This window comes from Lepisma saccharinum, chromosome 4 (genome assembly GCF_977018435.1).
Source record: "Lepisma saccharinum chromosome 4, izLepSacc3.1, whole genome shotgun sequence".
In the NCBI taxonomy this organism is placed as follows: Eukaryota; Metazoa; Arthropoda; class Insecta; order Zygentoma; family Lepismatidae; genus Lepisma; species Lepisma saccharinum.
In genome coordinates this window covers 70,380,376-70,452,464 of record NC_139232.1, presented here as the reverse complement: position 1 = coordinate 70,452,464, position 72,089 = coordinate 70,380,376, and the positions used below count along the sequence as shown (strand labels likewise).

The window sequence follows — 72,089 nt, the reverse complement described above, 5'->3', positions numbered from 1 at the left end:
GCATGTCACTTGCAACAGAACCAATAAAATGAAACTTTCTGCACCGGAATGGGCGTGAAACTCTACATGCACCAATGATAAGGTGTTTTCAAGAGGCATGTGCCACGTGCAGCATGTCCCTTCGGTCCGAATGTTCATTTACGACATCATTTCATCATGCCTTACACTTCGGAATTTACAAGAGAGAAGATAGTCCGCATTTTCTTGTGCGGCGGATCTGCTGCACTTCAGATTGCTACGACCCATGGTGTGCACGATTCATGCGTCAGGCGTTGGATTCGGTGTTACGAGGAAGAAGGGGACCAAGGAATGAAGTCAAGACCAAAAAAAGGCCGGCCGAGGAAGTCAACCAGGGAAGAAGATGCAGACATCATTGAGATGAGCGAGGGCAATCCCTTCATGGCTGCAACGAAGATTCGCCAAGAGTTGAAACTGGAGTGCCATGCTTCAACAGTTCGGCACCGTCCAGCGGCAAAGAAAGAAGCAATGATGCATTTCCATCACGAAGCACGGATCAGTTTTCTTTACAATATTTACCAGTTCCTCAAGAATTTTGGCAGAACGTAATTTTGAGCGACGAGAAAGTATTTTCGTCTGACGAAAATGGTCACGTTTATGTTTGGAGGCGCAAAAACACTCGCTATGGCCCCGAGAACATTTCTACCCATGCTAGGAGTGGCAGGATATCCGTGGCGGTGTGGGGATGGATCAGTTCGCCTGGAGTAGATGGATTGGTGGAAGTGTCCTCGAGAATGAATTCGCAGGAATACGTCGCAGTGCTGGAAAACCACATGTTTCCCATCGCGCGAGAGAAACACCTTGAAGATGAGATTCCGCACGTAACTTTTGATCAAGACAACAGCAGCGCTATACGTCGAAAGCGACCACCACCTGTTTTAATCAGCACCCAGGAATTTCAAGAGTAGATTGGCCAGCGAAGTCTCCCAATCGAAAACATTTGGGCGTTAATGGTGAGAGAGTGGGAACCTAGACAGCTGAGAACAATGGAAGCTCTAGTGGCTCACGTGTTTGATATTTGGAAGAGTTTAAGGAGAAGACCAAACATCTGCTCGTGGAATCCTTGCCTCGTCGACTAGATGCAGTGCTTAAATCCAACGGGGGTGGACACAGTTTTGAAACCCCGCACGTTTAACCGATGTTCTTTGCTACATCCCAGAACAAACTAATTACACACATCTCCATATGCAACTTATCTTTCCAAATCTTTCTTATTGATACCTCGGTGCTCATGGTTACTTTTTTACACATCTGCACCATTATATTATATTCTATAATATTACTAATATTCACATTATTGACAGATTTGATTCACATGAAATTCAAATGCGCAGCACACATGCAGCTATTCCTAATAGGGTTGCAGTAGGAAATGAAAAAAAATGTTATTACTCCTGGTCAGTACAATCTATCAACATTACAAGCTCATCTACCTAGAGGAATGTTAATATCACAAAATTCTGTTACACACAGAGTAGAATTAGTTTCTGGAACTGAAACAGTTGATCTAGTTACACTTGGTAACCTACTAGGTTTTGAGAACAACACAAAACTTGAGCCTGCCATCAAACACATAGGTGGCAATATTCCTAAATTCTTGGCCATAGAGACTTTGGACATCCATTGTAATGTGTCAGAAGGAATGATTACCAATTCTGATGGCAACATAGGTAGTCACAAACAAACTGGAATCATAGCAACTTTCAAACCAAATTCTGAGTTCATGGAACCGATCATCTACACACCCTCCTCACCTATCTATTTTCCAGTATCCCACAATCCTATAGACCACATAGAGTTGGTGGTAACCAATGAAAAAAGGAAGAGTAGTAGATTTTGCTGGTGCTTCTACAACAGCAATCATAGAAATTAATATATAAAATAACCATTAACATGGAGCATATTGAAAGTTATGAATTACAATCTTTTCCTCCCAATCGTCGTACATTTGCTAATCTCAATGAACCCAATCATGAAATTGAATTTGATGTGTACGTGGGTGACAGTTTTGTACATCCTCACAGGGCTGACTTGTATATTACATTTGAAATAGTAAAAAATGAAAATAATGAAACATTTCCCCCTGGTGCAAACATAAAACTAGTATATAATTTTGTACCACACTTGTTCTCTCAAGTAGAAATTAGAAAACATGGTACTGTGATTGATAGAATAGACTATCCTGGCATTACTTCTACTGCCATAGGAACACTTAAAATTTCCAAAGTAGATGCAACATATTACTAGGCAGGGGGATTTGAATCAGGAACCAAAATTCTGACAAAAAAACACACACAGTACTATTTCCCATGCGTCTGCTGCCAGGTTTCTTCTCAAACTACAAGGACATCATATGGAAAGGTGGTTTGAGGGTCACTTTTCGCAGTGCAGATAATAACAATAATGCACTATAGCGTTATAGTACTTTGAATCCTGATGGTACAAAATCACCCAACATCTTACCTGAAACAGCCAAGTGTATCATCAAGACCATGAAGCTGAGGATACCAGTAGTAGAATATGAAACTAATTATGCGCTCAAATACAAAGCAAATATTCTAAAAAATCCACAAATATCTATTGGATTTTACACTTATCAGTGTGTCCAAAAACCAGCCTCTGGTGGACATTATGAATTTGACGCCACTAATCAATTCAGTAATATACAGTATGATATGCCAGATTTTGTAATTGTGTTGTTCCAGACTGGGAGAGAGAACAGTCAAGAGAAAGATTCTAGGAAATTTGATGATTTCAAGATTAAAAATATTTATCTTAAAAATGGACGTAATGAGAATTTTCCCCCGTGAAAATTATAATCTGGACATAGCACAAGATGATTTTCTTAAATTATATGAGGCTTACACCGCTTACAAAAGAGTAACTGAAGGAAACATAGATGTATACTACACTCCTAGTGAATTCAAGGCACACAGACCAATGTTTGTTATTAACACATCAAAAAGAAAACAAGTGGTAATCAATGACAGAACTAATATCAAGATTGTGTGTGAATTCCATGAGCCTCTGCCTGACAACCCTTTATGTAGTGTTATTCTTATTGCAGAGCAGGCTTTTGTTTATGATGTGAAGAATGAAAGACTCACAGAACAATTTTAGTTGTCAAAACTCTCTTGATTGTTAATATTATTTAGATCCAAATATTATAAAATTGAACTCTTAAATAAGTAACATACTTATAGTATTTACTAGATCTGAGCAAATATGAGTATCTCAAAAATAACTATTAATTAAGTAGTCGGTAGTTTTCATACCTAAGAAACTACCTTGGCACCATTCTCAAATAAAACTAGCCACCTGGCAGTAGAGTTGTTTGAAGCATAAGTTCAATACTCTCAACCAATCAACAGTGTGTTACATGACTCTAAGGGTAGAATTCCCAAGCTAGATATTAAAAAATTTAAGCTCTTGTTAATCACCCTAGTACGAGGGTACTAGCATAGTTGGGCATTTTGTTACACCTAGAATTTAGCTAAATCCACCAGATGATATAAAAATATAGCTTAGTTTTGGCCAAACTAGGCTGTGGTATCAAACGGATTTGTCCGGCGAATGCCCTATTTCTCTACTACTATCTTTCATTTCCATATCCAATGTTCGCCTAATAGTTCTTACTACATCCGTTGTATTTTCATTAATTTGTTCAGGAACACCGTATATTTCTAATGTATTGCGGCGACAATACTGATCTAATTCATCTAGTTGATCCTGAGTGCCCTTCAATTGTTTTTTTAGGGTTACGTTTTCCAGTGGCGAAGCTCCTATGAGACTTTTGAGGCTTAGCCTACCCCAAAAAATGTTGAAATTAAAATGTTCTTGTACCCTGTAATAATCAAAGTTCGTTAAAACGAATTAAACTATGTAATCCGAACGTTTGGTTCTGCCGATTCTTCCAGATGTCTCAGCAGTCAGGCCAGAAAGAGGAGAACGCGTTCTGTCCGAACGGTGAGGCTTTTGACGAAAAGCCTCGCGGTAAAAGGCAGCTACAGCGTGAGCTCTGTGTAGGTGGGTAGTGATTGCTGCCACACCAATTTTAAGCTATCCGATTGGTTGACGCGAAATCGTTGTTCATTGATGGACACATTCATGACGTACTGCTTTGCATTAATGACGTACTGCCTTGCTGGAAGCCTAAATGAATCTTTGAACTTCACTTGTGTTTTGTTTGAGCCGCTATCAAGCAACAAGAAAGTCTTTTTCGGAATTGGAGCTCCACGTTGTTTAGAGAAGAGGAATATACACGAAGAATCAACGATCCTTCAGGAAAAAAATAACATAAAATTCTTGCTGGACCTAAAATATAAGTGAGTAATACTATTCTTTTTTGCATTATATCAAAGTTTTATTTACTTTGCAGGTCCTCGAATATAAGTGAGTAATACTATTATTATTTTTGTATGATATCAACGTTTTATTTTCTAGTGTACATTGCAGTGTGGATATACTATTCCATCTATCCTAATCTGTTTGACTTATTCACTCACGCGTTTTCGAAGGGTAATTATATTTGATAAGAATTTACAATATAGAGATATTCTGTAATTACTTTACTAGTTGCAGTCGTACTTACGTATATGCACATAATATTTGGGGGTAGCGTGTTTAAATGACACACTGAGTTGTAGAACTTGTAAAATAACGTTGTTAATTATCGCGATGATTCCCCATAAACAAACATAGCAACCATGTTTGATGATGTGAATAAATGCACCGTTTCTGCCTGTCTCAAATAATAAGGGTAACAGTTTCATACATCGGAGACACATTTCTTCATTTTTACAGAAGAAACTACGGTAAATATGCGATAACGCCCGGACACCTTTAACTCATTTATTTCCTTAATTTTACCACTGGTACTTACCTTTTCTGCATTGCGGAACATTCTTTAAGGTGAAGTTATGCCTTTTTCCATAAAATAGTGTCAACTTTTCATATTACTAGTGATTATTTGTCTTCCTTGTTCTGCTTCGGTAACAGACAATATGGCATGCACTCGTCATGGATCATCGCGCCGTGCTTGTGTTTTGTCGTGGGAATGCAGTGTTTCAACCTTCTTAACCGAAAAATACCTACTCTTGTGTTTATTGTGTCATCACAAACCACTGACTGATAGCCCCAAAAAAAACATTCACGATAGCCCCAAAAACCATTCCTGGCAAGGTTAGGTTGGGTTAGGTTAGGTAAGCATAGTTAAAAAAAGAAAACAAAATTCTCGTAAAAAAATGCACGTTTGGAAACACTGACGAGACCGTGTGACTTTCGACGCTCTCGCCATCTGCACGCACACAATGGAAACAACGGCATAATATGGTAGGCAATGCAAGTTTCTTACGTAAAAAGTGATTAATTCTTGTTCGGCAGCATTCAAATACGAAGTTTTTAGTTTCCCGTGAAAGAAAATACCTCCAAGAACGTCCAGAATGCTAAAGAAACTCATTTCAGTAAGTACTTTCTGTCACCTAAGAATTCTGATACAATTTTAAAATGTACCGAATGTGAGGCAATCTTTAGTTTTAAATTAATTATTTGCAATTTTATTGTGCCTATTTATGAGGGCAGTCTTTCACAATAAATTACTTCTTTCTTCGTTCAAGTTTTTAAGTTATGATGTTGCTACGCCGCCATTTAAAACAAGATCTCCTGAATCGTGTTGTTTGGTCCTGAAGATTCAAGATCCACATTTAAGTTCAAGTCTGACGTCATTGTTATGACGTTGCACTAGCACATGCGCATGCCTACCTTTTAAGCTACGTATTAGAAGAAGACAAGGAAAAAGTGTTGTGGTACTAATTCCAACCGTTTAGGCGGGAGGGGAGGGGAGGGGGCTGCCGAGTCGCTGGGTGAAAGCGGCTAGCCTCAGAACCAACCTGTTGAGCTTTTAGTCTTCTGGTGCAAAGTCCGTGTTCACGCGCTGCATTGTTGAATGTTAATTTACTTCAAGTGCATGCGCGCGTGTGTTTGTGTGTGTCACATAGTGTATTTATGTGATAAAAATGGCTCATACTGAGAGAACATTAACGTCATTGTTTGAGGAATTAAAAGAGAAACCATTTTCAAGTTGGACTTATGAAACCAAGTGCTTACAAAGATAGGCGATGGACACCACATTTAGATATTAAAGTAGCAGATGGAGGAAGACAAAATAGAAAGTTTCAGTTTTCATGGTATAAGAAATATCCTTGGCTAACAGGGTGCTCTAATACAAGTAAGTTATATTCTGATACCTGTATTCTGTATGGGGGTGAAAAAGAATGTTCATCATCTTCTTAGGGGGTCTATGTAACAAAAAAAATTGATAGAAAGGCTGAGAAACATCAAAGTTCAAGAAAGAATCTTCAGAATGAAGAGAGTTTTCTATTGTTAGGTCGTGGAAGAATTGAACATGCATTTTCTGAAGGAGCCGAACTTCGAGTCATCAAACACAATGAAATCGTGAAACAAAATAGATTTGTAATCGAGAGACTTATCGATGTTGTTTGCTTCTTGGGTAAGCAAGAGCTTGCTCTTAGAGGGCACTTTGAAGATGAAAGTTCGGACAACAAAGGAAATTGTCTTGAATTATTAGAACTTCTTTCCAAACAAGAACAGTTTCTACGTGATCATTTGCACTACTCTTCAGGCTTTAAAGGCACGTCAAGCAAAATTCAAAATCAGCTGATTGAATCAGTAACTGACGTAATTAATGAACATATTAAAGAAGAGCTACAATCCTGTGAGTTTGTTGGTGTGCAAGAAGACGAAACTCTGGATGTATCTTGCAAAACTCAAATGAGCATTATTCTAAGGTTCTGTACACAACATGGTCCTAAAGAGAGATTTATTGGCTTTTATGACGTTTCTGGTGATAAAACTGTTTTAGGGCCAGGGTTGGCAAAATTTGTGTTTTTTTTTAAAAAGAACAAAACAAACTGGTTTTTTTGTTTAAAACATGTTTTTTTTGTTTTAAACATAGTTTTAAACATGAGTTTAAAAAACATGTTTTAAACAAAACAAATTCAATCTTTTCCCAGTAAATTATAGTTAAAGTCGTTAAAGAGAAAAAATACTCATTTTTATGAGTACATTGGTGACAAGGACAGTTTATTTACCTTTAGAGATGAGGTTTACCATACTGCAGGGTAGGGGTGTGCGGGACAGAATTTTTTGGGTCGGGACGGGAAATTCTTTAAATCCCGACATTCGGGACGGGGAAAATTCTCAATTTCCCGAAAAAGTCGGAACATTTTCGGGACGGGATGTGTTCGAAATTTCCCAAAGCTCTTGAAATCTCGAATTCTACCCGTAATTTCCATCTTAAGTGCTTGTTTTTGCACCTCTGGTACAAAACCACAATGCAGAGAACGTCTAGAATTGACGACGTTTTAAAATGACCATTCGGAATTTCCAGACTGCTTGGGATCCCAAAAAGTCGGGAAGTCATTTCCGGAAGTCGGGATCTGGACGGAAATTTTCTTTCCCGATCCCGGTCCCGACTTTTCGGGATCCCGCACACCTCTACTGCACACATAGACGCCGACTCCATGGGGCTTGGGGGGGGGGGGGCTCGAGCCCCCGAATATTAATGTGGGGGCAGAGCCCCCTAAATAATTTTGCTTAAGAGGATCTAATGTATTATTTTGCTTCTCTTGTAAAGTTTACTCTGAATTGTGCCACATGAACTTAACTTTTAATACACATTTAAAATTTTCTAGACCATCAACTTTGGGGGACTGAAACCGCTAAACCATCAACTTTCGGGAGGCTATGACCAGAGACAGCAAAACGCATGATTTATTACTAGTATATACTACGTATGCAATTATGAGTATTGTTAAAATTTTTACTAAAAAAAAGTTTCAAAAGACGATGTGCATGAACTAGGGTAGTGGATGGGACGCTCGGGCTACAAATGGTTCTCGCATGACATTCAGAACGAGATCATTGATATACATATTAGGGAGATCTGTTTCGCGCTCCGTGGTAGCAGATAATAAAAGTCGAGAATATTTTGCTATTATGGTTGACGAAACTTGTGACATATCCATCCGTGGACAATTAATATTCTGCATTCGAACTGTGAATAAAAAAAATGATATATTTGAGGAATTCATGGGCTTTTATTAGGGGTGTGCGGGACGGGAAAAAAATTTTCAATTTCCCTACTGAGTCGGGAAATGTTCAAAATTTCTAGAAGCTCTGAAAATCTCGAATTATACACGTCATTTTCACTTTAAGTGATTTCTGGATTAAAAACTAACAATTTACGGTAAGTCCCAGAATTTGACAATGCAGAAAACGTCGAGAAATAACGACATTTTCAAATGACAATTCGGTATTTCCCGACTGCACGGGATCCCGAAAATTCGGAAAATCATTTCCCGAAGTCCGGATCGGAACGGGAAATGTTTTCCCGATCCCGGTCCTGACTTTTCGGGATCCCGCACACCCCTAACTTTTATGAGATTCCGAACACTGAGGCCAAAACTTAAAAAAGGGAGAGAGTGAGTTATTCATTAATTTATTTCAGTGATCAGAGCCCCAACAATAATTTTGACAAGTCGGCGGCCGTGACTGCAGGGACAAAAGTTCTGGGTAATAGCCCCACTTTTTCCGCCACTACTGAAGTAGGTTAGGATTTATATTCATCTAAATTTGAAGAAACTAAATATTATAGAATTACTATCCTCGTCCTGAAAAAATCACGGTGAAATATCTCCTGCTGCCTGAACAGTTTATATAGCAGAAAACAACCTGCAGTGTCATAATAGATTCTCCAAATGAATTTATCTTTCAAAGTACAAAATTATGTTACCAAAAGTAAGCATCTGCGCTTCATTCAGTTATACAGACCAATGAATCGTATCGCAAAAGAAAAAAAAATCACGTCATGATCAAAATCACGCATTGTGTATTTAGATATTAGATTCCATTTCCAGCTTCCACCAGTCTCAAACTTACGATACGAAACAAGTAACTGAGAGGTTTCAATTTCTACAGTAAAGCACGAGTCTTTCTTGTCGCACAACAATTTTGCTACCTTGTGCATACATAGATAGCCTGCCTAACCTAACAACATAGGCATTTAGCCTAAGATTAAAAAGCTTTCTCCCGTGACGTCAGAACATAAGGTTGCTCAAGTGTTGTGCGATAAGTTAGACTGTAAAGCACGGATTAATTGACACAGATTCAATTAAAAACAGGGTTTCCAAACAAAAAATTATCACAGACTATAAAATATCTACCACCAAAATGTGTTTTAAACACTTGTAAAAAAAACATGTTTAAAACACATTGTTTTAAACGTTTAAAACATTTGTAAAAAAAACAAAGCCGTGTGTTTTAAACGTTTAAAACAAAGTGTTTTAAACACTTTTGTTTTAAACATGCCAACCCTGTTTAGGGCTATCAGAAATTATTATTAAACAACTTAATGCTTGGAAAGTTTTTCAGCCTACCCAGTATTTACGCCTTAGCTTCGCCACTGACGTTTTCCCCTTTTAATTGCTCAATTTGTACCAAACAAGTATTTATTTTCTGTCTGGTTTTTGATCAGATATGTATTCTCATTCAGTTTTTGATTAGCTAACTCAAGTGATTTACTTAATTCGCGTTCACAATTTATATTTGTTTTCTTCAAATTTTCCATTTCCTGCTTTACTACTAAAACAAGTTTATACAGATCGACCATAGTTGGCACTTCCGTTTCACATACACTTTCGTTCTGTAAACTACTACTCATACTTTTTGCACATTCCTTGCATCTCCATACTTGTCCCGCATTCCGCATATATTCAACATCTTCCTCCTCCATGAGTGCACATTTTAAATGAAAAAGTTTCATACAGTTTGAGCATTGTATTTTGGAGGAAATATCCTTCCCAGAAACTTGCTCATTACATTCTACACAACTGGTCATCTTCTGCTTCGATATATCGAATAGTTCGATAATGACACTTCAACTGAACTCCGTGTATCTTTCGATCTATGAGACGGCAACACTGTTTGTTTACATACGTGGAGTAGAACTGATGGTGACTGTATTTAACGTATTTTAACGTTTTAGTTACTAGATATCGAATTATTCGTTACACAACGTAATCTACAGTACTTAGTTCAGATTCCCCAAATATACTTATCACCGCCTCTCATCAGAAATACATAAAACAACACACTCATCCTCATCTTCGTGATTAGATAAAAGCAGGGTCCAGAAATTTTAAAAATTCAATTCCGGCCCGAGAAAGAAAATCAGCAAGCGTAAATGGATTCTGGACCGTAAAGAACCTTTTCATCTGTAAAGTATATATTTCAATTCGAAAAACTAAATATGCTGACCAAGGCAGTAATTTATTTTATTATAAAACATAAACTAACGTAACGTCAATTCGGTTCAGGAACATTCTTTCGGATGAATTTAAATACGTCCAGGAACTCTTTCTCCGGACCAATTTAAATGCGGTCCAGGAAACTTTTTTTCTGATCAATTTAAATATGGTCCAAGAACATTTTTCCAATTTAATTACGGTCCAGGGACCATTTTTCCGGTTCAATTTAAATACGGTCTACGAACTTTTTTTTTTTTTTTTTAGATCGGTTTAATAAGGTCCAAGTTCCGTATTGAAATGAAACAATACGCAACTTGGACCCAATTTAAATTGTGGGAGAGAAAAGGTTCTGGTCCTGTTATGGAACCCATTAGAATGCATTGGTTTCTGGATCTTTGACAATCCAAGGCCGGTCCCCGTGGAGGAGTGGTTAGCACATCGCGCTACGACGCCAGGGTATTGGGTTCGAATCCCGGCCTGGGAATGGATGTTTGTGATTGTGTATTCATCAATTTCATCATATCATCAGTGATCCCCATCTTCCAAATTAGCCAAAAGTGGCACAAAAAGCGAAGTAAAACAAACCATCAATCAATCTTATGTTGACAAGAAATACGTCTCACGTAGTTTTCTGTTTATGTACATTTATTTACACTTCTACCCTTCGCCGTATATACATCTTTCCATAACAAATCCATTATCAACTGCTCCCGGTTGCCTTTTGCCCCATAACACAGAGAATACACTCATCAAGACTTTCACTCTACGAGCGCACTATTTACCATAGCGCTAATCCGCCCCTGCAGTTTATCACGCAGAGGTCTCTACGCATAGCTACGGCGCTTACGCTCTGTGTGTATCGCTGCATCCAAAAAAAAATGTCTTAATCCATTGAGGGACGGCCACTTTCTGCGATCTGTGAGCCTGAAAATCTGAGAGCATAATAGAGACTGTAACAAGTCGGAACCGTTATTTATACCTCCCACAAACGACCCGCCCCCAACCGCCGGGGCAAGGTCCTATTGTTACCTTTCAAAGTGCGAAGCCGTTGAGGGAACACAAATGGTATGAGCATTTGAAAGTTGTAAAGAACTAGCACAAAAGTGTGTGTGTCTAGCAAGGTGTTGTTGGAGGTGGAAATGGGTTAATAAATCCTTCCATATAACGCAAAAATATGCAGTAGTATATGAGAGATATTTGTGGATTATACACCGACCTCCCCCTCTCACCTCGGCAGTAATTGACGCTTAACTGTGTCATGTCATCTTCCCTCTCCCCGCCTGCTAGACAAAATATGTGAATTATTTTTACAAATTTACTGAACCACATGCCCTAGTTCGACCCTTGGTAAGGTATGGACATGTAATTATATTTTTTTTCCATCCCATAGAACATTTCATCAGTTCTTCATTCACCCTCATTGTCGTACTACACGCAGACAGGGGTTTATCCAGGATTTTCCCCTTGGGGGGGGGGGGGTGCTGGAAAATTTTGGGAAGGTGTAAGTTTGGGGAAGTTAAGTGCATATTTTGGACCGTTTTAAAAATGTTCGCCCTAATTCAATTTCTTCATGGATGTTTCTAGAGATTAACCCCCCCCCCCTTCCCTACCCTTCACGTAACATTTCAGAAGAAAAAAGATGTCAAATACAGGAAAAGATGGAAAATAGATTAATGTTAACATTTCAGTTTAACGTTTCGAGTATTGCTTTCCTTCCGATAATGTTCAGTACTTGATTTAATTAATCGTTAGACAAAACAAAAGGGATGACATTAAAAAACACAAAATTTTAACATATTATTACAAGGAATCATTTCATGCAATTCTTAAGCTAGTTACGTATAAAGAAATTAGGAACACTTGCGCAATATTTTAACTGTATTTGTATCGTTCTTGCCGTAGGTGTAACTCGGAGTTCAACTTGGGGGTGCCCAATTGAAATATCAGTGAGAATGCATTGCATGGGTGTGGGCACACTTGCCTGTCTGAAGTAGTAGTAATAAATACAGATATAATATGACTTAAATAAATTATGACACTGCCAGCGAAGCGAGCAAGAAAATTTTTAGAACTATTTCTTTGCAAACTGATTAGGCTATGCATATTATTAGTTAAACATAGCGACAGTATCCCATGATGTTTACTCTTCACAATCTTGCTTTGCTCGTTCGTTGAAGACTTCAATATGAAATTCCTTGACCGATTTCATTCAAAAGCAATATTAGGTATCTATCAAACGTGCATCCCAACTTCCCACTATATTTTAACGTATTCATGGCCATGTTCTAAATATATCGAGTTTCATTACTTTATTTCAGTTTGTGAATCATCGTTTAAACAGAGATTTGAAAACACCAGCAAATTTGGAACTCACTCGCTACATAGAACTATTAAAATTATACATGAATATTTTCTAACTGTTAGAACAGGAGGGGGCAGGGGGCATTTGGTGAGGTAAAGAGGACGTCGAACGAGCAAAGCAAGATTGTAAAGAGTAAACATCATACTGTCGCTATGTTTAACTAGTAATATGCATATGCATTATTCCCTTACAAAACTTTGGAAAATACGCTTGGCGCTTTTGAGAGTTTATATTTCAAATACTAAATGAGAGACTCTAGGGAATTAGGAGTCACGTGCCTCTTTGCCTTAAAAGAAAACGAAATAACATGTGCAAATAAACGCATGGCATGTTAACTGCAAAAGGAAGGCAAGGAATTTTCACTTCTAAATTGAGGCAATGCTTTATTTTCAATTATTTAAAAATTGAATAGCATTTATTTCACTATCCAACACAAAGAGCACAATGAACCAAACAAATTTTCTCTCTCCACGTTTTAAAGCAGGCAGTGGCTAGGACCGTCGTGCCCTCACTGGTGCGCCTATGGTCAGATATAAATTTGGGACTTAATGTAAATTAAATTTATTTTATGTATAATTCCTTACACTCAGGCCCGTAGCCAGGTATTCTTTGTAGGGGTGGGGGGCAAAGTAAATCCTAGAGGGGGCAAATTTTTAATATATTGTGTCGGTCGCATTGGCAGATATAGCAGGGTATACAGAGGCACTTGACACCTCTCCCAAAAGAGATAAGTAACAGAAAAGGGATGATATCTTGAAACAGCAAAGGACAAAAAAAAAAAAAAAAAAAAAAAATCGAGCAACATCAAATGGCATTTTTTCGATAATGACCTTTCCAGATTGGCAAAGAATATAAAGTTTAACATAAATAGGCTAATAGGGACTGTATCTACTTGATATTTACAGGTTGATAATGTTAATAGACGATTAATGGGCCTCTCTGAAGAACTGATTAAGGGAGCCCTTTTATAAATCATGCTTCATAATGATTCCCTCTAGTTTCCAGTATGCAAGATTTTTCCGCAGAAAGGAATCTAACGAGAATCCAACAACACCATTGTGTTCTGTTATGCAAGAAAAATCGAATTAATTAAATAATAATGGTTACATATTATCTACACTTTGATGAACTATGTAAAAATTTGCAATACATTTTTTTTTGTACTTGCTAAAATATGGGCGTCCACCACGGACTCTATTTCCTTCAAAGGGAAGACTCTTGCATCACTACAGACAATTTTTGCCGACTGGTTACGTTAACCATTTTGCAAAATATTGTGTGAATTGTATTATATAATAGTTGAAATACATATTTTGACACCTGACAAACAAATAGGAATCCCTTGATTGATCAATGACTTCTTGGATTACGGTGTCATCATTAATATTTCATATTAAGTTTCATGGAAAAAAATGTTTTAATAGGATGCTAATAATTTTACGGGGCTCCATGGCATTCTCTTTTAACATTTTTTTTTTTTCCATATAGATCGTTTGGCTCCCAGGGCCGACTCCCACCGCTCCATAGCTGTTGCTCTGAACTTGGACTATAAGAATAGAAGGCATTGCGAACGAAGCGAGCAAGAAAATTTTACGAAATGTATTTTTATTTGTACAAAATTTGAAATCGAGAGGGGGGTAATTGCCCCTTGCAAGTGCCCTTGGCCGTCTCGAAGAAAAATGCAAGGATCTCGTAAAAACTAATTCCATCATGAGTATCCAATTGTCCTGCTATTCTTAGATTCTCCTAGTCTTTTTTTTTAGTTCAATGTTTGCTTCCCCTAGAATGGACTTCCTTCCAAGGTCAGGAGGGTGGGGGGGGGACAATGCTCCCTGCCGCCCTGTGGTTGCGGCACTGTTTATGAGTGTCTCTTCATCAATTTCACGTCATCATTCATTGTTGCGATTAGCTATAAGTGGAAGAAAAGCAACGCTAAGTAACAAAATTCAAATATCCACTCCCTCTCTCTACCACATGAATCACTATTACCAAAAAGGAAATTTTTCCCTCCCAATCCTGATACGCAGGGTCGGATTAACCTATGGGCAACTGGGGCAATTACCCCGGGGCAACCTCCAAAAGGAAGTTCTGAAGGGCCTCCACCAAAAAAATATTTTAACCAGCTGGCTATGCTTGTGTAAAATTACATAAGTTGTATTTTAAGAATAAAAAATAATTCAATATTGTCGTATGTCTACATTCTTCTGGATCCAATTGTAGCACAGCTCTCAGTCGATCTGTTTGTAGATATCTGAAGCTCAGTATACTTTATACCATGGATTGGTTTGGTTGTTGTGTAGAAATAAGGCACACTTATTAAAACAATCAATTTTCAGATATTATTAAGATAATAAATAATCCTACGAAGTACATAACTTTCTTTCGTTAATAACATCGTATTAGAACTGTGAGTTCTAAGCAGTAGCAATATCAAACATCAGGAAGATATCCCAATGGAACTGTCCATGTATAATATTATACAGGGTGGCTCAATAAGTCACTTAACACCCCCGGTAGAAGGCCACTGCAGCACGCAACATGGAAATGGTGATGACCAATCTTTATCAGGTCAAGGGGGAACCACATTGACGTCACCCACACGGTCGGCGGCCATCTGGATGTCCGCCATCTTGAATTCAACTTCAGAATTTTAAATGGGAAGGGGGTCGTGCGACATATCAAAATGGGCTAGAATTTTACGAGAAATGCAATGGTGAAGGTTTTTTCGACGTATCTTTAACCAGTAAAAAGTTATGACTGAATTCTTGTACCAATTTGCTCCTTTTCGAGGTGTTAGAAAAATGCCTTCAAATTTGTTTAGCGCATCGGTAATGCATCGAGATCAAAGTGACGTCTAGGTAGAGAAGTTCGCATGCCATTGCACATTATTTTAATCGGATACATCCATGAAGAGCTGCTCATTATGAATGGTTGTCGCGAACAATTTACAGTGTGACGCTTTTATTGAATTAAAAGTCCTTCACAGTGACAAGGCTAATGTTTATGTTCAGAAGGAAGTTCATAAACAGAATATGTGACCCTTGTCATCTGATAACTATCTTTGGACAGAAACTGCTTCACGACGTTCCCATAGCGTTCTGGAGTTCCTCCCTATTGAAAAAAAATCTGTAAAAAGTACCTTCTTCCATAAGCAAGGATGAAAAAACCTGTTTATTTAACAAATCCAAGTAGCCCTAAGCACTTAAGGTTCCGTTGATGGAAAATTGACTAACCAATCGTGTTCCACACAGCATGTCACACCATTAACTTACCAACACTAACCATTCAGCTTCGATCTGTCAAAAATGGGTTATCAGATAAAAAGCATCGAATATTCTGTTTATAAACTTCCTTCTGAACATAAACATTAGCCTTGTCACTGTGAAGGACTTTTAATTCAATGGAAGCGTCACACTGTAAATTGTTCGCGACAACCATTCATAATGAGCAGCTCTTCGTGGATGTATCCGATTAAAATCGTGTGCAATGGCATGCGAACGTCTCTCCCTAGACGTCACTTTGATCTCGATACATTACCGATGCGCTAAACAAATTTGAAGGCATTTTTCTAACACCTCGAAAAGGAGCAAATTGGTACAAGAATTCAGTCATAACTTTTTACTGGTTAAAGATACGTCGAAAAAACCTTCACCATTGCATTTCTCGTGAAATTCTAGCCCATTTTGATATGTCGCACGATCCCCTTCCCATTTAAAATTCTGAAGTTGAATTCAAGATGGCGGACATCAAGATGGCCGCCGACCGTGTGGGTGGCGTCAATGTGGTTCCCCCTTCGCCTGATAAAGATTGGCCATCGCCAATTTCGAATTCCATGCCGCAGTGGCCTTGTACTGAGGGTGTTAAGTGACTTATTGAGCCACCCTGTATGTAAGGACTCGTTCCGCAGTACATTTTCCAATGTCGAAATTCTCTTAGAATGTATTTAACCTTAATGGTAACAAACTGCAGCGGAGAAAGATCTTTCTCAAAAATGAAATTAGTGAAAAACAGGCTTCGTGCTGCCATGGGCCAGGATCGCTCATCCAATCTTTGTTTATTAAGCATTGAACATGAACTTCTTCGTGAATTGGACTTCGATGATATGGTAGATGAATTTTCAGCGAAAAAGGCAAGAAAAATGTGTCTACTATAAGTGTTAAGCCTTTGGGAATTTTCTTGAAGAAAGTGTAGTTACTACAATTTCCACAATGAAACTGTCGGTAATTGTCCAGTAGATGGACCGTGCATATGTATTGACATATTTACTCTTAATTGTAAATAATATCATTTATAATAAATTATGTTCTGTACGTAAGTACAGTCTACTGCTCAATTCTGTTTCCGTCTGAACCCCCTTAGTATTTACTATATATTGTAGTTACGGTGTTCACTCTTCATAATATACTGCAGATATTTAGATGCAGAAATTTACTGCTGCTATGGCGCTACAATTTTCGTCCTGTAACTTTATTTGACTGCGCTATTCTCCCTGCAAACCTATCTGCGATATGTTCGATTGTGAATGACTACTGATTCTAAAATCAGGTCTACCATTTCAACTGCTGAAAATTGGTGGTTAACATATTGAGCTAATAAAGCTCCTAGTAAAAAAAAAAAAAACTAAAAAAAATGGGGGCCCCCACAAAACATTTTGCCTAGGGGCCTCCACAAACCTAGAGTAATTGTAAAGATTAGTGAGAATTTTAGGCGTTCTGTATTTTTCACAGGGGGGCAAAGCAGGCTCTCAAAGGGGCAGTTGTCCCCTGCCCCCTCTAGCTACGGGCCTGCTTACACTTCCTTTGCTTCCTCTGAAAAGTTGAATAAACTTAAACATATCATTATGTCAGTGAACCGACTAGATACAAAGAGAAATACAATTTTTACTAAAGCTATATCTTTGCAAACTGACAATAACTTTAATTTAATAGGGTGCCAGTAATTTCACAGGGCACCACGACGTTAACGTTTTTCTATTTTTATCTGTTTTGCTTGTTCGGCACCCCATTTGCACTTAGCGCCCAGGCAAGCACCACACGTGGACCCTCCCCCTTTTGCAATTCTCTTTCTAATAGTATATAATTTCTTTTACAAAGGTAAGAAGTCTTGGAACCACAAAAATGGTCATCAACTATAGACGTGAATGAATCACTTAGGTTCTTCATGAAATACTTGCTATTTTATATCGAATACTCGGTCAGTAAATTTTATATTCGTACTTTATGAATATCGGTTGGAAGAAATTATACCTACATATAGTGTCACTGATTTTCTACTCACCACTTTCGGTTTCTTTCTGTTTGTTTTTTTTATTTTCTCTATCTTCTTCAGACAGTTTTGCAGTAAAGTTTCAGACATTGTTATACACTAACGACAACACACGAACGGAGATGCTACACTGAGACTGACCTAAGGCCAAAGGCATTTGACTGTTCTTTTCTCTACCACTCCAAAATCATTCTTCTCGCCAAGTTACAGAAAATAGTGTTGCTAACCATTGTAACAGAATTCACTACAAGGAGTCAAACCTGTATCTTTTAATTTCTTCCCTTACTTTTATCGTACATCTTTCACATGAAAGAATCGAAAGGAAAATGCAACAAAATGTAAATTTCATTGACTCAGGGGTTGAATAATTGAATTTACGAATTTGTAACGTATTTAAGAAATATATAAGATATTCAAACGATTAACTGTCAACACTGTGCGCGGAATGTGCTCCCTGAAAGGAGGGCGAGAGTTCAGAGTTTGACATTTTCCAGATGGCAGCGTCCCTTCCCCAGAGCTGACCGAAGCCTTGTCAAGCAAGGGAGCTGCTGTTTCCAGGAAATGACGATGCTGCACATTCCACCCTCCTTCCTTGCAGGGACGTCGTTAAGGGGGGTGGCACGCGGGGGCACTGGCCCCGGCAAACGTCCACGTGGCCCCGGGAAACTGTTCTGTATTTGCTGGAAATTTTACTTTATAACAAATATTGCAAAATAATTCTTCCGTAAATTTGTGTTTCAGTTTGAAACACTTCTTCAATTTTCAGTAGCACGAACCTAAGCAAGGAATTTTTTTCCTATTTCCCTGTTTATTGCTTGCTGAACACAAACAGATGTATTGGGAGGGGATCCAGTTAATGGTTTTGTGGTCCGCCCCGGTCAGGGAAGTCTGAGACCTATTGAAAATGCACTTTTCCTCCCTGCTTCACACCAGATCCAGGATCCCCCAAAACCCGCACTTTCCCTTCATCTGGCCCTGCACTGGCACCATGGGCGCCAAAAGGACGACACAAACAGGAAGATTAGCTACGGGTGGCTAGAACTTTCTGCGTTAATTATTTTATGGTTCAGAAAAGATATCCCCATGCGTTTCCAATTCCAAGAACAGAATTCTATTGCTTGTCCCTTTTTCGGCGCGGGAATGAATGACGTAGCGGTTTTTCTCACATGCACTCAACCCTTCTGCTAATGATCTGACCTGCAAAGGAGGGAAAGGCCACTTTCTGAAAATTCGGAGAAACATCGAAGCGGTCGGTTCATCTGTTGATTTGGTGGACAGTTGATATCTGTCAGATAGTTTGAAGTAGGATTTGTGGTCCGAGCGGTGTAAACTTCTGTAAACGCGAGAAGATAGCATCACGAAGTGTTTGTGATCTCGCTTTCCTACATCGCGATTAAAATGTCGAATGAGAAGCTGCCAGATTGTCTTCCTCTGGAAACAATGGATCAGGATCGACTGATCGACCAAATATCCAACATATTGGCATTCTAAAAGAGAGTCTGACTACCTCACAAGATCCTGTGTTCGACTCCTAAAGGGGTTGATCTCATGTATTATGAAGAATAAACCACGTTTCAATTAAGGAAGAAAACTAGGTATGTAGCAATTGTTTTTACAGCCGTCTGCATGCTCTATAAGTATTATATTACAAAATTTGTATATCTTTCTGACTTTCTGTGATTTTTCTTCATTTAGCCTCCACCTGCAAATGCGGGGCTAGGTTGGCTAGACATACAAATATAATAAATCCCTAGTCATACAGCGAATAATTGTTATATAATATAATCATGAGTTATGGAGAACCAAATAACTTATCAAGCATTTTCTGTTTCTATTTGTTGTGCAGTGGTTAACAAGGTGCATTACGATGCCAGGGATTCTGGTTCGAATCCCGGACTGGGCTTAACGCGGTCGCCTTGAACTAAGAGATACCGCATTCGATTCCGGTATGAACTGTATACATGAGATGCCTAGCTTGAACTCATTACGCACAAATTTTATATTTGCACTGTTGCCAATACTTGTAAACCTGGTTGCAGCACTTTATATCTAAAACCACGGAAAAGGGTTTTATCTACTTCTCAATTTTCTTCCAGCAAATTTACAAATCTAAAGACTAATAACATTCTTCTTGATGTATCAGCCATTAAGCTAATGAGTTCATTCTGCATTTAGTTTCCCGAATAATGGCTGTGTATTTCGCGGGAGTATATCCGTAGACTGTTGGGGGCTACAGAAGAAAATGATGTTCCTTTCCAATTTATTGATTGATTTAGTTGGTGCTTTAAGTCCACTTTATTCACAGTAAGGCTAATCGGGACTGGTTCTACAGTGTAAAGTGGGATCCGAACCACTATGAGCATCCACCGGGTATCGAACCCGGAACACCTTGATTACAAGGCGACGATGCTACCATGCGCCACCGAGGAGGCCCTTGCTCCTTTTCTTTCCAAGACTATACCGCGTGAGGCACCTAAAAGTACCACCTGAAATAGCGAAGAAACCAGAAACAGTAGCGATGTGAGGTTTGCGGGAAACAATAATATCAAATGGAGCTCGTAAATCGGAGGTATGGGGTGGGTCGAAAAATATCGACAAATGGGGCATCTGGAGCAAAGTCATATTTTTTTAAATGGAACGATATACAATAACATGCATAATATAAAAGAGCACACGCAGAGAAACACAACGCCGTTGGTCTCATGCATCTACTGCACATAGGAACGAAGATATGGCCATGTGAAAATATGTAAACAAACTAACAAGTGGCCCACTTGACCGTCAGTACCACGGCATGTAAGACTTCTCAGGTGCCTGACAGAACTGCCTTTACGCAGAGCAAGTTTTGATAGCAGGTCCACGAGATCGTGTTAGTTCATAGCAAGCAGTCGTAGTGGTAAGAGCGAAGATTATGGTGTTCACAAACATAGAAAAAGCGGACATGATCCTGATTTATGGGGAATGCCAAAAGAATGCCTCAGAAGCCTACCGTGTGTACGCAGAGAGATATCCGGACAGACGACAGCCATCTCGACGTCTGTTTGGTAAGTTATTTATTAAATTAAGAGACACCGGACGTGTAACACCATGAGCACGTGTGCGGAACAAGCCAACTACAGGTGAGGCAGGTGCAACAAATGTTCTCGCCGCTGTTGCTGTGAATCCGCACGTTAGCTCCCGTGAAATTGCCAGGGATGCTGGGATGAGTCAGCGAAGTGTATTGCGCATTCTGCACACACACAAGTTTCACCCATATCATATCTCCCTCCATCAGGAACTGCACGGGAATGATTTTGTGGACCGTGTTCGGTTTTGCACATGGATGTTACGGCACGACACACCCGATTTGTCACGTATCCTCTTCACTGACGAGGCAACTTTTACCAATCATGGAAATGTCAACCTAAGGAACATGCACTATTGGTCGGTGACAAATCCACATTGGCTTCGCCAAGTGGAACTCCAGCGCCCATGGAGTGTGAACGTGTGGTGTGGTATAGTGGGTGAACATCTCATTGGCCCTTTTTTTTATACAAGGGACACTGAATGCTGACCGATACATACAGTTTTTACAACATGAACTGCCTGTAGTATTGGAGGACATACCCCTTCAGACAAGGAGGGAAATGTGGTACCAACATGACGGGTGCCCAGCTCACAGTGTAAGACGCGCTACAGCATGTGTGGAAAATACATTTCCAAATCGTTGGATTGGACGTGGAGGGCCTGTCAAATGGCCGGCTCGTTCCCCAGATTTGACACCGTTAGACTTTTTCCTGAGGGGAAAGCTGAAGGACATTGTCTACCGGGATGTGCCAACAACTCCAGAGGATATGCAACACCGCATTACTGCGGCCTGTAGGGACATTCCCTACGAGATGCTACATTCTGTGCAACGATCTTTGCGTGGGCGCCTCGTTGCCTGTATCGTAGCTGACGGCCACCACTTTGAACACACACTTTGACAGGTTTTCGCTTCTTACGCAGTGGTTCTTCGACATACTGTCATGGTCATTTTCATTATGCTGTAACACTGTCAAATACATGGTGCTGACGATGTCTACTGTATTTTTTCTTCCTTTAACACGTTCTGTCTTCATCTTGTCCATTGGCTTCCGACATCTCATACTTGTACATGCCGTGGTACTGACGGTCAAGTGGGCCACTTGTTAGTTTGTTTACATATTTTCACATGGCCATATCTTCGTTCCTATGTGCAGTAGATGCTTGAGACCAACGGCGTTGTGTTTCTCTGCGTGTTATTGTATATCGTTCCATTTAAAAAATTATGACTTTTCTCCAGATGCCCCATTTGTTGATATTTTTCGACCCCACCCCATACCTCCGATTTACGAGCCCCATTTAATATTATTGTTTCCCGCAAACCTCACATCGCTACTGTTTCTGGTTTCTTCGCTATTTCAGGTGCTACTTTTAGCTGCCTCACGCGGTATATATATATATATATATATATATATATATATATATATATATATATATATATATACACACACACACACACACACACACACACACATACTATATAATGTATGTATACAGTATAGGCCTATATGGTGAATAAATAGTTTGTTAATTTATAATAGTTTGATAGAAAAAATCTTACGTTTGGGCCCCCCCAAACTGATCTACCTAGCTACGTCCCTGCTTCCTTGACATTTTGGTTTTAGTTGATCAAAAGGTCCATTGGACTACGCTTCTTCAGCTACAAATGATTTATTTCTGTTAATGTTGAAGTATTGTAATTTTATTGATGATATAAACATCCATATTTACACCCCCCCTGTAGGGGGGTGTTCCACTTTTCTGCTTGGGGGGTGTTCACCAAAATTTGGGAGGGTGTTGGGGAGGTGTTAGGGGTGTGTGGATACATCACTGCAAGCAGAGACCCTAAAGTAAAAAAAGCGACTTAAAATAAATAGATCTTAGGGTGGGATAAAATATAACATCTGAAAATAGTAATAAAATATATTGTTAATAATAAGCACTTTTCGTAGCTGAGGGGTTGGCAACGCTGTTTGGTTTTGTCTATGGTTTAGAGGCAAAGAAAATGGGATGTTGAGAACAGGTACGGCAGACCAACTGCGTGTTCTGACGTCATAAGACAATTGTTTTCGTTGTTAGGTTTAGTTTCCTTAGCATAAATACACAGAAAATCAAGGTTATTAGAAGTATAGGTTGGGCCAATCCGTTGTTTACTCGTGATGACGAAACGACGGTAAGAGGTGAATTTATCCATGATATGAATTCCAAATCTATGCGCTAGTGTTGCACTATGCAGATAGGAAACCATGCCAGAAACTGAACACACGAAATCGAGTACACAAATGAGCATTTCCACCCATTTACATTTTGTGGCTTCAGACAAGTTGAAAATAAATATCGATGGCTACTTATTGTTATGAGGGACAGAATATTATTGATCGGAACGGTAATTTTTTTTTAAAATTCCGACATTCGGGACGGCAAATATTCGCAATTTATCGACTAGTCGGGAAATTTCCGAAATCTCAAATTCTACACGTCATTTTCACCTTAAGTGATTGTCTTTGCATATCTGGAATGAAAACTAACAATTTCCCATAAGTTCCAGACACTTGCAATGTAGAAAACGTCAAGAATTAATATCGTTTTAAAATGACCATTCGGTATTTCCCGACTACTCGGGGTCCAGAAAAGTAGGGAAGTCATTTGCTGAAGTCGGGATCGGGACGGAATTTTTCTTTCCGATCCCGGTCCCGACTTTTCGAGATACCGCACACCACTTGTTATTATTATTCATTTTAGTTCAGCACAAGATACATCTTCCAAGTACGTTGAACATAATATGCTGTGCATACCAGAAAAGAAAAGTTCAAATGAGCAGTTATGTACGCTATATTTACACTAGGCTATGCACTTGTATTTTTTCCTCAGTGCACAACATGTTTGTGCATGTTTATATTTTAACAAATGATGATACTTGCATTCCACTTATGTTTCTGACAAACTGTTAATTGTTATAAAATGTAAAATATATTCACATTCTCATCTTCTAATCATATATTTATGCCGTGCAAATAAGCAATAAATTTGATATTTCATAACTTGAACATTTGAAGCAATGATAGTATCATTCATTTGCATGTCAGAAGTTAAGTGTAAGATGATACAAGGTATATTTATTTAAACTCATCCTCATACCTATGTTGGAATTATGTAGAAATTAATGAAAATGAACAGTAGTATTAATCGTGACAATAGATAACATGAATAATTTGCGATATGAAGCCTCGCAGCAGCGATCCTTAACAATCATATGAAATATGAATTGGAGAAAGGTGGATGAATTGTGCGCTCCTAAGGATAATTACTCATAGCCGGGCATGTAATGGAGTTAAACGAATTGTAAAGAGTAAAGACACATAAATTTTGATTGGAATACTTTCAATCCGTCAATACTTTTTCCTTCAAGGCAGAAATATAGTTTTCTTGAAACATTAATTTAAAACAAAATTAAAGGCGTACAGCCAACTACAAAGATTAATTCATTGATTTCCATTCACTTGATCATACAAGTATAAGTTTCACTATGATATGGGATATGTCAATAATATTAATGTCTAATTTTGAATACAAGGAAATTAACCTATAGTCTAGTTTTATCTATTAAGTTAGTAAAAACAATAACACTTTAAGAAAGTTAAGAAGTAATGCAGTGTATTTTGTAATAAGAAGAAAAAAGTTTTAAAGTTAATGTCCATTAATGGAAAATGTGACACAAATAATCTTCTATATAACAAATGTTACATTAGCAAGCTGCTTAGTGTGGTTCTAAATTTAGATGTATTTTTATTCTTTAAGAGATAGATAATAGTAGGCAAATTGTCCATCGCTATTTTCATTTTTTTTCTACATCCTGTGTTGTTTTAAATAATGGAAAGCAGATGTTGTCCTCTGCTTATTTCAATTTGTGATCACCAGATTGGGGAAAACAGACTGGAGGAAAATGGTGATGGGCAATTCGCCTACCATTTCTTTTGCCAATGGTGTACAATTCTCTCTCGTTTTTCTCTACATATTCACATAAAGCAATAAAAATACGAACTGCTAATTTTTCATTCCATTTTGGTTATTTATTAAACTGTACGTATTTGCATTTATATTTGATAAATTTACTTTGCTCTTCCGGCCATTTAAGTCAATTGAAATGATGAAGAAGTGATAAAATAGATGAATGACCAATCACAGTTCCCCTTACTTATAAGAGCGACCACAAGAAAAAGAACCTTTGTCGAAAAGTCCCCGCGCACCTTCCTCCACTCCGGTTCAACTCGGGCTATAAGAGGCTGCTCCACTCTCCCCCTCCCTCCCCACTGGAGTACGGTGCACAGGAGTCGCGAGTCTGCGCAGGTATCTTTGCTTGTGGTTCCACTATAATAGTAATATAAAAATGTACACTTACCTCACTTAGTTATCCGGCAATTTGTTTCTTTATACATCATATTTGGAGAGGATACAATTCAATCTATAGGTGTACACTGTATATAACACACCTTATTACTGACTTCCTTGACCCTGGATGTACAGGGACAAGGAAAACAAAGAAATTAGCATAATTTTCCTTTCGGAGAAGATGTTGAATCTAAACCAAAAATAACACAAATGATGAACTCGACAATGTAAATTGATGAGATTTAGTAAATCATTTGATGAAGTGAACTAATCGCAAAGGACATAATCAGCTCAGATCCTATTACTTCTTCATGGTATGTGACGTAAAGTTCCCGTCCAACCGTTTGACGGCGTTAGTGGCTATCGTATCTCCTTTTCCACAGCTTGTAGTACACATCCTCATCTAGACATTGTTCTTGTTCTGGTGTTTAATATCTGCATACTGCAACACTGTCGTTCTGTAATTTCACGTGACTTCACATGGAAGTGATGCATTCACTTGGCCGGTTGCACGTCATCGCACGCAAAAACTTCAACCGTTACCATGGATATGGGCCAGGGCTGAGAAGTATCAGAAAATGTATTTCTTATGCTAAAAGAACTATACTGAACAAGTGTAACCTAACAACTTAGTCATTTAGCGTAACAATGAAAGTGTTTCGAGGTGACGTCAGAACACAAAGTTGCTCTAGCGTTGTGCGATAAGGGGTTACAATTCTCATGTAAGATTTCAAGATGTCAACTTGGACCAAAACAAGTACGAGTTTACTTATTGACGAATATCAAAAGTATGATTGTTTATACGATGCAAAAAATCCAAATTATTACAAAAAACCTGTCAGAGAAGAGGCTTTAACAACAATAGCAGCAGTTGTTAGTTCAGTGCGTCCGCATACATCAAGTGAGTCTGCATAAATTCCCATTCAGTTAATTCAGTCCTGAATTGAGGATTGAATTAATACGAACCTGAAAGTTCCGTGCCTATTTGTAATCTGTGTTCTATGCACAGGGCTAATGTCAAACGGTAATCCTGCACAATTGGGTTGTATTAATACGCATGCGCGAGATCCATGCATTTCACGAGACGGAAGATGTACAACGTTGCCAGATCTCTTTGCAGCGTCTTCGCTGCCATTAGGGGTGTGTAGGGGGCAGCACGCACATTAATGAGCAATTACACATTCCAATATCTACCGGTATCGTGGGTATTTCTTGTTGGCCGAGTCTGCTGCCACGCACGTGTCAGCAGTAAGAATAAGCATCAAATTTGCTGCTGCCACGTAATTCGTCTGCTAAGAGGATGTTACAAATCTTAAGAACATATTAAGACGAGAGAAGTGCAAGTTTATGATTAGTGGGAATGAATTTACAGGTAATTTAGAACCTTTTTCTTTAGAAAGCATTTAGCGATATTATTTTAATGCTAATAGATCTTAACCTAACTACGAGAGCATTTAGGTTTATTATTAGAAGAATGCTGAGGGAGCTAATCTTAAAACATTTTTGTGAAAGTAATCGCTACAACTTTACAGTATGTGTTACAGACGTAATTGCATACATAGCATGATGAAATCACGATAAAACAAAGAACGAGTCTACTGCCACGCGCATCTTTTTTGAGGTTCCAGCAGAAAAAGAACGTGGCAGCAGATACTGCCTTTGCAGATTTTTGCGAGGTGGAAGATCTCCATCGTTGCCAGTTCTCTTCTTTTTGGCATCTTCGCTGTCATTAGGGGTGTGAGGGGAAGATTTTTTTGGGTCGGGACGGGAATTTTTTAAATCCCGATATTCCCTGCATTCGGGATGTGAAAAATTAGCCATTTCCGGACTAAGTCGGGAAATTTTCCGGAAAGGAAGTGATAGAAATTTCCCGAACAATTTCCGATAATTTTCACACACTTCATTTTAAAACGACCATTTGGCATTTCTCGACTGCTTATAATAACGAAAAGTCGGGAAATATTTTCCCGAATTCGGGATCGGAACGGGAAATTTTTTCCCCCGATATCCGGGTCCCAACTTTTCGGGATCCCGCACACAGCATTTACATCATTTGAGGGATGTGCGGGATTCCGAAAAGTCGGGACTGGGATCGCGAAAAAAAAATTCCTGTCCCGATCCAGACTTTTCGGGATCCCGAGCAGTCGAGAAATACCGAATGGTCATTTTAAATAGTCGTTCTTTGTGTACAAGAAATGAGAAAACAATCAACTAAGGTGAAAATGATGTGTACATTTCGAGATTTTCAGATATTCGGGAAATTTCAAACATTTCCCGTCCCCATCCCGTCCCGACCCAGAAAATTTGGTCCCGCACACCCCTAATTATTATATAAAGATTTTTTCTTTTACCTGGAATCCTAAAATTTATTGTCTTCCAATTTTCAAATTATACATCTGCATTTAAACAGCATTACATTATTATATACACATTAAACAAATGTCACCTGGAATCGTAAAATATATTGTCTTCCAATTTTCAGTTTCACGTTGCTTAATGTTTCTACGAATGCAGAAAGAGGAGAAAATAAGCTTGCATAAATAGAATTTTTGAATAAATATGTATTTATTTTAATTACTAAAAGAGATATAACAACTTTCTTATACTCGGATTTGGAGCTATTGTTCATGTAAGGAAATGTTTATTATATTTATTTTGTGATTACACGACAACATGTTACAGGTGGACCATTAGTTCCTCTAAGTAATATACGGAATTTTCCTTCCACTTGAATAGCCTACGTTATGAAATGTAAAATTTAGTTTGCATTTTCCCGAATGGAAAGAAATATTGAAACAACAGTGGCGCTTGTCCTCTTGGATGTAAATTTTGCACAAAACAAATAATATTCGAAGTAAAATATGTGTCATTTATATATCGGGAGGAGAGAAAGCTTTACCAAGTAAAATGCAACGTGCTCGGTTCATAAAGCTTCGACATGTTCACAGACTCACGTAGTGTGCTGAAAAAAAAGATAATCAAAACAATAAGTTCATAAATTTATGTAAATATTGTGTACATAGACGGTCATAGTTTCATGTATTATTTTTTTCTCTTCTCTCTTGTTATTTATTCACAGTGTATTATGTTCAACATAATTGGGAAATGTATCCTGTGCTGAACAAATAAATAAATAATAATAATAATAATATATACACTACAACAAAAGTTACATGATCTGTTCCATTCTGCGGATAACATTGAATTGCAATAACACTTGGCTGGATGCAGTAAAGCGAAATGGTAATATTTTTATACTCCCTCTTCATCCCAACGCAAGTTTTACAAAGATATCAACAAGAAAATGTAAGCGGGTCTATTTTCGGTTTGTATCAACACTCGATTGTTCTCAAGTTACTTTTCTCTGATCGTACAATTAAACAATGTTACAATATGCTATTGCAGTCATTTAAGGCAAATTTAAAGAAAAAAATACATGGTATTTTAAACAGTAAATAACAATGACATACGATATATGGAAACAAAGAAGAATGGAAGAAATATTTTACGTATTGATTCTCCCGTCTTGCCGCATACGTTCACTTGCAACACATTTTACAAGCAAATATTCGTTAGTAGAGCCATGTTACAACAGCTGAACTACGGTCAATGTCTGCTGATCGGAGAAAAATCGCGGATCAACTTTGATCGCAGGGACTGAATCTCAGTTCAACTTTTATACAACACAAAATCAGAGTTCAGCGTGACTGCAGATCAATTTTACTGGCTAATCGAGTATCAACTGTTTTATACAATCGGGCGTTACACTCAAGGTAACTTAATATATAAGGTAGCGCCATCCGAAAATTGCCGATCATGCACGAGCGCGTGACGTCATGTGGGAGGATTGGTTATGCTCGGTGCCCCTTCGGTTATGTTCGTTCGGGGCTTGGCCGAAGCAAACGGCCTCTATCATTTCTATGCGAGTTTCAGAGAGGGAAAGTGTTTCATTACTTTGAGGGGTAAATATTAATTATCATACTTCGGGACGGTATTGAGGTATTCCTTTAATGATTAGTAACATAATTAAAACATGCTACTTTTAAAAGAGGGAAAATTGCACATGGAAACGTATTGTAAAAATTCATGTTTCCTGATCGATATATTACAAAGAAGGTTGTCCGTGTTCTCATTAGAATTTCAGATTTCATCATTTCATAAATCGTATTATGATTTTAATAAGAAACGTTGCATGCTAAGAAGAATTGCATAGTGAAATAGTTACAAAGAAAGAATTGATTGACAGATTTGGTTTATTTTTGCTTTTCTGTCTTGTTTTAAATGTGAAAGGAAAACCCATAAGAGTTAGTCCCCCTCCCCTTCGATCTCTTTCTTTGTTTCCACAAGCAGGCCTCCTTGGCGTAGTAGTTAGCACATCGCACTTCAACGCCAGAGGTTTGAGTTCGAATCCTGACTTGGGCATGGATGTTTGTGAGTGTTCATTCATCATTTCATCACTCATCCCTATCTTCGCAAATTAGCCCAAAGTGGCACAAGAAGCGAAGTAAAATGAAGCAAATCAATCAATCAATATTTGTTTTCACATATACTATCACATTTACTAAATTCTCAATTTTCTCATTAAGGAAAAATCAATGTCTTACCCGATTGGATTCGAATCCGGGACCCCTGGCGTCGAAGCGCGATGTGCTAACCACTACGCCAAGGATATCGACAGAGGCCTCCGAGACACTACGGGCCTCACCGAACGTCACAGGAGTACTATCGGATTATAAATTATGGATATTAGAGTTTGGATAATAAATAAATAAATTATATAATCTATAAATAAAAAAACACCCGTTCTTTATTTATAGAATCTCAAAGAGAGCGATAGTTTGCTAAACTAAAAAATAATCCTATTTTGTTCTCACGATGATAAAAATAGAAGGCATAATCAAAAATAAATTGGTAACTATAGATTGACACAGAATTGAATAAGCTTAATTTTGATGTAACTCTTTTTTATGTTGTTCTACTGATTAACTTTTAATTGGAGTCCAAACTTGAATATCCGTATTTTTTAATCCGATAGTACTCTGGTATAATCTATTTACAACATTTAACACAACGCAGTAAAAAGCCTAATATATAGTTTTCTGACTGAATAATTCCTTCTTATTCATTCAGAACGTTGCAATCATTTCCAGGAACATTTCAAATTTTACATAACATCAGAAAGTATTAAAATTATACTGATATACTTAAAATCCAATCTTTACCATTCTCCATAATGTAACTTTATTTTTGAAATTATCAAGTGAAAGAAGCAATATACGAGCTAGATAAAATTTTACTCTGCATTTGAAACTTACTCTAAATTCGAAAGAATTCCCAACCTTGTTCATATATTTATTTACTGTACAATAATTTACGTACGGATCAAAGTTCCACATGCAAACATTTTTTGGGAAGTTTTATGTGGAGGAAGAATGATGAAATAGTTTGTAAGATAGTAGTTCCAGACTTTGAAAACGCAATTCCAGTTTGTAATTTGCAGATATTTTTAATTTCTCTGGTTCAAATTTGGCTGCAAGTTATCGTTGTCATAGTTCTAAAAAGTATTTTTTCGTATTAAGAACTTTACATACAAACGCGTGCAGAAGACGAGCCAAAGTGTACAAGTACTAATTTAACTAACTTAACCTACTATAAATACTTGATGAGTGCTAAAAAATAAGGAACATCAAACTTAAATGTCTTAACCTATTAAATTCAAGCCTATAGAAATAGATTTCTGCTCACACGGTAAATGAAACGCTTTGAGAATATCTATGAAAATATCTTAGTTTAATTAAACAATAAAGGAGAAAAGTTACATGAACTCACAATGATTGACCGTGCAACTGTACGAATCATTATTCGTTAAAGGACTTTGTCCGCAGATTTTCCATTTCCATTTCCATGTCTGAGTTGTATAACCGGAAAATATACTCCAAGGCTGATATGCGACACACATTTGTACATTAACGAAGTAACTTGCATTACACTAATCTTAGATCTTGCTCTTTTTGACAGAAATGTACTACAAAGAAATAATGTAACATCCATTGGTTTATATTGAGTACAAGAGTACAAAATTATTCACAATATATTTGTGAAATACCAAAATTGAACAAAGTTGCAAAAATTTCAATGATGGGTGTAATATTCACTCATGCAATATTTACCATCGTGCATACAACGCTATGTAACTCGAATTGAAGATGTACTAAGTGAATTTCATTTCGAGAAATGCCCATTTCCGACAACGTTTTTCACAATAATGTGAACATACAAATCACAATCAACATCGGTCTGTGTTAAATGAAATTGTTAATAATTATAAATCCGACTTACATAAAATGTACATAACAAATCAATTAGGCTCACTACGTACTTCGCACTAGTTGAACACATTTTCAAGATATTGATGACTTTTCTTGTGGTACTGTCGGTTAGGTTACGTTGTAGATTTTGAACTTCTTTATTCAGTTATAGCAGGTTGATAGAGGTTGTTTGTAATATTTAATTTATTTGCTTCATTATGCAGATGTGTGTTTCTCCTTTGTAAACGATTGAATATGTTTTCCAACAACGAACCATTGCTTGCAATTTGTGCATATACCTTTGTCTATATATTTTTCTCTTTTCTGGCAGCACAGTCTTTAGCTTGTTTAGGGCACGTCTCCTTATTGCATATCTTTCGTAGCGTACATCTCTGTAAACCTTATCAACACGTCCTACAAGCGAATCATATTGTGAAGATAAGTGTTTAGGAGAACTACACCATTTCCTCGATTATTTGGTACTAAAGTAATTGGGTGTAATTTTAGCGATGGCACTGCAGTTGGCTTCAGCACGTTCTTTGGTGGAAAATACAGAAATTCTGCTTTTAGATCTCGCACATAGTCTTCTTCACAATAATTGGCACTGCACACTTGCATTTTTTTTACATTTCGTCTACAAGCATGAATCCACTGTTTACTTATGCAATTATCGACTGGAAATCTATGATATTTTATGTCAGTTCCTTTAGTTTTCTGGTTATAGTTTTCATAGCTTGCTACAGCACAATTAGACATGATTGCAGTCTACAAGTACAAAAATACAATAAAAATAAATTGAACGCTACATAATCAACAACCTGCTTGTTCCGATTTTTGCGACGTGTTAGTAGCTAAATGTACCCCACACCAAACTTACTGCACATAGCAACGAGCACCGTCAAACCATTACCTTCTCTCAAGATGGTCTTGGTCAAACCCGATCCTCCCAGATGACGTAATGCATACGTACTTCACATAGCAACGAGCACCCCCTGCGTTACACTGGGTACTGATTACTAACACATATTAAAAATTCACTGAAAATGGTAGTGTGGGGGAACTGGTTTCTCCAGATGAATTCATGCAAGTATGAGGGAAACAGGGCTTCAGATGTACCAAACTGGCGTCTAATTTTCCTTTTTGCTCTCATCCACATGTTCTCAACATTTTGTGTATGGACCTGTGCATCATTGGGGTCTAAAAAGTTTTCTTGGTGGACCACAACCTGATGTTCGTAGACGCCGCCTCCAATTTCGTTTATACGGTTGTAGGCTCTCCAGGCATCTGACACAATGATAGTGCCAGGTAGTATAAACCTGAAAGAGGTATAAAATGTTTTTAACACTAGAACGGCGAAGGATTTGATAGCCCGTAGAACAGCGGAAAGGGACCATTTTGACCCCTCATAAGGAATGCATTTAAAATTATAATTATTTTACAATGGGAACATATTTTTATTTTGTATTATTTTCTGCGCTTTAGGTATTATAATCACAGTGTTTAGGTGGGTTTATGATATATTTTGATATCAAATAAAAATGATAATCGTCAACAACTGAATACTCCAGAATACGCAACATTTCACTACGGGAAAATGCTACTTGATGCCAATGTCCATGAAGACTTTCTCCTACCCCCCTTGAAGAGGTCTGTTCTTAACAGCCTCTTTTTCGCGAGAGGCTTGGATTGTAAATTTGTGACGTCATCGCGGACGCAAGCTTTCCCTCTGCCTTGAAAAACTCATTTGAAAACAACGATGAGTTGTCAATATTTTCCAATAGTTACAACTAATTTTTGACTCATTATATCGTTTACTCACTATAAGGAATTGTATTATTGTATTATTATTACTATTGTCTTTTGTATTTCTAGTTACACTTTTTTTGTATGCAACTAATTCCTATGTATTTTTTCTTCATTTTTTTGTATGTTATTTTTTTATTACGTTTAGCTTACTGCTCCATAAGTTTATATCATCTCATATGTATTATCATATTGACAAGGGTTAGGTGGCAGAGCAGCCCTTGGCTGAACCTCGCCCGCTGAATAAAGAAAATTTATTATTATTATTATTATTATTATTATTATTACTTTATTTCTGGGGCATGGCATAGATAGAAATATGTTTCGGGAAGAGTTCTTGGACGCTGCTCAATTATATCACATGTAATAATACTCGCAAAATTGTCTTGATATTACAATATCTGCCAATAATACTATAAGACCAAAAGCGTTAAATGGTCGACTTTCGATCTCGCCACCGAAGTTCCCGTGTCTTAGCCTGGACATGCTTGTTCTTCACCAATTTCATCCAATTATCACTCATCGTTGCGATTAACCAAAAGTGGTAGAAATAATTATGGATTAGCTATGTGAATAGAGGCCGGGAGGGCGTCTGACTGCTACGAGACAGAGTTCGATCCCTTATGTGTGTGATCTAAGGTCGGAAATTTTCCGGCTTTGTCCCTGCATGAAGCGACTTTGGGGTTCATCCAGCCTCAAATAATTGGGTTCTTGGGGACAACCCTTGGGGTGGGCTAAGTCAGCGGGAGCGTGATGGGATCGAATATGTGTGGTTAAGGGCACGGTGTAATGTGGAATGGGAACTTTACCTTACCTATATGAACAGTAAAGAGATGGTGAAAGAATACGTAACAAAACACATTCATTATCTACCTTCATTATTTTTATCAGAGATATGTGTTCTACTTAGAAAATTAATGTAAATAAATAAATAATGAAATGAGAAATTTATAAATTAACTAAAAGATTGATTGATTTGTTGTTTGAAGTCCAATTTGTGCACACATAGACTAATCGGGACTGGACCTACAGTTTAAAGTGGGATCCGAACCACTATGTGCCTACACCGGGTATCGAATTCGAGACCACATGATAACAAGGCGACGACGAGATAAACGAAAAGGTTGTTAGTTCCAGGTGATAAAAATATAACGTATTATTGTTATCATCATGCACTTATTTCCACAGACAATGTCCATACAAAACTAATTCATTCAATAGCCGGAACGCCAACCACAAATGAATGGACATGTGAACTACTTTGATTTTATTTGATTTAGTTAATTTTACTTAACTTTTCTGCCACTTTTGGCTAATTACGAAGATGGGATTAGTGATGATGATATGATTAAATTGATGAATCGACTCTCACAAACACCCATTCAGGGATTCGAACCCGGGAGGGGGCCCCTGGCGTCGTAGCGCGATGTGCTAACCACCACTCCGTCACGGTGGCCGGCTCATGGGAACTAATAATAATAATAATAATAGTAATAATAATAATAAAATCGTATTAAAAATGTAATGTTATTTATAATATTATTATTAATATTATCATCATTAGTGATTTTTTCTATTTTTATTATTATTATTATTTATGTTCATCATAAAAGCTACTCTAAATATTGTGGTATGATCACAAAGGATCGTGCGGGGTGTAATTAGTGACCCTTTCTCAATACACCTAAATGTCAACCTCACCATACTGCATTATCCAGGCTAACAAGGTTTTGGCGTCCGATTCCATGTTGTGCTGCCAGTATGTACTATCAATATGTACTTGTAATTGTCCCCAACAGCACTGATCGAATTTCTTTATTTTTATTTCTTTTTTCGGGCCACACACGGACAAAAGAAAAGTTTTGTTCAAGTAATATATCTCTTTCCTCTTTACCTATTATTAACAAGGTGTAATAAAGGATGGACTTTCGTGTATTATGTCGCAGCAGGAGCTGAGTGAGTTTCGACAACGAACAGAGTTAAGGAGCGTTCCGGCTCACTGATCATACCACAGACAATTGTCTGTGATCATATTGTAATCAAGTATTTTGCTTATTTAGTAGGTACTTGGCAACTTTTCCGGGGGAGCTTGACCTCCCGAACCCTCCCTCTAAATGCGACGTTGCATTGTTGCGACAACAATTGCGTACAAATACTAATCGAAAACATTCGTGCCTCCAATGCGCTTCCATGTAAAAAGACTGGCGAAGGAAGGAAGGTGCTACCACGATGACGTCACAGAATTCTCGCCCGCGGGGGTTGTCAGAAAGCCCAGTTATGGCGGGACCTTCTCAGGCAGGGGGGAAAACAGATTCCACGGACCTTGACTTGATGAGACATGTTCAGTTCAGGACGTCCTTCCTTGTCCAAGAACTCTACCTACATGACAACTTGTGAACTGCGACAAGTGGGAACATGCTATAAACGCAACCTACGTAACGCCGATATTTCAGTATGCATAAATTAAACTTTATAGGGGTCAAATTGACCCCTCCCGCTGTTCTAGGGGTATAACGTGAAATTTCACTGAAATAAATTGTACTTTCTAGATACAAGAGCAAAAAATTACGAAAAGTCACAAAATTTCAAGAAAATTATCAGAAAAACGAGAGAGTTATTAAAGGAGAAAAGTGACTCCTCCCGTCGTAGTGTTAAATATTTGAAAATAATGAATAAAATAAAACTCAATTATGAATTTTACCCTTTTCTGTAATCATGTACAGTGGCTCTCAAAAGTTTTAGGACAACGACATTGTATAATAGACAACCCAACTTTCACAAGGTGTTGGTGGGTTGCCTGTAGAGCTGTAGAGCTAAGCTCAATTTCAGGGTTGCCACATGCACAATAGATATTTATGAAAAAACGTGAAAGGAATAAAACCAAGTATTATTGTATAAAACTATAAAATATATCAGCATTATATCGCAAATGACAAAAGTATTTCCAAGAAAGATTTTCTAGTACTGCTGGAAACTGCAGTCTCTTTGCTCCTTCCACGCAATCCCGATCTTCTCACGTGTTCATTGGTGGGCCCGTCTCGCGTCAGTACTTGCGCAGTCACTTGTTTTCAATTGCCTGCTACATAGATAACCGAGACGTAGTGTAATTCGCATACATGTATCAAATAAAGAAACTTATCTTGTACTGAAAATTCCATATAGAGTTTTAAATGTTTGCTACAGGAACACTTGACTGGAAACAGGATGACACAATTCCCTTGCCAAAAATCTAGTGGTTTGAAATTCATATGAAGACATGAAAATGGCGATTTAATAAATTGCAAGTTTAAACGAAGTATTTCGTAGATATTCACGTAGGCCTAACCTCGCGTAGCGCCGTTATAAAATTATAAATAAAATATCCACAGGCACATTAATACTATTACAAAGAAAGAAATTCACAGTTAACTTTCAAATACAATAAAGTAATTCTAGAAGTACAGAGTTATTTGAAAATTTTGATCTCTTATGTTCTTCTCTCCTTCTTCTCACCCCTGTTTCTATCTCATATCGTCTCCCCTCCTCTTCTCGTCTTTTTTCTCCATCCCACTCTTCTCCACTCCCCTATGCTCTCATTACTTCCCTCCTCTAATTTTCCTCTTCTCCTTTCGCTTCCTGTCTCCTCTTATTTCCATTCGTGTAGACTCATCGATTCTCGTTATTTCAGAAAGTATTTTGTCACTTGCAATATAATACTGATATTTTAAATATTTTTATGCACATAATACTTGGTTTTATTCCTTTTGCGTATTTCATACATATCTTTTCTTCATGTGGCAACCCTGAAATTAAGCCTAACTCTACACGCAACCCACCAACGCCTTTGTAAGTTGGGTTGCCTATTATAAAATGTCGTTGTCCTAAACCTTTTGAGAGCCACTGTACAATAGGGCCGTAAGAATGCACATGCGCAAGATACACGCGTGTTGCGAGGCGGAAGTTATAGGTTAGGTTACATTAGGTCATGAGCCCTGCAAACGTATTTAGATAATAGACTCTAAAAAAGAGAACTGTCAACGTTGTAGGTCTTCCGCCTCGCGAAACGCGTGTATCTCGCACATGCGCATTCTTACGCCCCTATTGTACAATATTACTGGAATTTTGTAATAAAAAAATTGTGTCCTAAGCAAAAATATATGCTCCAATTAGATGCACATGCATAAGGAAAACACACCATGTAGGTTATTAGAAACTTCAGACAAAGGCATTATTTCAAAAGTTGAACCCTACTCACCTTTCAATTATGTTGGATAAGGTTTCTGCTGTCCTGTCCGGAACCTCAACCATAAAACATTTTCCGGTACCTCTTTCAACACCTCCGAAGACCCAGTGCCCCTCTCGCCATTGACCTCTATGGTACTTTCTGTGAAAGAACTTGCTTTCGTCGATCTCCACCACTTTTGACTCACCATCTTCATTCAGCCCACCAATCACTGTGGTATTGTCTGTCAAATATTGTTCGCAAATATCTCGGCAAAAAGAACACCAGTCCACAATAGTGTGTTCGGAATGAACTCCAAGCCGAGCCTCATACGCAATGTCACGCTGGGGGTAGTCTCTGGACCATCCGTACATTATTTTAATGATCTGCTTTAGTGTCAGGTTACTTCGACTAAAAAAAGAGTCATTCCTGATACTAGCAGCACTGCGACACTGCTTACACATCCAGCGATAACCATCAGCTCGCTCAGCTCGCTGAATAAATGACATCTGTATTTGGCAGTTCTGGCACAAATACGAATTGTGCAACAGACGTCTTTTTGTCAGCCAGATGATGGTTTCCAAAGATGTTCGGAAAGCCAGATCATCCCAGGTAACCATTTCGTTCCTGATCACGTCATTCCCCAATATCTCTAAATGATTTACTATGGAAGTCGGTGCAGGAACGCCTCTTCTGCCAGCCATTTTAATACACACAAACTGAACTGAATGAAACTTATAAAATTTACTTAATTTACACTAAATATCGCGCCAAACGTACACTGCTCGAAATGTTAAGTAACGAACCGAAACGGCAACAACAATCAATGACTAGCAAACTAGCAAACTAGAAAGAACCGCTTAGTCCAGAACGTGAAACAGAACGTCGACGTGCGATTTCCAGCCCTGCAAACTTAAGAGTATAGAAGGAATAGAGAGAGCCTAAGCATGTTTTCTGCTCGAGGGGAAGGGGGTGAGGTAAATTTCGTCATCCTGGGATGTGTCACAGTTACACAGCTGAAGCATTGGTGGAAGTAGGGATTTGGACGGTATTGCGAATCTTGCACGCGCAACCAGAGCCCGAAACAATTATGTTAAGAGTCGGGGTTCGCTCCATTCCATGACTTGTCGGTTTTTCCACGTCGCAACAAAGGGTTCAGCTCGTATCAGTGGCGCAGGAACGTTTTTCATTTGGGGGGGTACAAAATTCAGCCTCCCCTACTCCCCTATATATATATATATATATATATATATATATATATATATATATATATATATATATATACAGGGTGTCATTTTAATGGCGCCCACGGACCACGGAAACGTATAGAGGACATCAAAACAAACAACTTTTTTCGGTAACATTTTTCTCGTTGGAGCGTCGTTTCGGCGCTACAGTCGTTCAAAAAAGCCCGTTTTGCCGCCTGAATGCTGGCAACCACACACAACATTTGATTGCATTTGTGACGTCATATCCCGTCGTGAAGCGAACACACATATTCTGTGAAAAATGATATAGCTACAATCAGCCATATTATGTACCGTAAAACAAAACGAGAAAACACGTTCTGTAACCTAACAGGAAGTAAACAAACGATACGAAAAATGGTAGAAAGAAAATAGAATTGAAGTGGAAGTGGTCATATCGAATTTTGTATCAGCTTGCATGTCAAATATTTGCAAATCTAGTTACCAAGTTGGCATCTACAATTTAGTTTATCCACTTCGTCCTTCTGATACTAGTTGTCTGTGACACACTGAACAGATGACAAAATAGAAATGAAACAACTCAAAATTCCAAAGGTAAGCAACACGTAATATAATGTATATTCAGGGGATTATGAGGCAAGTGGAAAAAATGGTTGAAAATACTGGGATATAAGTAGTAGTAAAAAAAACTCTCCGACGACTGTGTTTATCTACGCACCGGATACACACGTAATAGTTTGCAACTCTGAACACGGCAGTATACTCGCTACTGATTCATCATTAGACTGTTACTGTGGTTGTACGTGTTTTAGCCGTAATGTAACAACGTGAACCTCAGATACTTCTGTTATCAGCACAAAGTACCACACGGCATCTGGACACAAACCTGTAGATATCAACGAGATTTGCAAATACAATTGACATGTAGCTGGGCGTAAACAGCCACATGTAAGTTGTAAGTACAATAAAAGTTATTGTTGTTGATATTTGACATGTAGGCTGAGACAAAATCCGATATTGACTCTTCATTTTCAATATGTTTTTACCATTTCTCATATCGTTGGTTCACTTCCCCTGAGATGACTGCTGATCTTCTGGCTGGTAGGCTATGATGTTCGGTTTACTGGACGCGTTTCTCGCTTCGATTTACAGCTAATAATGTGGTTTGAAGTTTTTCATTTTTCACAAAATTTGTGTGTTCCTTGCAACCCTACCGTGCGATGTTTCGCCGCAGGAAATTACGTCACAGATACGATCAAATGTTGTGTTGGGTTGCCAGCATCCAGGCGGCAAAATGGTCTTTTTTGAACGGCTGTAGCGTCGAATTGACGCACCAACGTGAAAAATGTTACTGAGAAAAGTTGTTTGTTTTGATGTCCTCTACACGAATCTGTGGTCCGTGGGCGCCATTAAAATGACACCCTGTATATATTACTTCACAGGTTTCCATTCCTGTATAATGTTAAGGCATGGGGAATATTCCATTTTAGAACAGCACGCACGAATTTCCTGTTATTTAATGCTAAATTTGAACAAATAATTTTTATTTCTTTGTTTTTCTTAGAATTTATGATAATTTAAGATCAGATAATAATTCCGAAACATATAAAGCTCTGAACCTTGTTCTGGGCTCATTTTGAATTTAATGGAACGGAAAATCAGGAGTTCGAAATGTGAAAATAAAGATACGTCTATTCATTTTAATGCAGGTTGCGATTTAAACGGTGTGAGGAAGATTCCCGCCCCCACCCCTATCTTGAGCCATTCCAATGAGGAATAATCATCTCCCACTTACTGGATATAGAAACCATATTATTGAATATATCATACTTATAAAGTTCCACTTCAGTTCAGATCATTTTAATGTCCCATGTCTACATATAAAAATATCATTAAAAAATTCATGGCAAAGCATTTATTTGTAATATAATTAGCTGTACCTAATGAGGCTGTTCAAGCACTGAAAGTACTATTATTACACATACAAAACCGAAATCCTTCAGGTCTCAGAGCAAGCAAGGAAAACCATTCGCTCGAAAGTTTATTTCATTTCAATCTTTGGTGGACAATATGAAGAGCCAGCCAAGGTTTCTTTTCATATGTAGTGGTATTAAATGTAGAATGTACGTACATGCGTATGTTTTAGGGTGACATGCCAATTCTTCGTCCTCCGTGGCGGAGTGGTTAGCAGTGCGCGCTACAATGACAGAGGTTCCGGGTTTGAATCCCGGCCTGGACATGGGTGTTATTTGTGAGTGTCTCATCATCAATTTCATCATAATCATCACTCATCCTCATCTTCGTAATTAGCCAAAAGTAGCAGAAATGCGAAGTAAAATAAACCAAATCAATCAATCAAATATTCCCATCTCACTCAAAGATCTTGTGAATCGAATCCAAAATCAACTGAATGTGAAAGCGGGTTCAATGCAACAAACCTAACTTAACTGATTAGAGAAATCATTTAGAAGTTTCAAATCTACTTTTCCTTTCAATAAATAGACCCCCAGTGCATTGTTTTCATGCAGAAAAATTTGCAAGAAGTTGGATCAAGTCTAAGCATCACAGTGCCTTTGACAGTCCAACTGTCAAACCATAGAACCTGCAGTGATTCAATTTCTCTCGTACATTCATCTGATTTTCTTACAGTTTGACTTTAGGGTTTAACTTAAAATGGCGTTGTGTTTGTGTTTCATTGTATATCAAATTAGATTTTAAGCAATTAGTGTCTAATTCTCAGTATACCTAATACATAGGTAAAAATAAGTCCTCCTCCATCTGATAAAATCACAAATCGCACCTTTTTAATGTGTAGGAAGCATTTCAATGTACATGGGAATGATATCGCGATGAGACGAGTCGAGAATTGTCACAGCCTCATTTCGTCTCCTGTGTGGCGAGGTCGTTCTTGTTTGTGCTTATTCTTGTCTCGGTTTCAGATCAGAAGTTATTAAAACTTTTTCCAGATTCACTTCATGCTCAGATAGGCTAATCGGGACTGGATCTACAGTTTAAAGTGGAATCCAAAGCACTGTGTGTGTGCGTGTGGGACCCCTTAATTACAAGGCGAGGTGTCTCGTCCTGTCCCACGAAATGTTTAGTATAACCAACATGTACATTGTGTCACCACTCCCACAACGTACAATATCTCATTAAAGCAAAAACTTTAGTTCATAACGTTTTTCTGCTTTACATCTTGTTTCGACACTGCGAACCATCGAAACATGGAATTTTATCCTGAATAGATTAAAACGGGCAGCACAGGCTTACAATTGTCACTACTGGATTTACTTTGCAATTACAATAAATAAAATACCCAGCTAATTTCAAAAATATATTGATATACACTTGGTATGTCTGAAAAAGATATACCATTTTAAATTTATTTTAAGCAATTTCTTCAAACATGATAACCAGAGTTTCCAACGAGATCGTCTCTTACATCAAGTACCGTATTGCTTTGATTTTGCAGAGATTTATTTCATTCTCGTCTTGAAATTTGAGAAAAAAACAGATTTTTCTTGTCTTAGTAACATCTGTATTTTCAACAAATCTCTTAATACGAGGTATATAGGTTTAAGTATAGTTTTCCAAATACCCTCTTACAAAGTTATGAAAATTATGAGTGAGGTACAGGAGTAGATTGTACCCCCCCCCCCCCCACAAGTTGGTCAGTCGTCTCTAGTCTCGTTTGTGTATTTCATTTCGGAAAATTCCATTTGAAAAATTCAAAAGAAAAGGAGGTCAGTCATATATTCTTCTGAGTTCTGACTAAGATTTATATCTTATCTTCGAATAGACGCGACCGTTTCTTGAGAAAAGTGTACTCCCCTTAAGCAAAAGAGCATTCGCCTGCAGAGTGATTTTCTGAGAGTAGGCTAAACTTTACCTGATTCCACTGTTCCACACACATTTTAAACAATTTTCATCTCCTTAAAGAAGTTTCCAAGAACACAGGTCAATGAACTAAATCATAGCAAGCACAATGTAGTAAAATAAGTTTACAGTGGTTTGAATTTCTGTGGTAAGGAAGATAATGGTTATAAGTTATAAACAATTTAAACTTCTTTTATTGAGCTAATTGAAAATAGGTTATTTTAACAGTAGCACCTTGCGTCTGTCAAATTATCTAAGGGGGTACAGTGGGTACAATGAGATTTACGGATTTAGGGGGTACAGTACCCCCCTTGAAAAATTTAGGGGGATACAATGTAACCCCACCCCCCATCGTTCCTGCGCCACTGAGCTCGTTTAAGTTGCAGCAAGTCTGGACGTGCATAGAACAGAGACGTGTAACACTCATTCCGTGACAGTCGAAGAGAGACACCCAAGAACAGTGGCGCGACCACAGGGGGCATTGCTCCTCCCCCAACCTTCGACGGAAGTCAATTCTAGGGGGCAAACATTGACGGTCAAAGACACCTGCAGGGGGCACAGGTGAGCAATTACCCCCCCCCCCTCGTTTTCAAATTTTATGCAAGTAAAGATAAATTTCGTAACATTTTTCTTGCTCGCATAGCTCCCAATGTCGTTTCTCAGTTTCGTCAAGTTCAGATCCGTAGCTATAGGGCGGCGGCCATGAACTCCAAATGATCTAATGAAAAAAATGTTTTTAAAGAGACAATGCCTTGGCGCCCCGTGAAATTATGTGCGCCCTTATAAGGGCAAATAGGAAGGGGGCAATTATTGATGGTCAAAGGCACCTACAGGGGGAGGCACAGAGGAACAATTGTCCCCTTCGATTTCAAATTTTATGCAAATAAGAATACATTTCGTAAAATTTTCTTGCTAGCTTCGCTCGCAATACCTGCTTTTCTCAGTCTCGTCAAGTTCAGATACATAGCTAGGGGGCTGCGGGAGTCGGCCGAGGATGCCGAACATAGGCGTGCGCTGACCCCTGATTGGGGGGGGGGGGGCAAAAACCTTGAACCTCCATATTTAGTTCTACGTTTGTATAATTGTGTCCCCCACCAACATATCTGTTTTCCTTTCCTTTTCAATGCGTAATGCATGTAAATGTACGCTGCAGCGACTTCCATGTTCGTACACACTCAACTGGTGAAACTCGAGAATGTTGCAGTTACGGACTCAGGTTCGGATTGAAAAACATTCATGCCATAACATCGGCGCGTGCATTGCCTTGCCCCGTATCAACCTTGATGCGTTATGCGGTTACGGAACTGTATTCTGTTACGCCTATGTGGACGCGGCTTAATATCTGCACATTTCAATGATACTGAGAGTAAACAATAAATAAGAAGCTATGCCTCTCTGCGGAGCTTACGGATGCAACAACAGACGTTGCAAGAACTTTTTTTTTTTTTAAAGGAATTTAGAGGTCCAAGAAGATTACGTTTCCCAGATAAACATGCTTACAAAACATATTTACCTTTATTATACACGCATTTCTGTTGTGATGTTTTTAGTAATATTATTATTAACGGTATGTATAAAATTATAAATTAAAAAATTACCACATATTGGAATAGCAAAAATCGTTCGCAAGTTTCCTAAAGATAACTATTGCGAATGTTTATACATGTTCCGAACTATGTGGATTGTAAATTCGTAACCAACAAAGAGACTTCAGACATGAAAAAAGAGACACGTGTCCCTTGGAAACCAAATATCATAGATAAATGAGACCTTCCGGACTGAAGTGACACGCCAAACTGCACGTGTCGCTCGAACTGGGCCATTTTCTTAATAACAGTCCATCGGGTCGCCTTGGTCTGTTTGTGGCACATGCATGGTCATTTTTTTTATTCAGACCGAAGTGGCCTGTGACGCTTGTCGCCTCCAATAATGGTGTTTTAAGATCGAATGTAGACGCGACGTGGGGACGATCCTGGCAACGTTTACACCAGCCTGCCTCAGCGGCAAGATACGCCGCAGAAGCTTGCATTGGTGAAATCCTCAAAGCGGTACTTATCACTTGTTGTTTCGATATGAAATTGTATCTATTCATACCGAAGCGACAAACACATGCCGCTTGGAAGCAAACCCTCAGAAATCAATGCAACTTTTCGATCGGAAACGACACGGCAAGCTTCCATGTGTCACTCAGACTGGTCCGTTTTCCCAATAACATATATCGTCTCACCTGGGTCTGTTTGTAGCGCATGCGCGGTGAATACTTGCTTTTAGGGAGATTTTACACCGAAGCGACACGCGGCATGTGTAGCTTAAGGATTTCACCAATCGAAGGCAGGCTTTGTGCGACCTGTCACGCCTTTACAGTGTGAAACGTTGCTGTTGATTGGTTCGTACCCAAGCGACACGTGCCGCCTGTCGCTTCGGTGTAAATTCTTCCCAAAGCAAAATATTTACCGCAGTTGAGCAAACAACACAACGAAGCGACACTACGCATGATGTTGGAAAAGCGACTGTATCCAAGTGACACGCGAGCGACAAGCGACACGTGTAGTTTGTCGTGTCGCTTCGGTTTTTAAAAAAATGCATTTATTTCTGTAGTGTTGCCCACGAGACGGGACGGCTTTTTAAAATTCGAGACGGGACGAGACTGACCACCTGTCTCGTCTCGTTTTCGAGACGAGATACTAGACGGGACGAGACGTCTCCTGAAAAGTCTCGAAAAAATATAAACAAAACAACTAATCAATTGCAAATATTTATTTATTCGGAATAAAGCATTTTCCTTGGAAACCCAAAACAGCTTCTATTACAGGAATAGAGATCTGTAAAATTCCCCCTCGAAAAATCCTAATTCGTCGCACGTTGTCCGGAACGAATTTGCCCAGACTTTAGCCTCGTGTCTCTGTATCTTCCTACTGAAATTTCCTCAGAATACCTTAAATCTGGCAACTATCTGCTACCCCAAGAGCTCTCTTCCATTCATCCTTGCGCAAAACGATCCGTAGGTAGTCACTGCCATTGTTTCCTACGGCCCTGTTCCAGCCATACTGGCGACAATCGTCATAAAATTTCTCGCCCAAACAGACCCTTCTTTCATTTGTGACCCTCTTCTCAAAATCCACAGCAGCCTCGAGTGCTGGTTGCAAACTTCAAAGATTTCGCACTGAAAACCTAGGTAAAGGTAAAGTTCCAAGTGCATATAACACAGTGCCATGAAGGCATATTTACGGGATGTGGGGGAAAGGTCATTTTGGAGGCGAAGTGATCACCATCACACTCCGGCCGCTTTTGCCCTCCAGGATTGCCCACATGCACCCATTGATATGAGGCTGTTGAGCCCCGGAGCTACTTTATGCGGGGACAATGCGGAATAATTCCGACCTTTATTCACCCACTCCGGGGTTCGAACCCGGGTCTCCCGCCGGCAGTCAGACGCCCTAACAACTACACCACCGCGGCTCTAAAAATCTAGTGCAATTAGATACTCTGCTTTGACGTAACGAACATAAAATTTGCCTGAAGTCATAGGAGTAATAAGCGACATGCGACAGCAACAAGTGTCGCTTGGAAATGAACCCACAGTAATAAATGCAACCTTCCGAACGGAAGCGACTAGACCGGCAAGCGTTGCTTTGTCGCTTGCGTGGCGTTCGGACTGGGCAGTTTTTTAATAGCTTGCATTGTGTCGCCTCTGTCTGTTGGTAGTGAATTCACAGCGAAAGCTTGCTTATAGACTAAGGGAGATTTCACATCGAAGCGACACGCGACCCGTAACACGTGTCGCTTTAGGATTTCACCAATCGAATGCAGATTTGTGCTGCCTGCCATGCTCCTACGCTGTGAAACGTTGCTGTTGATTGTCTCGTTCCAAAGCAACATGTGTCGCGTGTCGCTTATCGCTCCGGTCTGAAATCTCCCTAAAGGAGCTTGTCGCTTGTTGCTTTGGTGTGAAAACCCTGTGTCGCTTGTCGCCTGTCGCTTCAACCTGAAAGCTATCTTGTGGAAATTCACACCGAAGCGACAAGTGACACGTATAATTCACACCCAAGCGACAAGCGACACAATCTTCTTCAGTCGGAAGGAAAACATTCACCCCGCATCCGTGAACAACGGACCGAGGCTACAAGAGACACGTGCAGCTTTTCGTGTATCTTCTGTTCGAAAGGTTTCATTGACTACTGAAAATTCGCTTCCAAACGACTCGTGTCGCTTGTCGCCTGTAACTTTGGTGTGCAGAAATCTTGCTCACAGCAAACTCTTCAAACCGAAGGTGCACGTCTCGCTTGTCGCTTGCTTGTTGTTCTCAGCGTTGCCAGGTCATATTTTCAAAAATCGGGAGATCGTCCCCTGAAAAATCAGGAGATCTGCTTAAAAATCAGAAGAACTAATAATAGCGTATTATCAACGTTCTGGGGGGGGGGGGGTTGAGTGGGGAAAGCTTCCCACTATCATTATTGAACGTTAATTATTAATTTTAGATGTCAAAAAATAATACTGTTATGTTACTACAAATTTTATTATGAATTTGTACTTCAAGTGGTACGATAACCCCACCCCCTTAATTCACCTAAGGTAAAGATACAGTTTCCCCCAACCAGTGGCGATGATCGAGTGCCAAAACAGAGGGGGTGCAAGTGACAGTACTGGAAAAAATCCGACCTCTATTTTCTGTTCATCTCTCAGAAATATTCTAAAATAAATGGTTGTGACTGTGCATGGATTTATGTACTTGGCGTTTAAAAGTTTATGGAAACATTTCGTGATTTTTGTGTTAACTAAGACTAGAGCTTCAGCCATTACGCATTCGGGGATATATTTTTAAATTACTCTACCTGATAACACCTTAGCTTGCTTTTATTTAAAATTAGACAAAGTTAGAGGATGTAAGAACGCCCACAGTTTTTTTTTAACAACACATTCAAAGTATACTCGCATTGATGGTAATGGAGAAGGGCTATCATGCCTGAACCCCCGAAATATCCTTGAATTAAAATTTTACTTTCAATGAAGGAAGGTAACCAACCAGTATTACACAGATTGATTGATTGATTTGGTTTATTATACTTCGCATCTGCCACATTTGTCTAATCATAAAGATGTGAAATTGATGAAGGGACACTCACAAAGAGCACCCATGCCAGTCCGGGATTCGAACTCGGAAACCAGTATCAGACAAGTCGCAGGTTTTTTCTTCAACTTTTTTCCCAGTCACTCCAGACTATGTAAATGTTAATTAAATCGCCTTTTGCATTCGAGGATTATCTGGTATAAAATCGGGAAAGAGAATTTCTACCGCCACAGTATTGATTGAGTATAAAGGTACATAAGAACAATTGTAGTAGCAGTTAGGCTCAGAAATGGCTTAAATAAAAACATATTATTTCTAAGTTAAGAGACTGCGACGTACAAGCATAGGTATAAGTCTGCAACAGCAGTTTACTAAGCCGACCTCCGTGGCTGAGTAGTTAGCACAGATTGATTGATTGATTGATTTAGTTTATTTTACTTCGCGTTTTGTGCTTCTTGGCAAATTCGATGGGGATGAGTGATGAAATGATGAAATTGATGAATGGACATTCACAAACAACCAAGCCCGAGCGGGATTCGAACCCGGGACCCTTGGCGTCGCAGCGCGATGTGCTAAAAACTCGACCCCAGGGTCCGGCCGTCTCGGGATCGAATCTCGGCCTGGGCACGGTTATCTCTTTATCAATTTCATCATATCATCATTCATCCTCGTCTTCGCGATTAGCCAAAAGTGGCAGAAATGCGAAGTAAAATAAACCAAATCAATCAATCGACATTTTACTAAGAGCTTTTGTAACCATAACCTTTAGCTGCATTCGTTATGTGGACTCCCTTTTTATCCGAGTTGCAATAAACACTACCATAAAACGGAAAACTTGTTCCTATGTGTGGGTGGCAACATTGGTATTTAGTTGTAAAGTAACCAGTTTTCAGTTACCTCCCCTTTGACAAAAACCGCACCAGATGGGACACCCATGTTGGAGTTCCCAATGCACAATGGGCTCAAGAAGCCGCGCGTCTTTCCCAATGTCATCAAGCCTGGTATAACCATTTTCTATGGTATAACCCTCCTCCACCACCTACCCCTCTCTCTCTCTCTCTCTGCAGAATATGCATAGGTCTTTGATGTAATTGGGCCTTGCCTAGCAGCCATGGGTCGAAAATAAAAAAAGTTAGACTTTTTACACTACGCCTAATGTTTTCTTTTTCTGGTTGCGAATACTAATTCAACAGCGGAAGTAGGAATCTGATATATACTTCTCAAAATTGAAACGAAAATGTATTAAGTGCGTAAGCGCATGATATTTTTTATTATTATACACTATGACACTGTACCCTATCCGATATTATAATATTAATTCTTTCCCCTCCTATTTTCGTCCTATATTTCTTTGGTTTCAACAATTTTAAAATTATAGTTCCTGTAAATAAGAAAGCGGTAGAGATTGCGAGACATGAAACAGAATATACAATATTCTTGGCAATAACTTTTCTCTATAAATGTGCATGTATAAAATAGAAAACCATATTTACTAGTCATGAGGGAAAAGTATGATATCACGTTAAAAAAGTTAGTTACGAAATAACAACTATAAAAATAAGAATACAGTCGCGTGGAAGTATTATGTATTATTATTTACCAGATTCACAAGAATAAAGCACTTAAGGGGGTTCTAAAGCCATGTTAAAGCATAGGCCCAAATTTCAAAATATAATCGTACAACTAATATAGATTCGGTAAGGAAGAAATTTTCCGATATAAAAGATTGTTTTGTTCACTAAAAAATGTGAGCCTTATATTTTTGTAAAAATTGAAGGTATATAAGAAAATAACAGAAAAGTCTCCGTCATGTTCAAACTTCTGCGTACAGATGGCGCTGAAGTGGTAGTTTTGTCAATACCGGTGCATTTTTTATTGTATGACTAGTATGGAAGATTTCGTGGTGAAACAAAGATCACATTTTCTTCCCCCAAGCATCTGAAATTCTATGTGAAAAAATGCAAACATTTCGTACCTTCAGAGAGTAGTGCTTATCATCAAAATTTTTGAAGTGGCGTTTCGTCGCAATTTAGTCCGTGGTGCAGATTTTAGCCAACACTGTTGCCGAGATTTCACTCCGTGCTTTCTAACGATATGATCAATGCGAGTGCTTCGAAATTGTGAAAGTTAAACCAAGTTACTAGAGAATAACGAATCCCAGTAAATGTTGGAAGAAGGAAACATCGGATCCCACTTTAAACTGTAGGTCCAGTCCTGATTAGCCTATCTGTGCATAAAAAGAACTTAAATCATCAATTCAAGGTTTTCAAAAAAATAATTTGCTTAAAGTATAGTAATTTGAGCTTTAATTTCCATTGTAACACTGTTAAGCCTTGTTTCCATGTCATTAAAATGTTGAAGGAAAGCTTTTATAGTATAAAAAATATACATAAAAATGCAACGTTTCCACCCTCTAACAGGGTCTTCATCAGACGAATATTCAAAATTGACAATAAGCAAAGATTATTTGGTCTTATCATCATCCTGAGAAAATGGAACACTTTTTTGTATCAATTGGAATTCTGCAAGAATAATACATTAAGAAACTGAAATTTACGGCCTTGTGGAAAAATTAACATTAATACTTTTAAGCATTTTCCAACAATGTTTATAATTAAAAAAATTGAAAACTTGTTTTATCTTTAATTTCATTTTACTAATACAGGGTGCGGAATTGCAAATGGCATTTTAACAATGAAAGCACGATGCGTTGCGTTGCGTTCTACCCAAGAATATTTTGAACGGTCGCAACATACACAAGAAAAGAACTTCGCTGGAGCAAGCGAACGAGAGCAAGTCTCTTCACGAAGCTGTTACACAATCCACTTGACGATGTGAGATTCAAACTGTGGGCTGCGAACTGGACGCACACAGTTCTCGAATAGTTCTCCCTGATTCGAGCCTGAACACCACTAATGTGTCTTGTCTTCCCATGTATGCAGCTCTTATAACAGCTGAAACCCACCAAATTGTTCATATTCAGGCCTAAGCACTTGCAAGTGTTCAAAATTGTCCGTCACACAGCTTCCACAGTCTTGTCATAATATATCGGCACGAAACAAAGGAAGTCTTCTCGAACACAGCTGCATCGAGAAACAATTAGGCTAATGCACAGTGAAAACCCTTCCGTTCCCAACACATCTAATGTTTCGACTTCAATATGATAAAATGCTCACTCATTTATCTCCAGTGGCGTGACGGGGGTCATAACCCTCCTTTGGCCCAGTATTTCTAAAAAAAAATGAACGTCAAAGGCAGACAAATATGGCAAAATGAGGACTGACTACCGAAAAAAGTATACGTACCCCCCCCCCCCCTTTTCGAAAATCCTAGGTATGCCAGTAGAGCGCAACGGCACGACATGCCAGAGACCATAGGCGTAGCTAGAACTTTATATTTGGGTGTGCACAAAGAAAAAAAAATGAGTTCTTGTACCTTTCTAATAACATATTTTGCAACACAATCATTTGCTCTTTAACTGCACTGATGTTTGTAAAGGAATATAAATTCACTAAATGACAGTGTTGAAAATTTCTGAATATATGTAATAGAAAAATCAAATTGCATAGAAATTACACACACACAAAATGTTCATAAATGTTACAAACAAATACATTAAAATACACGTCATCTATAACAAGAGACGTCTGTCAAAAGATACAATGTTCTCAAACTCCTCAATAACATCATTTACATCAATATAAAAGACAGCTTTTTCCTGTTCCACAAATAGCAAGAACAGGGCTTCCAATCTATCCTGCTTCTGAGTTGCTCTTAATTTAGTTTTAACTTGGGTAGCTTGGAGAAAGCTCTCTCACACGTGCAGCTTGTGACAGGTATAGAATAATGGCGCTGCAGTACAGAGTAGAATGCAGTAAATATCTTCTTTCTCCAATGACATAAAAAAAATCGAAAATCTATAGACACTAGTTTCATCAGCGATAATGCACACGTTTGTACCAAGTAATGACATTTTCAACTTCTTACAAACTGCCGCTTATTTTCTCTCTTATTGAAATATCTGTCTTTAATTCTCTTTGATAAAGCAGCCCTTTAGGGTGTGCCTAAGCACACCCGGCACACCTCGTAGCTACGCCAATGCCAGAGACCCTGGTTCGGGTCCTGACAGAGCCTGAAAATTCCGCTAAAATATCTACATATGCAACATCTTCCTGCTTTCTCTTCTCGACATTCATATAATTTTCGGCTGTCCCTTTGTAGTGGTTAAGTGTTTGAGTGTGTGTCGAACCCAGTTGGCTTAAATAAAAGTCCTTTTGGGGCACAAATAAAATTACAGTTGATCTGTGCAACTTATTTATGTCTTAATAAACCGCCCCAATATCCGGTACTCCTGAAATATTCACTTTAGACCTTCGATCTCTTCGGCTCATGGTCCCGGGTTCGATACCCGGTGGAAGCACGTAGTGGTTCGGATCCCACTTTAAACTGTAGGTCCAGTCCCAATTAGCCTTACTGTGCATAAAGTGGACTTAAAACATCAATTCAATTCAATTCTTCGGCTCATGCCCCGAACTAGCACTACACTGAGTCTCCTAGAGTTCCACAGACGTAGTGTTGCCCACGAGACGAGACTTAAGCCTGTCTCGTCTCGTGGAAATGCTGTGAAATGCTGTCTCGTCTCGAAAATATTCGTTTGTTCTCGGGACACATGATCCATCTCGTCTCGTCTCGAATTTTTAAAAGCCTGTCCCGTCTCGTCCCGTGGGCAACACTACACAGACGTCCATATCTTCAACTTTGGACACGAACTAGAAGTAGACTTCGGTAGTTTACGGGAAATTGTGTCACTAGTTCTCTTCATTTTCGAATTACTAACAGATTCTGTTGTACTGATCAACCGAGAAATTGAAGCCAGGTATTTATGTCTTCATTATATTCTAGAATGTTCCGCAGATAAAACGTTTCATTAATATTACCAGTAGTTCGACTCCACCTCTTACTTAAGAACGTTTCCTTTCCCGCTTTCCAAAGAATAAGTAATACAAAGAATAATCCTACTCGTGGCACGCTTTGTTGTGCAGCTTCCAAATGATGACAAATCTTTACACAATGATCGCTCTCGCTGCGACGGCAACAATGAAAGCGCAAGAAACGTTTGCGTGCAATATTGTCAATGAAAGGGTTATAGAACATTCTCCGTCTTGCCTCGATAATTACTCTCCTTAAATTATCGTCACATTATTCAAGAAGCCAAAAAAACTAATTTATCCAGTGTAAACTGATAGATTTCCTGCGGGGGCTCGACCCCCTGATCTCCACCTTGGATACGTGCTATTATCAATAAAATGGCTATGGAACATTCTCTATCTTGCCCCGATAATTATTTCTCTCCTTAAATTGTCGCATTTTAAAGAAACCAAAAACCTAATTTTATCTAGTGTAAACTGAAACATTTCTTGGGGAGGGGGTCGACCCACCTTATCCCCACCTTGGACACGTGCTATTATCAATTACAGGGTTGTAGAAAAATTTACCTTGCCTCGATAATTATTTCTCTCCTTAAATTTTCGTCACACACACAAGAAACCAAAAAGCCTCATTTTATCTAGTGTAAACCGAAAACTTTCGGGGGGGGGGGGCTCTAGCCGCCTGAACGCCCCCTTGGATACGTGCCTGAGTCAACGCAGCATTCTCTTCAAACGCGTTCACAAAATGTTTTCAGTTTTTTCAATTACTGTCCTTACTTGGTCCGTTTCGTGTTTGAATTAACTACACTTATTATTGTATTTTCTTCTCTGCGTTCTGAATATTAAAATAAATACTGAACATAAAACAACGGATTTTATATTAATATTTAACTACACTTATTATTGCATTTTCTTCTCTGCGTTCTAAATATTAAAACAAATACTTAATATAAAACAACGGATTTTATTTTAATATTTCGACTATTACTACCTTCCACTAATGATATTGCATATTTCTGTAAGAAGAACATATAACTAAAATATCATGATTATCAATTTCCCTGATTTACTACTATTTTTTAATCCACTAACTCATCTCTAACCAATATGGCGTCATCTCACATCGAGTACCCTAATCGACCAACCTGTATGTATCTACCTTGGTTATATTTACGCGAAGATCTGGCAACATGGCTCTCGGTAGCCATGGCAAACGGTGCTGCCATCTGTTAGCGAAAAATTACCACAAAATTGCCTTTAGTACGGCCTTAAATTGTGAAAAATTTAAGGCTTTTTTTGAGTTCCGATGTCTGTTCTGTTGACAATTGTCTCATTAAAATTCTTAGTGTCACAGCACTGATTAATCGTCTATCATGATCTGACATAATTTCTAAAGTTAAGATGAATGTAATAGAATCACGCTCTGCATCAAATTCCCTATGTATTTAAATGGGAGAACAATTGGCCATCAAAAGCGTAGGGATTGAACAGGGGTGCTGCCAGCATATTTTCGTTTCGCATTCACCAAGCTAATGCGTCATTAATTAGCAATTGCACATTCTAATATCTACCCGTTAGCATGCATGGTTGATTGATTAAAGTCCACATTATGCATGGGTGACCGCAGGGGGGGAGGGCACTTGCCTCCCCTGAGATATCTGGAAAGAATTAACGTAATTCGAATAGTGACATTGTAGAGATATTTTATTCGCGATCCCAGTCCCGACTTTTCGGAATCCCGCACATTCCTCAAATGATGTAAATGCTGTGTGCGGGATCCTGAAAAGTTGGGACCCGGATATCGGGGAAAAAATTTCCCGTTCCGATCCCGAATTCGGGAAAATATTTCCCGACTTTTCGTTATTATAAGCAGTCGAGAAATGCCAAATGGTCGTTTTAAAATGAAGTGTGTGAAAATTATCGGAAATTGTTCGGGAAATTTCTATCACTTCCCGACTAGTCCGGAAATGGCTAATTTTTCACATCCCGAATGCAGGGAATATCGGGATTTAAAAAATTCCCGTCCCGACCCAAAAAAATCTTCCCCTCACACCCCTAATGACAGCGAAGATGCCAAAAAGAAGAGAACTGGCAACGTTGGAGATCTTCCACCTCGCAAAAATCTGCAACAAGAAATACCCACGATACCGGTAGATATTGGAATGTGCAATTGCTCATTAATATGCGTGCTGCCCCCTACACACCCCTAATGGCAGCGAAGACGCTGCAAAGAGATCTGGCAACGTTATACATCTTCCGCCTCGCGAAATGCATGGATCTCGCGCATGCGTATTAATACAACCCAATTGTGCAGGATTACCTAGGCAAATTACTAGATAGACACATTACCGCTTAACACTACGTACAAATTTCAATTCGAGCTATGTGCCATTCTGCGGACAATATGCACTTTTACTAGCAGTGATTTTTTTTTTATTGTATTTTTGGTTATCGTTGACTTTGCCTTTATTATCGTTACTGTATTTTTGTTATTTTAAGTTGCTCATCTGCCTCGGCAGGCACGTCAAAGCCCCCATGTCGCTTACTTCTGATTTCAATTCGGTGCTCACCGACATTTGGCAAGGCCTAATCACGGTGAGGCCATATTACGGTAAATTTCTCGTAAGGGACGGACAGCTGAAATTTGCTAGTTCATTTAATTTGAATATTCGTACTTATGTATTCTCCATTGAGAAACATTGCTGAAGCTGGAATTTCACTTATTTCACGGAAATAAGCTCTATTTGCGACATATCGAGTATGTATGTATTTGCGACATTTTTGCCTTCGGTAACAGACAAAATGGCGGTCACAGTTCGACTAGCGTACTCGGCATGCAGTGTTTCCACCCCACAAAAAGGTAAAGGTAAAGTGTTCCCCTGTGCATAGCACCATGCCATGAAGGCGTATAGGGGGTGTGGGGGTAACGCCCCACACTTTCTTGATCCGGTCGTGAGTGGGGGTGATGTGATCAGCATCACGCCCCTAACCGCCTTTACCCCCCAGGGTTTCCCCCAGGTACCCATGTTATTCGACGCTGGGTGGGCGCCGGGGCCGCTTTCACCGTTAGAAAAGTTCCCGGATTTGAACCGGCCGGGGATCGAACCTGGGACCTTGAGCATGGTAGTCAGACGCGTTACCGACTGAGCCACCGCGGCCACTGCACCCAAAAATACCTACGTAGCCCCACAAACCATTTCCGTTAAGGTTAGGTTAGGTAGGGTCACGTATAGGTTACAATAGTTAAAAATTGGTTTCGAAAAAAATATGTGTAGCCCCACACACCATTTCGCATAGCCCCACGAACCATTGACACATAGCCCCACAAACCATTTGCGGAAACTTACCTTCTTCAGTTACAAAAACACATGTTTGGGAACACTGACCGGATTACGTCATCACACACGGGCTACATCCACCTGGAAGTAAATGGATGCAAGAGCTTTCGTGCATCGGTCACACATTTATATCGAAAAATAGATGGGTATAATTTAACAATACAGGGAATTTCTCCAATTTGTTTGAAATTTTGGATACTTACTAATTTGGGTCTCCTAATCACGAATCTGCACTTAAAATTTGGCGCTCACGTATAGAAATTCCTGAATTATGGCTAGTCCCACGAACCATTGGCACGTGGTTAGGTTAGGTTAGGAAACATAGTTAAATTTTAGGTTCATAGTAATATCAGGAATATATATATTTCGTTCTTTAAGTATTCGAAACGGAAAATCTTGCGATAAATAATGAGCAATTGTGCATTGTCGGTTGCGATGACTGACCCTCTTATTTTGCAAGTTTGACACGTGAGCGCCAAATTTTAACTTCAGATTCGTGATTAGGAGCCCTAATTTAGTGAGTATGCCGAATTTCAATCAAAATGGAGAAATTCCCTGTATTGTACAATCGCTCCAAAAGATGATTTACCGGCAAAATTCAATGAACGATGCGAGAAAACACTTCCCCGATCTTCCAGAAGTATAAAGAAACTGCATTCGGTAAGTAATTTCTCCTGTAAATTTGAGGAAATTCATCTGTCCCTTACGAGAGATTTACCAGGAATTTTTGTTTTTGCAGGGGTGGCAAACTAGGCATATTTTCTCCCATAAAACCAGTGCTTGAAGTGTGGGTGGATGCAGGGGGATTGTAGCCCGCAACTGTCTCCTTGTCATCATGTTTAAACATAGGAGAACCCCTTTCCATCCCCTAAATACAAGGCTCGACCAAACATCTCCCCAGCTAATATTTTCCAGTAATGGTTTCAAATGTTTAGTGATTTTTTTTGCATGTTTTATAGGAGTATAAGGAAGTGCTTTAGAATACTGGAAGCAATTGTGTAATTAAGTTCGAAGCTTGGAGAAACTAATTAGCAGTTAAAACCTTGGTACTATTATAGTATGGGGTGAAACCTATAAATCATATATTTCACACTTTTTTACATTGCTAACATACTATTTTGGAATGTGGAACCTTTCCTAAGGTGAAATAATGCATTTTTAACTAACATAATGTCTATTTCTTACATTTACGAGTACTTACTGTTACTTGTTATTTCGATTCTGTAACACATTATGGTGTGCGATAGCGTACTGGTTGAGGGCACGCTGTGCGAGTGTTTTGTCGATTTATGCAGTGTTGCAACCTCGTTCACCGGAAAATACCTACTTTCGTGCCCGGATTTGAAATTATGCTAATACCTCACAAACCATTGACGTTAGCCCCAAAAATAATTGTCCGTAAGGTTAGGTTAAGTTATGTTAGGCAAGCATAGTTAAAAAAAATAATTAAAAAATACTAGACACGTCATGTTCTAGTGAAAACACTGCGAGTTTGAAACACTGACTACGGGGTTACGTCATCTTAACACACAGAACATTGTGCTCTCGTGCAGAAAGCAAATGGCGGCAGCAGAAACAGCGTGTCGAACAGAGATTTTCACAGTTGATTGTTGTTGTTGTTGATTTGTTGTTTTAAGTCCACTTTATGCACAGTAAGGCTAATTGGGACTGGACCTACAGTTTTAAAGTGGGATCCAAACCACTTGTGCCTCCACCGGGTATCGAACCCGGGACCCCTTGATTACAAGGCAACGACGCTACCACTGCGCCATCGGGGAGGCCCAGGTTTTCACAGAAAACAACATGTATTCGCATTAAAATAGATCAAAACTACATTCACGAACTTCCACAATGCACCAGAAAATGATTTTCGTAAGTACTTTCTCCTGTAAATTTGAAGAAATCCGTCACCCCTATACTATAATGTTACCAAAACCTTCACTAAGTATTATGATTTGAAACGTAAGTTATGAGAGCATCTGCACTTTGCAGTGAAGAGCCACTCTTGTTTTCCGTTGTCTCAGACACAGATATTTATGCAAGGCTCGAAGGTGATTTTGTGGTTGAGACCAGATCTTACGCGATCAGGTGTTGGAAGCATTTGGGAATGTTATTTTCATGCTAAGTGCCCAAAACCTACCCCACCTAACCTAACAACAAAAGCATTTAGGGATGTTTTATAAATGCTAAGAGCCCTTAACCTGACCTTCCTAACTTAACAAAGAAAGCATTAGCGATGAAAGACTCTTTCAAACCCCAAGCACTTCTGCAACCAAGATGAAAGTAAACAAATGGATGCTAGTAATCAAAGAATTACATAAGAGTGTATAGAAAGGAAAAATCGTTCTCCAGACAGACATAGTAAGTAATCACCGAGATACTAAAGTATATGTAAACAGGCATAAATCCAAATCAAATCTTGTATCATGATTAATTTGGAATTAAACAATCAGAACTTGGACCCATTTTCCACCTCAAATGCTACATACTAGTGTTGACCGCTCAAAAAACACTCCTCCAGTGTGAAGTTGTCATGTTCCTGCAACACCCTTCTAAAAATAAACATAAATTTTAAAAAAGGTAAAGTTCCCTGGTCACTCTTCATAATGCCATAAGGCAGAGATATAAGAGCATGCCCTTTTTCTGATCCCTGTACAGACTTTTCTGGATCCTGCCCATAGTGAAATATTTTTTAAAATATGGAGAAGTACAAACACACATGGATGACCAGATGGAAGCCCCCTTTTTTTCAACAATGAATGTAAACGTAAAATTTTTCACGTATAATTTTCATTTCAGTTGCAGTAATTTATGCTAATTGCAGCCATGGTGGTCTAGTCAGTAGGGCACTTGACTGCTATGTGGGAGCCCCAAGGTTCGATTCCTGGGGTGGGAATATGATAAATGGGTACCTAAGGGCAACCCTGGGAGAGGGGGTGGGGTAAAGCCCCTATCTCCACATCCCCTAAATGTGCCTTCATGGCACGGTGCTATATGCACGCAGAACTTTACCTACTCTCCTTCTCCCATTGAGAAAAGGGTTTTATAAAATATATACTAAGCAGTATTATGTAAACTGTAGCTACTGAAAAAAAAATTGATAGAAGAGATTTATTTATTTACCAGAGAATTCCAAATACGCGTACAGCTTTGGCCATTTTACATTGGAATGTAATTATAATGGAAATAACAGAAAATAACAATGGAAGTAACAATAAATAATAATAACATAAACTAAAATACATAATTTTTTCCTTCATACTTCACGTTTGTGCATACAGACATATGAGATAAAGTGGATTACATGTTGTTACACAGTAGCTTTTAAAAACGTAACTGGTTTTCAAAAATATCAACTTGGTTTGGTAGAGTGTTGTATTGGCCAGGTAGTCTGTGGAAGAGAGAACGCTGTATTAGGCTTAATCTTTGTTTCTGATATGTGAAAAGTTGAGTGCTCCTTGTGGTGCGGGACGGTACTCGAAAGTTGTCGTGTATTCACACGCAGAGGTTAATTGATTCGCACACATAGGTACTTCACATTATAAAGATAAAAACGAGGATACAAAATAACAATTTAATACTAAACTTACAATAACCATTTCTAAGATGGCTGAACTCCCAATTTTATCAATAACCACTTTACAAACAATTGAATATAGATTCAGATTTTATGCACACTTAACATTCCCCCTCTTCCTTATTTGACTTAGTTATATTTCAGTCTATCAGGCGGTTTTCTCTGTCGAGAGGACCTCCTACACTGATGCTGCTGTTGTCGCTGATGTGGGCTGCAGGAATCATCCAAGTACGATGTAGACGGTTTGTCATCCGGCGTAGAAGCTTCCGGCGCCACAGAACCACTGCCATTACTTCCACTTTTTCCTGTAATGAATAAGTCTTCATCGCAGAAAACTGATCCGCCATCTTGACCTGTATCTGGTCCATGAATTCGTTCATCATTATCCTCCTCCTTCTTCTGACTTCCAAAATGATATCTATCTTTCTTGTCTTGCATCCATTTTAACTGATCTTCATGCACGACCCGGTTTCTACCTTCAACATTCACCAGCCATGTAACTTTGCTTTTCCGTGCTATAATTTTTCCCTTGACATACCTCATAGCATTCCTCTTGTCCTTAAATGGTAACATAACCCATACAAAATCGCCTCTTTGGTTCACCTTTTCATCTGATTCTGCTTTATCCCTTTCGCAGTTTTGATCTATTATTTCTTCCATTTGGGCATGAAATTTATTCCTGAGAATGTAGGAAAATATCATTTGCTGTGGCGTTTTGTCACCTGATGCGTTATATTCGCTTCTCAAAGCTACCAATACTCTCTGCAACAATTCTTCAATGTTGACATGCGTATTCTTATTCAATTGCTCCCATACAGCACAGTCTAGCTTTGTTTTCACTGTCTGCATGTAGCGCTCGACCTGACCATTGCTTTCAGGATGGTATGCAGGAGAATGGTACAAATTGACGTGACGTTCATCACAGAATGTTTTAAATTCTGAAGATTAGAATGGGGGACCATTATCTACCGCAATACACTTTGGTAGCTCAAAAATAGCAAAATGTTTAATTAGATAATGCTTTACTTCTTTAAATGAAGTAGACGTAACTCTTTCACAATCTACTATTATAATATAAGTAATACTTCTATACACAAAAAAAATCCATATGCATCCTTTCCCACGGATGTCTGCATTCAGTCCATGCACTATAGTTCTTAGCACTTGTATTTGTCTAGACTGCCGCACAAACTTCACATTTATTTACATACTTTCAATAGCCTTATCTATTCCTGGCTACCAATATCTCTCTCTGAGCATTACTTTCATTTTTACAATACCACAATGATCTTTATGGGCTCTCTGAATAATGTAATTTCGCACTCCTTTGGGAACAACCAGTCTCCGACCCCAATACAGTAACTCATCCGTAATGCTTAGTTTTGCCTGTCTTCTCTTGTATGCCAACAGTTCCTTCAATTCATCTCCTCTGAACCCTTTCACATCTTGTGGCCATCCATTCTTGCAATAAGATTTCGTTAACTTAAGAATTTCATCTCGTTTGAAATACGTCAAAATCGCCTACTTTGCATTCGGTGTAAGCGTAACCTGGTACACAAATTCTTCTTGCCTAGGATCATCATCATGTACGTCAGGAAGTGGCAACCTTGATAACATGTCTGCAAGTACATATTAGTTTATATGTGAAAGAAGCCAAAAATAAGCACCACCTTTGAATGCGAGGCGACGCCATAATAGGAATTGGTTTTTCCATAGCTAACAATTGCTTAGCTGGCATTGAATCTGTCCATATTTCAAACGATCTACCTTGTACTTATTTTTGGAATTTCCTCACTGCATATATGATACATAAAGCTTCTTTTTCATGCATAGGATAGTTAACCTTGTGCTTATTTAACGTACATGAAATACATTCAATCGTACGCAATTCCCCTTGTATTTTATGACATAATTGCGAACCTAATCCATTTTGAGATGCGTCACACTGTATAATAACTTCTTTACTCTGGTCGTATGGAACAAGGACCTTGACATTTTGTAAAGCCAGTTTAGCTACCTCAAATTGCCACTGACAATCATTTGTCCATTGCCATCGCACATTTTTCTTCAATAAATTGTAAAGATCCGACAAGATAACGGACAGACTAGGCACACATCTTCTGTAAAAATTAATACCTCCAAGGGAAGCCTTTAATTGTTTGGTGTTGCAAGGCTTTGGACATTGTGTCAATGCATGCAGCTTCTTTTCAGAAGGATGTATTCCTTCTTTACTTAAAGTATATCCTAAATAATCAATTTTGTTTTTGAAGAATGAACACTTGCTCCAATTAACCTTAACATTATACTCATTCAAACGGTTTAAAACTTCAAGTGTTCTGGATACTGCTTGTTCTAAACCCTTGCTAACAATAAGTAAGTCATCTTGGTATGAAATGACAAAATTTAATCCCTGTAGTATGCCTTCAATAGTTCTTTGAAATATTTGTGATGCGATCCGTACACCAAATGGCAATCTAGTATGTTGTATCAATCCCCATGGGTATTCATTACTATAGCTGTTTTCAGTTCTTACGGCGTGTGCTCTAGAAGCTGGCAGGGGAAGTGGGGAGCAGGGAACATGCCGTTGACCAACCAGAGAACAGACCACCTAGCGGTGGAGCAGAGAGTTACGCAGCCGCAGGAGGAAGCTGCAGCGCTAACCTCGTTCTGCACGTTGCTGTGTTGCCAATTCACCGCGTTGCTGATGGCGTTTTGCCCCAGTGTTGATTCCTGTTTGTTATGAGCTGAATGTAGGAATAACATGCATGGGAGTAATTGTTGTCCCGTCGTGTATTGCCTAACTGCATTGTTTCTTCGATAACGTGTATGTGGCAAGTGATGTGACGTTTATTTGTACTCTCGTTGTTCCATTGGGAGCTTTGTGTTTATCAACGCAGTAAGTATCGTACGATGGCGAACAGGAAGGAGGTAGTTTGTAACCAAGGCAGGAAAATAATCATTAGGGTTCATGAATATTTTCAAAAGGAAGCAGAAAACAGTGGTCCCTTGGTAAGTGTGCACAAAGTGCAACAGAGAGTTTTGGAAGATTGTGGAGTGACTAAGCGAACTGTGCAGCCTGCAGCGTATTGTTAGGGAAGGCAAAGACAGTCTTGAGGCGTCGGGTTCCAAGTCATTTGAATCACCGCGCAAAATCAAAAGAAACAGTATCACAAAGGCAATCGACGGTTGCGATAAAGATATAATAAGAAGAATTATCCTCGGGTGTTATGTAAAGGGTGAATATCAAACACTGAACAAGTTTTCGTTGATTTGCATACACAAATAAGCTTTCAGTGGGGAGTTTCGTCGTTGTGGAGGATACTGAAGTCTATGGAGTTCAAGTACAAAAAGAGCAATGACAGTAGACTATTTCTGATGGAGAAAGCCGATATAGTTACAGCCAGAGTAACGTTTTTGCGAAAAAGGCATGTTCTAAAAAATAAGGAACCTTTGCCCTATATAGGTATTTTATTTACAGTAGATGAAACGTACATACATCAGAATTACGCTCCAATGAAAATCTGGCAAAATAAAGAGGGTACAGTGGATTTAAAAGGGCCCGTGGGTAAAAGTGGGCACATTATTGTTTGTGACGTAGGTTCCAGTCTCACTGGTTTTGTACAGAAATGTAAATTAGTTTTCAGTGGTTTTTGCAGTTTTTAGATACGCTTGACAAAAGGAACATCAAAGATGCAGTGATTTTAATGGACAATGATGTTCCTACCAGGTACAGTTGGAAAGAATTCCTAGAATGTATACACTTGATATCATACACTTATCGGTAATCTACTGACCACAAGATGGGGATAATACACATTCTCAGGCCATACGCGAACAATGGGACATCTGTATTTCATGGTTCTTTCGATTTCAACTCCTCTTTCCCGCTACTCTGGCAACGCTGCAGTCTCTCTCTAACCGGCCTGTCTCATTGCGCTGGATAGGTCGTTTCCCCGCTCTCCACTTCCCCTGCCAGCTTCTAGAGTGCACACCGTAACAACTGAAAAGAGCTATAGTAACTGTTTGATTTGATCATCAAGTTTTATTTGAAGGTAAGCACTTCTGAGATCCAAGGTAACAAATACATCACATCCATTAACTTTTGGAAACACTTAGTCTATCCTGGGCAATGGATAAGTTACGTTTTCAACATATTTATTCACAGTGTTCTTGAAATCGCAGCAAAGCCTCAAATTACCATCATTCTTACACACAACGACCATAGGACTTGCCCAATCACTTGAGTCAATCTTTACTAGAATGTATTGCTCAATCAATTTGTCCAATTCAGACTTAACTTTCTCACGTAAACCATACGGAACATTATAAAATTTCTTAAAAATTGGTGTAATGCATTGTTTCATTGGAATCGTGGCTGTAAAATGTTTAATTGGCTGCGACAAATCATTATCGAATAACTCTTTATATTCGTGCCTAATAAATTTTATTAATCCTTGCACATCACAAGATGCAATCAGATTTTCACACTTAACCAACTGTGATTTAATCAAGGTTTGCCCATGCACAATTTTCAACTTGTCAGCTGTTAACACAGATGAAGCATTAGTCGTATCCTTCGACTTAACCAAAGTTTGCCCTTGAACAAATTTCAACTTGTCAGATGTTAACATAGACGAAATACGAGTCTTGTCTTGATACACTTCCAACGATGGCCTAAGTTGAGATAGATTAATGTGACAATCAGGCAATAAATGCTTAATCCATTGTCTTCCCATGAGTGGATATTTTAAATCACATGCGACTACATATAAGTAGTATTTTATCTACATGTTCATAACGAACTCTTACAGCAACCTTTCCTACTAACGGCAAAGTCATACTGCTAGCACATCGTAAAACACAGTCAGCTTCCAGATATTGCAAACCATGCAGTTGACTGTCACAAAATGTTTTACTTGCAATCGAAACTTTTGAACCTGTATCTATTTCAAAGTTCAACATAGAATCATTAATATTGAGAGCAATTACATATTCAGACGAAGAAACAAACTTACTGGTAGCTTTATCACAATGAGCTATTTTCATAGGCAATGAAGAATGGTCAGATATAAGATATGGTTGCGACGAAACTGAACTTTCATTACAGTGGGACGAACTATACTCAATCGATCTTTCTTGCATAAATTTACTTTCTCCATTTACTTCCATAGTAATCATTCCAACCCTTAATTCATTTACATCTAACACCTCACTGTCCATATCATCCGAAGAAACAGGTTCAACAGCCTGTACAGCGTTAGCCTTGTACTTGCTGTAAGGTTTAGTACTATTAGTTTCCTTATTGCGCTGTAACTTGAAACACTGGGAAACACCGTGACCGAATTTCTTACAGTATCTGCAATGCTTGAAATATTGTTGCTTTCTTTCCCGTTCATTTATACTTCCCTCATTATCCGATTGATTTTGTCTGAACATAAGATTGGATCCACTTGACACAGTATTTTGGAATTTCCAGCTATCCTGTTTTGGATTAGAATTGGCACCGGAGTTCAAACGCGTATCGCCCTTGCACTTATTTACCTTTGCGCGGGTAGTGTTCACAGAATTTACATTGGACTGGACTTAATACTCCTTCATATCTGCTTCTAATTTTTCCATCTGCTTAGCTACCTCAAAAGCTTTGTGAAATTCCATTACATTGTCAGCAATGAGTTTCTTACGAATAGTGTTAGATCTGATTCCGCTAATTAGTGAATCAAATAAAGCAATGGAAAGAAACTCACTATAACCACACTGCTCTCCGATCTTTCTTAATCTCCTTACAAAATCTTCTATTTGTTCGTCTTCTTCTTGTACACATTTTCTAAGCTTTAACCTTTGCACAATATAGTTGCTTGATGGACTATAATAAGATATTAATCTTTGTGCAATTTCCTGATAGGATTTATCATGAGGCAATGTAGGTGCTAATAATTCACGCAGAACTTCATATGGCTTGTTTCCAATGACAGATATTAATCTAGGAACTTTCTTGTCCTCTGGAATAGCTTGTGTTTGACAATAATTATCAAAGCGCTCCAAATACACTACTATCAATCCATCTTGGGGATCATATTTATCAAAACCAGCTACTAAAGCCATTATACATTACACTATAACACAAAGCTTAGAAGTGAAACATACTTATCCTCGATTTCTAACTAAATTCTCGTTGCCATGTATAGATCTCTGTCATGTATTCACACACAGAGGTTAATTGATTCGCACACATAGGTACTTCACATTATAAAGATAAAAACGAGGATACAAAATAACAATTTAATACTAAACTTACAATAACCATTTCTAAGATGGCTGAACTCCAAATTTTATCAATAACCACTTTACAAACAATTGAATATCAAATAATAATAACATAAACTAAAATACATAATTTTTTCCTTCATACTTCACGTTTGTGCATACATACATATGATATAAAGTGGATTACATGTTGTTACACAGTAGCTTTTTAAAACTTAACTGATTTTCAAAAATATCAACTTGGTTTGGTAGAGTGTTGTATTGGCCGGGTAGTCTGTGGAAGAGAGAACGCTGTATTAGGCTTAATCTTTGTTTCTGATATGTGAAAAGTTGTGTGCTCCTTGTGGTGCGGGACGCTACTCGAAAGTGAATTTCTTGAAGAAGGCGATCACTTCGTATGTTCCCATTGGTTATTTTATGGAGGAAAATATGGTCTGCAAGTATGTGTGTATCATATCTATCTATGATAAAATACTGTACAACTCCTGTTATTAAATTTCTGAGCATGCCATTATGCCAATTAGCTTCTCTGTGCATAAATTAAGTTAATGAATAATACTCGATAATGCATACATTACCTTTAACTTTAGTTTCAGATTGCAAGATGAAAATTAGCAACATTAGGTCACAGTTTGCCTCAGAATATCAAAAGTTGAAAAAAGTAGAAGAGATGGAAGGTTCGAAGAATGGATTCATGCCTTCCCTTTGGTGTTTCAACAAGTTACTCTTCTTGAAAGGACATATTTCTAGTCGAAAGTCATCAGATTACTTCATTTCATGTGAAGAAATTGAGGAATCAAGGGAAGGTTGTGCCAGCGAGGAGGATGTAGTAAGTATTCGTATTGCAGACACATATGTAGGTATATAATTTAGGATTGGTCTGTATAATTTAGGATTGGTCCGTATATAGAAACCAAGTGTTCCAATATAATAATTATAAATTATATTATTAATGGCAATGGCCATATTATTATTGTTGTTATCATTATTACAAGAAATAAGGAATATGGCTTATGAAATAGATATGTAATGGCATACATTACATAACTAGTTAAGACCAAGAAAGTTTGTATAAAAACTATATGTAACTTAACTTTCGTATGTACGTGAGTTGGAGATTTGATAGTGGCAACTATTTATTTACAAATGATACAAAAGAGATGTCACTGCGAGACTTTTACAGCCCTTCGATGTAGTCACGAGGATTGTGTACAACCTGTTGCCAGCGATGTAGAAGTCATAGCATACCTGTAGCAGTGCCTATTCTGTTTATAGTTCGAATGGAGCGGTCTATTGCCTGAAGAATATCTGGAATGCCACGAAGTAGTTCCTCCATCTTAGGGACCAAATCAAAGTCATGGGGTTTAAGTGTGGGGAATGGTAGAGCTCCTGCCTGACAAATCATCCACAGGCTGCACTACATGTGCCCGAGTGTTGTCATGCAAAACGATGGAAGGATTCAGAAGAAAGTGTCGCTTCTTCTTTTGCAACGCATGTCCCAGGTTATGTTCCAAAAATGAACCGTAATATTGCACTTTGACCGTCTGTCCTTGAGATACCGTATGTGTTAAGATAACACCATCACAGTCATACATGAGAATCACCATGACTTTCACATTAGTGGGGTTCAAACTAGACAACTTAAAACCATCAAATGCAATGATACTCTATCCCTCATCACTGCGCATGCGCCTAGCGTTGGAAGGAAGTTTCCATTTACTAGGAAATAGGTTAGGTATGAAACTAACATGTGGTGTAAGCATGAAATACCAGTTCCGGTTCATTGCATATATACAGCAGTGTTGCCACTATTAAATCTCCAACTCACGTATTTGGATTCTTTACGACAGCGATAAATTTAAAAAAATCGTTTTACGTCCACTATGATCACATAGACTAAGTGGAACTGAAGCTACAATTTAAAGTGGTATCACACTGTGCATCCTCGTGAGTATCGAATTATAAATTATATTATTAATGGCAATGGCCATATTATTATTGTTGTTATCATTATTACAAGAAATAAGAAAGGTGGCTTATGAAATAGATATGTAATGGTATACATTACATAACTAGTTAAGACCAAGAAAGTTTGTATAAAAACTATATGTAACTTAACTTTCGTATGTACGTGATTTGGAGATTTGATAGTGGCAACTATTTATTTACAAATGATACAAAAGGGATGTCACTGCGAGACTTTTACAGCCCTTCAATGTAGTCACGAGGATTGTGTACAACCTGTTGCCAGTGATGTAGAAGTCATAGCATACCTGTAGCAGTGCCTGTTCTGTTTATAGTTCTAATGGAGCGGTCTATTGCCTGAAGAATATCTGGAATGCCACGAAGTAGTTCCTGCTTTGATTATTTTACAATGTCGCATTTCTAGCTCTTGGGTTAATCACAAGAATAAGTATGAATGATGGACAAACACAGTGGTATTCATGCCTTGGCCAAGGTTTGAGCGTGGGACCACTGGCACAGCAGAATGTTATGTATCCCACTGGAGCATGGAGGCTGCTTTCTTAATTGGCAGTGTTGTGCGGTATAAAGTTATGGACATTTCCTCCTGCACTCTAAAAAATAATGGCGTATTTTATAATTTTTTTCTTTGGAAATGTTCTAAGAATATGCTTTGCAACTCAGCAAAATGTTCTTGTGTTAGACAAGCTACTTCTTAAGAAAACGTCCAGTTTTGATGCAAAGATTTTCTTGACAGAAGTCCCTGTTATGGATTAGTGTCCACACATTGACAATTTATTAGGGCTTCAGAGGCATATTTGCTTATATCGCTAATGGACTTGATTGAGACTTTGGGTTTCCGAGTAGAGCAGTCAACACTCTGGAAGTAAATACACAAATACTATGACAGAAACTAAATAATGGGAGAAAAGTTAGAAGGTGCAGTGATTGCCTCAATTGTCCATGGAAAATTCTTTGTGAATATAAAATGATTGTTCCTTCAGTACAATAATGTGCCCAGGAATGCATTGTAAGAGTGGTTATATAACCATGAACCCTCATTGGTCAATACCGATGCTTCCAACATATTTACTTCCGTCATAATTAAGACATTACAGTTTTTTTCTCTTTAAATGTGTGATGAATAACTAACTCACTTTAACACTTTTCTGTGTCTGGGATTGTCCTCATAATTTTTTTATTTTCTTCATAAGTTGCTTACTTAGAAAGATGAAATTTTTCATTAATTTTTGGTAATGGCCTGTGCTTGCATGAAGTAAAGATAATCCTTTGCTTATTTTTCTGTTTGCAAATTGCAGCAATGATAAATGGCGAACAGCGATAATTGCCGTCTGTTATATATCATTGTTGCAATTTGAAATATATATGAAAGATTAGCTGATATGTATGGATTGAAACAAGCAAACTAGCCATTCTTACAAAATGAACAAAACTACGAGGAGCGATTTATTAGTATCTCAAATAAAAAGGTAAACGGCAACTTAACAAGTTGAAATGTATTTATTTTTCAGTATAGTCTCTTTTTAGTTCGATGCACTTAAACCAACATTTCTCGAGGGCATTTTTACCACTTTGCTGTTCAAAATAACTATTATGGCACCCTGCTTGAAATTTTATTTTAGTAGTCTGCTATTCATATTTTTGTTTCTTGTAATTCTTGAGTCGTCACCTTATTTGGGCATCCACTAAGGTATGCATGCATCTTCACATCTCGTTTGACCTATACTTGAAATCAGTGACCCATGTAACTGTATCCAATTTGAATTTGACCTGCTTAGCCCCGTTCGCTTTCAAAACAATTGTTATTGATGACACAAATGTTCTCTCCGCACCCCCAATATGTACAAAAAATCACAGATAGTCTATTTTAGTGATCTGTCACATCGACAGTAGGATAGATAGTGTGCCTACTATCAGATTAAAAATTATAATTACTCGAGTTTGGATTCCCATTAAAAATTAACCAGTAGACCTACATAAAAACGAGTTACATCATAATTTAGCTCATTTAATTCAGCGCTAATCTATGCTAGCAATTTTGTTTTTCGAGTATGCCTTCTATTACTTACCGTCGTGAGAATAAAAAGGGTAGTTTTTTCTTCTTTTTTTTTTGAAATGATAGTTATATTTGAAATTCTGTAAATCAATAACGGGTTGTCCAATTGTTATGACATTTTAGTAGGTTGCAGGCAGAACGGTTTTAAACACGGCACACAGCGATGTTCGTTGAACTGCATAAATTACTGGTGTTGCCACGTTCTGCGTACAGATTTACTCTGCTGAATAAAAATCTGTATAAAATCAGTTTCGCAATGTGAATTGACAATGATATTGCATTTTAAAACATGCAAAGAGCTTCAAAACAAGACCAATAATGTATTTGTAGGACTACCCAATACCAAGAAAAGTTGTTTGGCAAAATTGAAAATAACAGTTTTTTGAGAACCTGAAAATTAATAATTGGGTTTAAAACCTTTTTGCCTGCAACCTACTAAAATTTCATAACGATCGGACAACTCATTATTAATTTACAGAATTTCAAAATAGCAATCATTTCCAAAACTAAAAAAAAAAGTAGATTTGACATTTTCTGAAAAAAAAATGTATCTTGTCAATGACAACAGAACTTTGATGATACTATTGTCATCTATGCTACGTTTCGTTTTTGAATACTTTCAGGTCCCATCATACACAGTCCTGTACAATGATGAGGAGGAGACTATCCTTCCAGATCTCCCAGCTGAGTGCCAAATAAAGCTAAATGCAAGTTCAGTCCAACACGTTTTGCCAACAAAGCAGAAGAAAAAGAAGAAAGAGAAGCCTCCATATTTCCGATCTACACAAAACGATTGTGGGATGGCATTGGGAGTGACTGCTGAGAAGCTGACAAACAATGAGAAAAATGTAGCATTTGCAAATTTTGTGGCAGAATCCATGGACAATATTAAAAGCAAAGTTTTGAGAATGAAACTGAGGCATGAAATAATGCAAAAGATTATGGAATATGAACTTCAAGATAATGCAATAATAAATAACTGAGGTGCATGAGAAAAGAACAATGTATAAATCTGCTCTCTTTTGGGTGTGCATTGTATAATGTCACTAGTTACAACTCTCACATTTGATATATATCTGAAGATTTTTGTTAATTCATGAAGTAACAGCATTTTAAAATGGACAACATATTTTTTTATTAAAAAGAAAATGTACATACTTTATGAAGAAGATTTTCTTTAAACTAAGGAAACATGTCGGTAACTCTCGATATAGTAATAGACATGTGTTCCTTAATCGTATATGTATATTTATATATTCTTCATAAAGTATAATTTCCATGTTAATGAAAATTCAAACTAATCGTGTCTTATTTATAAGATGCCTGTGCATACATCATGAGAATCTGTATTGCATTAGTGTTTTATACTAGTGCTATGTGATATTCCTGCAGTTTTCCTCATCAATGTATCGAATACCTCTGTTGCATTGTAAATTATCCTATGTCAATCTCTAGTTGTGTTTTTTTACTAGAACCATAAAAAGTGTGTTAAAAATATATATTTATTCATTAAATTGTCATAATATGTATTCATTTGTTCTTGTTTTTAAATTCGTTTCATACAGTATGTCTCATGTCCTCTTCAGCGCTTGAAGTTGAAATTGCTAGAGTCGTTTTCACGTTTAGAAGACACAATGTGCTCTTATGGGCAATGCTTTTCTTATGGGAAATACGAGCGCGCTGTTGTGAAATTTCTGGATTTACAAATTTAGCTTAAGTAAAATTTATACCTGCAGTTTTGCAGGAAATTTTGTAGAGAATTCGATGGTGAACACAAAAAACTGGTAACTTGCTTACATAATTTTAGATAAATGAAAAACGCAAATTTTCTGTGAAAACACAATTTTTACATTGTTTTCATTCCTAACGTTGAAACATGCCGTAAAATTGAAGCATTCATTATTAAAAAAATTGACACTGTTTTTTAATTGTTATAGGTGACGGTGGTACTCAGAATTTATCAATACTTTAAAGCATAATCGCATTAAAAAATATTCAAATAAAGTATGTGGAGATTTTTTATATTCTTGCAGTAGAAAATGTCGTCGCTGGCCATT

At 38.2% G+C, this 72,089-nt stretch overlaps 1 protein-coding gene across 3 annotated transcripts; it reads left to right on the top strand.

Annotated features, from left to right (window-relative positions):
* The first annotated feature begins 26,143 nt into the window (after window positions 1–26,143).
* On the top strand, window positions 26,144–71,561 carry LOC145987191 (uncharacterized). Of its 3 annotated transcripts, none has more exons than XM_083121706.1 (3): window positions 26,144–26,323; window positions 66,584–66,822; window positions 70,656–71,561. In XM_083121706.1, the coding sequence occupies exons 1-3, from the start codon at window positions 26,158–26,160 to the stop codon at window positions 71,013–71,015; spliced, it is 765 nt and encodes a 254-aa protein (XP_082977832.1). In that variant the 5' UTR covers window positions 26,144–26,157; the 3' UTR covers window positions 71,016–71,561. The 3 variants fall into 3 exon arrangements, with proteins under 3 accessions (XP_082977832.1, XP_082977833.1, XP_082977834.1); XM_083121707.1 differs by lacking the exon at window positions 26,144–26,323 and adding an exon at window positions 56,695–56,812; XM_083121708.1 differs by lacking the exon at window positions 26,144–26,323 and adding an exon at window positions 58,464–58,513.
* Window positions 71,562–72,089: the final 528 nt, after the last annotated feature.

Excerpts from the sequence above, each read along its gene's own strand:
- LOC145987191 (XM_083121706.1), top strand. The coding sequence starts at position 26,158 with ATGTCAACTTGGACCAAAACAAGTACGAGTTTACTTATTGACGAATAT. Across the intron at positions 26,324-66,583 it reads AGTGCGTCCGCATACATCAA|TTTCAGATTGCAAGATGAAA; the intron begins GTGAGTCTGCAT and ends CTTTAACTTTAG. Across the intron at positions 66,823-70,655 it reads GTGCCAGCGAGGAGGATGTA|GTCCCATCATACACAGTCCT; the intron begins GTAAGTATTCGT and ends GAATACTTTCAG.